Source organism: Pinus tabuliformis, chromosome 4_2 (assembly GCF_031772625.1).
Source record: "Pinus tabuliformis cultivar Carrire ecotype Pingquan chromosome 4_2, CPIR1, whole genome shotgun sequence".
Taxonomy (NCBI): Eukaryota; Viridiplantae; Streptophyta; class Pinopsida; order Pinales; family Pinaceae; genus Pinus; species Pinus tabuliformis.
Window position 1 is genome coordinate 823,124,718 of NC_142304.1, and position 72,089 is coordinate 823,196,806.

The 72,089-nt window shown below is 36.9% G+C and overlaps 1 protein-coding gene across 5 annotated transcripts; it reads right to left on the reverse strand.

Moving 5' to 3' along the window:
• Positions 1-17,983: 17,983 nt before the first annotated feature.
• On the reverse strand, positions 17,984-37,575 carry LOC149172196 (uncharacterized). Of its 5 annotated transcripts, none has more exons than XM_089424250.1 (6): positions 37,508-37,575; positions 37,209-37,337; positions 36,972-37,067; positions 36,779-36,872; positions 36,565-36,638; positions 17,984-18,215 (listed from the first exon to the last, which is right to left on the reverse strand). In XM_089424250.1, the coding sequence occupies exons 1-6, from the start codon at positions 37,572-37,574 to the stop codon at positions 18,124-18,126; spliced, it is 552 nt and encodes a 183-aa protein (XP_089280376.1). In that variant the 5' UTR covers position 37,575; the 3' UTR covers positions 17,984-18,123. The 5 variants fall into 5 exon arrangements, with proteins under 5 accessions (XP_089280376.1, XP_089280377.1, XP_089280378.1 ...); XM_089424251.1 differs by having other exon boundaries at positions 18,051-18,215; positions 36,591-36,638; XM_089424252.1 differs by lacking the exon at positions 17,984-18,215 and adding an exon at positions 33,746-35,021 and having other exon boundaries at positions 36,591-36,638.
• Between the last annotated feature and the right edge of the window lie 34,514 nt (positions 37,576-72,089).

The following is a 72,089-nucleotide window of genomic DNA, read 5'->3' on the forward strand; positions in this document are numbered from 1 at the left end:
ACTTTACTAGGTTAGATTTGAGAAGTGGTTATCATTAGATAAGGATTGCTGAAGATGATATTTGGAAAACAGATTTCAAGACAAATAAAGGTTTGTTTGAATGGTTGGTTATGTCATTTGGGATTTTCCATGCACCTACAACATTCATGATAGTTATGAATGATGTGTTGATACCATTCCTTGGTGATTTTTTCATAGTATACTTAGATGATATTTTGATTTTTAGTAAGACTCGTGAAGAGAATGTCAAGCATGTGAAACAAGTTTTAGATGTCTTGAAAAAAGAGAGGTTGTATTTGAAGATGTCTAAGTGTGAATTTGGGAAAACCTCTTTGGTTTATCTGGATCATATTGTAGGAGGGGTTGAATTGAAAATTGATCCCTCAAAAGTTGAAGTCATTGTGAATTGGCATAAACCCAACAATGTAACAGAGGTTAGGAGATTTTTGGAAGCAACCCAATATTGGAGAAAATTTATCGCTAACTTCTAATTCATTGTAGCACTATTACATGCTTTGAAAAGCATGAAACATGTCTTTCAGTGGGGAGGAAAACAACATAAATCCTTCGAAACATTGAAAGAGAAAATCAATACAACACTAGTTCTATCACTTCCAGATCTTAAGCAGTCATTTGAAATTCAAACTGATATAAGTGAATATGCTATGGGAGCAGTTTTGATGCAACATGGTAAGCCAATTTGTTATCATTCTGAAACATTTACCAATGCAGTAATTAACTATCCAACTTATGATAAAGAGTTGTATGGTTTAGTACAAAGCATGAATAAATGGAAGCATTATTTGATGGGTAAAGAAATGGTTAATACATACTAACTATAAACCTTTTCAATATTTACAATCGTAAACCAAGCTACAACAAGCTAGACATTTCAGGTGGATGGGATTCCTACAAAAATTTCATTTGGTAATCAAGTATAAGAAATTCATAGACAACAAAGTTGTAGATGTGTTATCAAGGCCTATTATTAATGCATTTGTCATTCTTAAGCATAACTCAATCATGCATGAAAGTTATATTGAACAATATGCTCAAGATGAAGATTTTAAAGATGTTTATGCAACTTTGAGTCAAGACAATCATGTCGAAGAGTTGGATAATCATGTTCATAACAAGTTGTTGTATCATCTTGGAAAGTTGTGTGTTCCATAGGGTGAAAGAGTCAATTTTTCTATTGGTTGATAGGTTTTGGTTTTGGCTAATCGGAGAGCGCCATGTCGCCCTATGAGAGGGCATCATGTGGACCTATGACAGGGCACCATGTGGCCCTCAAAGTTTGTGCAAAATATTTGGTTATGGACTGGTCGACCTCAGTCAGGTTTGACCTCGTGACCTCTGGAATATTCTATACCGTCATGCCTTATTATTTCTTATTACTATATGGTTGGGCATGTTATCACTTAGAAATGTCCTCTTGGTTGTACGAGAGAATTTTCCAAGGTAACCTTTTCACTCCAATTGACAAACCAAAGGCTAGCCCCTTCAACCCAGAGAGGGCTCTCTATGACCTTTAAACTATGGAAATATCTTTAGATAGGTTGTGTTGATGTAGGGTTTGGTTGGGCCTGATATAAATAGTTCATTGGGTGATGGAGTCAAATAACTAGGGTTTAGATTAATTTACCAAGATAACTAGTTGCCTTATCAGGATTGATAAAGGCAAGGTGGATAGCAGATACCTTTGTCATTTTTGTAGATGGGTGGAGAAAATAGGGGAACGATCCACTACAATAGGGAAAACACAATGAATCCTACAGTAGTTTTAGAGGATCAAAATGAGAACATTTGAAAAACACAACTCATGGCATCACAACAGAAATGAATTGTGAATCAATTAACGTTTTTTCAAATGCTCAGAAGACATACATTCATGGGATTATAAAGAAGAAACTATAAAAAACACAAAGAATACATACTAAAACCTACTATCACATGGATCATTATATCATTGGTCAGAATCTATTGATCTTGGCAATTAAATGAATAAAGTATTCAAAACACACAAACAATGAATATTTCTTTTCAATAAACCAACCCTTTCTCCATATTTTTCATGTAATATATAGGAAAATAAAATAGATATAAGCTCCTTGAAGTATGGTAGAAATGATTACAAAATATTTACATAATTTGAGAGTTTAATTGAAAAAAATCATAGTAACCCTATCATCTTAGCTACTCAGATCTCTAATATGGTACAAAATCACTGGTTAAAATACAATACAAGACGACCATACGTCTCTCCTGCTAGTATCATGGAACAATAGAGAAGTCACTACTGCAAGATAGGATCTAGATCTATTTACTTGTTTACAGGCTTGATATCTTGAACCAAACTCATATTCCCTCCTTATAGCCAACTGATGCATGAACTTGGAAATAATGCCAAAAATGTGTAACTATTTCTTCCTACACTGCTTTATTTTCTCATGTTGACTTGTACTCTTTTAGGCACAAAAATCTCTAATATTTGACCACAATGTATTAAAAAAAAATTATTGCTTAAAGATTAACCTGAGTAAGCCAATTGTTGAAGAACCATTAGGGTTTGATGCAACAAAATTAGGGTTTATGTAATACTCTACCCTTGAAGTCAACTGATCATTTCTCTATATCTTCTATAACCTGAGCAAGGATGTCTAGCTTGTTTTGACTCCTTGTCACCCTTCTAGTAAGTTTTTGTGGACTTTTGTCAGCTTTTAGGGTTTTTCCTTTCTTCTTCTCAACATGTTTTGTTTTCCTCTGTTTTTTTTTGAAGTCTGTTATGTTTTCTCTTATGCATCAATGATAATAATTGTTTCTTTCATTTTAGGGTTCATCCTAGCTTTGAAATTTAATCTCAATTTATTAGTAGGGTGAGTGTGAGGTCTTTTTCCATGAACCCTAATCTCTGTCTCGGCTTCTTCATCCTTTGTTTCAATTTTCTTCTTGCCCTTTTTTCTTTTTGATGCTTTCTATTTTGTTTGCTCCTCTTCTACTATAATCTTCTGTTGGCTTCTAGTCTTTCCTTCATAAATTTTAATCTCAGGTGTTTTCACAGGGACTTCATCATGTTTTTCAACCTGGAGGTGACTAGATTATCCCTTGGTTTCCTGAGATAAAGCTTGTGTAGAAACTTTGTTTTGGCCTCTCTTTGATCTTCTAGGTACAGGTGGGTTTGGGTTTCTTTACCTCATTTTCCTCAATTGTTCCACTTTCTTATTCAACTCATGAGTGTATAATATTTTAATTAGGTCGTGATGACAAATATCATGGGATTGTAGCTCAGGTATTTTCCTCACTTTAATGCACATTTTTAGCAAAATTTGATGTAGGAAATATGGTAAATTCATTTTGCTAAAACCTACCAAGTGACAAAGAAACCTCATATGATATAAGTAAGCTTTGGAATACCTGCCTTCACAGGTGAAGAAGAGATGAACAATTCTAAGTGCAACAAACCATTGAGGCTTCAGTATACTTTGGAGGACCCTTGCATCCCAATATTGATTTTGATAGTCCTCTTTTAGGAAGAAATTCAAATCTACATTCAACAACCTTTGTTTTTTGAACCATCTTTCACCCTATATTGGCAAACCCATTGCTTCAACAATAGACTCCTCTGTAACAGGGAACTATAGTGTCCTGATTCTATCTGTGTTTCCATTGAAGGAGAAGATAAAATCGTGGCACCAACTAATATTATGCCCATTGAAACACTGAAATACTAGCTCCCAACCTGCATTTATGAAAAGATCCAACATTTCAAGATATACCTCAAAATACATGCCATCGGGTTCAAATATCTTGAAATGACTAGACTGACCCATTTTGAAAAGCTACCGAACCTTTAAAAACTTTCACTAACCTTGAAACACTCTAACTGAAGGTTGTAAGACACTCAACAACCTTCCTGCACATGAAAACTGCAAATTTGGGTTTGCTAGAAAACTGTGTTTTAGGGAAAACATAATAGTTTAGGGTTTATTCTTTAACGAATTTATTGGGCATGAAAAAACTAGAAACCATCACATCCTGAAGGGGCAGGAACAATTTTTTATGAATCAACACTTGAGTGCTCAAAAGAAAAGGATTAGAGGGTTGAAAACCATTTTTAAAAAAGTTTCGATACGTGCTACGAAAATATTTCATAGCGCCACACTACGAAAATATTTTGTAGAGCCACCTGAAATTTCACTATAGGTTAAAGAATTTCAAGAAATTTAGCATAATATTAGGGTTAGGTGAAATAAGTTTAATAATACATTTTCCTAGGCTTAGCTAGAAAACTTTGCAAAAAATACAATACCTCCTTTACATAATTATGACCTTGCAAAAGATGCACTGATAACATTGCCTTGAAATGAAGGTGTAAACTTGATGCTAACAACAGGCTCTAATGGGGATAATGTCTCCCCATGAGGTGATAAAGTACATGTAGACCCTGTGCCTTATCCATTGGGTAAAACTCTGAAATCTACAAATTTAACTCTGCTTTATGTTGAAAAGTAAACATTTAGAAACTGCTTAACTGAACTATGAAACTGAAATTCCTGTAAAGTTTGACAACCCCTCATCGAAATCTTATGGCCTTCAACTCATGCTTTAAATTATTCAAAGTTGTTCTCCAATATTGAAAACTGCTCTGAACATGGATATGTACAATGAATTGTGATAATTGACCTTTTTTAAACTAGTAAATGTTTTAGGAAGCGTCCATTTATTGGACCTCCACTCAATAACACTCTAACAAGTTTTTGATAATTCTGATTATAATTTTGTTTGATGATTAAGCCAGTCCATTACCCTAGAGATAATAGGATGTAGAATGACCTAAAGTAATATGATAATTCTCATATAATTTGACCATTTTCTAAGATTTAAAATACTAAGTGTTATCTGTTATAATTTTTCTAGGGCATCCAAACCTTGAAAAGATACTCTCTAAAAATTGAATTACTACACTATCTGTAGCTTATCTTGTAGGAATGGATTCAATCCATTTGGTAAAGTATTTTTTGGTATTTAATATCCATCTATGTTTTCCTGAAGAATGTGGGTGAATTTCTCCAATAAAGTCCAATCCCCACTGCTGAAATGGGGTTTCAACTGAGATTGGTTTTAGAGGTAATGATAGTAACTTTGTTTTTCCTTCAAAAATTTGGCACTTAAAATAGGTTGTGACTTCTCTATGTACATCTGCAAAAAGGGTTGGCAGATAGTATCTCTCCCTAAGGATTTTATTAGCAGTGGATTTCTAGTAGTGATGCCCTCCACACACTCCTTGATGACATTCTTTTACCACCTGTTTTGCTTCAACTTCAATGAGAAAGTGCAAAAGGATCCCTATTGGATCTTCCCAAAATAAGTAACCATCAATATAACAAAACTTGGCATTTTTTATTTTCAAAGATCATGCTTTGGTTTTATCCATCATTTGTGGAGCTTCTAAATTTTGAAAAATATAGATTATGTCACTATACCATGGAGAATTTCTGAGTTCACCAACTACTTTAAAAATTAGAATTTCATAAGAATCATTGGAACAAATTGAGAAGAAAATTATGCCCAAAGTGTCACCATTTGTTTCTGTCATCATTCTAGCTAGACCTTGACCTTTGATTTTTTTTTTGGTTAAAGGTCATACTCCAACAACCTTGTAATCCGCTTACCTCTTCGACCATCGCTGTCAAGATGGTTCAAGATATCAATTACAAAAACATTAGGAACAAATGTTGTTACATGAGAGTGAAAAAATAAACTCTGAATACTTTTAGTGCTTTCACCAATGCAAAATCCTTTTTTTCCATAATACTGTATTTTAGTTAAGCATTTCTCAAATTTCCACTAAAAAATGAAACAGGTTGTTCCTAGTTTTCTTGATTTCTCTACAATAAGACTCTTGAGATAGTATGTTTAGAAGCAAATAAAAACACCAAGAAATCCTTTGAAAACTCTGGGCTGATAAAAATAGGATATTTAGTTATTGCTAACTTGATTTCTTCAAAAGTCGGCTTGGTTATAAATGTCCACTTGACTTCACTATCCTTTTTCAACATGTTGTTAATTCCTCTTAGGATTTCAGCAAATTATCGAATAAACCTCTGTAGAAAATTTACTCTACCCATGAATTAATGGGTTTCCTTCTTGCTTCTGGGTAACTCAAGCTTTTGTATTGCTTCAATTATTTCTAGATCAATTTGAATTCCATCTTTAGACACTATATGTCCTGACGCAAGCGGAAACAATGGCTTCAGAAATCTCAACAATCACCCCACGGTTCACCCTTTCTTTACAATTCTGCCTTTTCCTTTATTACCGGAATGCCTTTGGAAAAAAGGCCAAAACAATGCTTTTCCCCTTTATAAATAGAAAGGTTCGCGATTCACCGGAGATCACGATCTAAATGAGCCAACGGTCCAGATTAAATCACAAGTCGCAAGTCGCCGATGTAATGTTTCCCCTTTTTAAAAGTCTCGATGCGATATATTGCGCCGATCGCGTCACATATCGGCAATCGCTATTTCCCCCGACTTAAGGCCTTATCGCTCCCACTCAAATGCTCCGACGTGATATATCGATAGTCACATGTCACAAGGTTTCAAGGGTGGGGCCTTTAGCATACGCCACTCCACTATTACGATGTGATATTTCGGGAGTCGCTAATCGCAACTCTTGAAGACTTGGGTCCGCCTTCTTCTTAAATAAACTTTCGATGCGATATATGGTGATCCAACGGTAGAGGATAGTTCGATCCGTTGGTTCAAACGGGAACCAACGACAGAGACCTAATCTGGCTCAACACTATAAAAAAAATACAAAAGCTCACGTTTTTCTGTTAAGTCTGTGTCTTCTATTGCGAAGCGTGAAAACAATAAATCATCAATTCTCTCCCGAATACAAAGAAAACAAAAGCATAATGATGATTTCTACAGGCTTGATAAATAATCATGCGCACAGCAACAATTTATTCATAATAACAAAAGTTACAGAGTCTCGGCCTTGGCTCGATTACAACATATGAAAAGACCTCTGTTTCAACGGAAATCCACACGCTAATTCTTGGCTCTCGCTCACTCAATCCCTTCTTTTTTCTCGGTCCCTCTGTCTCTCTCTATATTAAATTTTTTTCTTCCTTTTTTCAATCGAATATTACTCTAATTGTGCTTAACAACTCAATCTCTATTTTTAATCAATCTAACAGTAAATCTCTAATTCCTAGCTCTACCACACACCTATGCTAACAACTTATCTTTGAACCTAAAATAAGACAATTTCTAACTATTACAATAACAAAATACAACTCATTTCTTGAGAGATCCAACCCTCTCAGTAAAACTGACTTTTGACCAATCAGGTCAATGAAATTCAACTTGTTTAGCCACAACATGTGAACAAACTTTCACATTGCTGGCTAAGTCCGGATGCTCCTACATCAGACTCCCGGGGAAGAAAGAAATCATCCTTCATACTTTCAGGGCTTACTCCATACTTCTGCAACTCTGCTATGGTTAACCAGCTAGAATCCTCCACTGGCTGTCCTTTCCATTTGACTAGATATTGAAAATAAGTCTGCCCTCTGGTTCTTTTGGATACTCTTTTCTCCAAAACAACTTCTACTTCTTTCTTAGCTATCTTTGGCATTTGTTCTTCCCAGTTCAAGGTTTGAACTTCATCTTCTGTAATTTCCTCCTTTAGCTTTGTCTCTGTCTCTTTGTATGGATACAAATCTACAATATTGAAAATAGGCGATATTCCAATCCCTTCTGGAAATTCAATTTCATATGCATTAGCTGAAAACTTTCTTACAATTCTACATGGTCCTATCTTTTTCATCTTTAGTTTATTGTAAGTCTTAGCAGGAAATCTTTCTTTTCTCAAATATACCATTACTAAATCCCCCACTTGGAATTATTTTTCTCTTCTTTTCATATCCACTCTCTGTTTGTATTTGCTACTACTTTCTTGTAATCTGCTTTTGACATCTTCTTGTAGTCTTTGCATCTGCTCCGCAAACTCTTCAGCTTTTGCACTTCTTGTCTCCTGTTTACCCAAATTTCTAAGCTCATACACACCTCTTGGATTCATTCCAAAAACAATCTAAAATGGACTCATTCTAGTACTTCGGTTTGGAGTGTCATTATAAGCAAACTCGGCCTGAGCTAGTGCTAAATCCCACTAATTAGGATTTTGGTACACTAAACTTCTCAATATGTTTCCCAAGGTCTTGTTTACTACTTCGGTCTATCCATCTGTTTGAGGATGGTATGCTGAACTAAAACCGAGGTTAGCTCCCAATTTCTTCCAAAGAGTTCTCTAGAAATGCCCTACAAGCTTTGTGTCTCGATCAGACACAATACTTAAAGGTAACCCATGTAATCTTACAATTTCTGAAAAAAATAGATTAGCAATATGTGTTGCATCACTAGTCTTCTTACATGTAATGAAATGTGCCATCTTGGAAAATCTATCTATTACAACATAAATGGAATCATTCCCTCTCTGGGTTTTTGGTAATCCCAAAACAAAATCCATGCTAACTGCATCCCACGGTCGGTCTGGTATTGGCAATGGCTGATACAATCCTGTATTCTGGCTCCTTCCTTTAGCATGCTGACATATCCTGCACTTCTCAACAAATTTCTTAACATCAGTCTGCATTTTTGGCCAATAATAAAAAGCATTCACCTGAGCAAAGGTTTTATCTTGTCCAAAGTGACCAGATAATCCTCCACTATGTTTCTCCTTTATTATGTTTTCCCTCATAGAACATTTGGGAATACACAACTTGTTGCTTTTAAACAATAAGCCTCCTTGAATGAGATAATCCAACCACTGACTTCTGTTATGAACTATTGGATTCTGAACTGTTGTATAGATATCTTTGAAATCTGCATCATCTTTGTACATTTCAATCATTTCCTCAAATCCTACAACACCCACTTTGAATTCTTGCACAATAAAACTTACCCTGCTCAATGCATCAGTGACTTTATTTGACTTACCACTCTTGTGTTTTATCACAAAAGTAAAGCTTTGCAAAAATTCTACCCACTTGGCATGTTTCTGGTTCAGTTTCGGCTAGTTATTGATGAACTGTAAGGCATGATTGTCTAAATACAATATGAATTCTTTTGGCAGCAAATAATGTCTCCATTTTTTCAAGGCTTGTACAATAGCGTAAAACTCTTTATCGTAAGAAGAATATTTCTTCTTTGCTTCATTCAATTTCTCACTAAAGTACGCTATCGGTCTTTGTTCCTGACTCAAAACTGCGCCAACTGCAACTCCACTAGCATCTGTTTCAACTTGAAATACTTTTTCAAAATCAGGCAAAGCTAAAATTGGTTCCTCTGTGATTTTCCTCTTCAACAATTTAAAATTTCTGTCTGCTGCTTCTGTCCACTTGAACGGCTGATTGATCTCCTTAATTGTTTCAAGAATTGGTGCACAAATCTGACTAAAGCCTTTGATAAACTTTCTGTAAAAACTTGCAAGACCATGGAAGCTCCTTACCTCAAATATATTTCTGGGAATAGGCCAGTTCCAAATTACTTGGACTTTCTCTGGATCCATTTTCAATCCTTCTTTAGAAACTACAAATCCCAAGTAAATTAATTCTTCCTTCATGAAACTACATTTCTTCAGATTTATCAGTAGTTTCTCTTTCTGCAGAGTTCTTAGAACCAACTTAAGATGCTCTAGATGTTCTTCTTTACTTTTACTAAAAACTAGAATATCATCAAGATAAACAATAACAAACTTGCCTGCATATTCCTTCAAGACTTCATTCATTAATCTCATGAATGTGCTAGGTGCATTAGTGAGTCCAAAAGGCATCACTAACCACTCATACAACCCACTGTTTGTTTTAAATGTAGTCTTCCATTCATCGCCTTCTCGAATTATTATTTGATGATATCCACTCTTCAAATCTATTTTAGTAAAATATTTTGATCCACTCAAACAATCCATTAAATCATCCATGCGTGGCAAAGGAAATCTATACCTGATAGTGATCTTGTTGATGGCTCTGGAATCTGTGCACATACGCCATTCTCCTCCTTTCTTTGGATTGAGTACTGTTGGTACAACACATGGACTAAGACTTTCTCTGATTAGCCCCTTATCCATCAGCTCCTGCACTTGTCTTCCAACTTCTGCGTTCTCTTGAGGAGTTAATCTGTACGCTGCTTTATTTGGCAAACTTGCTCCTGGTATTAGATCAATATGATGACTAATACTCCTGATCGGTGGTAACGCATTTGGCAACTCATCCACAATAATATCAGCGAAATCATCTAACATAATTTTAACTCCTTCAGGCAAATCATCCAAGTTTGTGGAAGTTAAAATTACCTTTGGTCTTCCCACAATAGCAAAATGCAACTCCTCGTTTTTCACTACCTCCTGTAGCAGCTCCTTTCCGCTTATCAGCATAATACTACTTCCAGGTGTTCCTTTGTCAGCGTCGTCCTTCAATGGCAGCAATGTATGTTTAGTTCCATCCTTCTCCAGAGTATAAGTGTTTCTCCTCCCATCATGAATATCTTTTCGATCAAATTGCCACGGTCTTCCCAGTAATACATGGCATACATCCATGGGCATTACATCACATAATATCACATCTTTATACGTACCAATTTGTATCTCAACCTTGCATTGTTTTGTCACAATAATCTAATGTCCTTTCTGTAACCATGACACTTTGTAAGGAGTAGGGTGTATTGTATTTGCTAGTCCAAGCTTGTCCACCATCTTTGTAGAAACAAGGTTGTCAGTGCTTCCACTGTCAATTATTACTTTACAACACTTACCTTTTGATTTATAGGTAGTTCTAAATAAATTCTTCCTCTGTGCTGGTTCTTCAATCTCCTTCTCTATCTTAAGCAAGGTCCTTCTCAATAACAGGGATTCTCCTACTTCAGGGGATTCTTCCTTTTCCATAAGTCGAGGTGGTTCTGGCTTTTCCTCAGCCACATTCGCATTCCTCTGACTTGCTGGTTTATTATGAGGACAGTCCCACGACACATGTCCCCATTCTCCACATGTATAACACTAAATATCTCTTCCTCGGCCTCTTCCTCTGGGCACAAATCTTCCTCTGTTAAATTCTCCTCTCTGTGGTGGTCTGCTACTTGAACTTCCTGCTTCATGCTGATGTTGTTGTCCCCTTGGTCTGGTAGTTCCTCTACCTCTTACTGAGCTTCTTCCTCTATTCCTCTGATTCTGTTTTCTCAATATCTTCTCTTCTGCCTTCAAACCTACTTGATAGGCATCTTCAATAGTCTTCAGACTCAACAAGTTGATCTCATCCTGGATGTCATACCTTAAGCCATTGATATATCTAGCTACCTTCTCCATGTCATCCTCTGCATGTCTTGCTCTAATACTCAATCTATAAAACTCTTCTATATATTCTTTAACAAACATTCCTTTTTGCCTTAAATTCTGCAATTGTTTGAAAAGATTTAACTGATAATATTTAGGCATAAATTTAGCTTTCATTTTACTCACCATTTTATCCCATTGCTTGATCTTGGACTTTCCTTTTCTCGTTCTAGATGTTTGTAATTCATCCCACCAAATAGCTGCATGACCCTTCAATCTGGTAACTGCAAATTTCACCTTCTTTTTGTCATCAGCTTCCTCTTCATAGTCAAAATATTTGTCTAATGAACTGATCCAATCCATTAGCTCTTCTGCATTGAGACTCCCTTCATATGTAGGAATTTCCATCTTTGGTTTTCCTCCTACTTTTGCCAACATCTTGATAACTCTAGTAGTTTCATTTTCCTCCTCTTCTTCTTCCTCAGAAGATTCTTCTTTAGCACTGTTAGCTCCTTCATCAGGTGTTCTTCTCTAAGCAGTCTCAATTGTTTCCATTCTCGTACGCAGACTCTGGATCTCTTCTAGTAGAACTGCATTTGCTTCAGGTCTTCCTTGACCAATGCCAGCTCCTCTCCTTGGCAGCATTTTTCTGCAATCAACCTTAACTTCTGCTCTGATACCACAAATGACGCAGGTGGAAACAATGGCTTCAGAAATCTCAACAATCACCCCACGGTTCACCCTTTCTTTACAATTCTTCCTTTTCCTTTATTACCGGAATGCCTTTGGAAAAAAGGCCAAAACAATGCTTTTCCCCTTTATAAATAGAAAGGTTCGCGATCTAAATGAGACAATGGTCTAGATTAAATCGCAAGTCGCAAGTCGTCGATGTAATGTTTCCCCTTTTTAAAAGTCCCGATGCGATATATTGCGCCGATCGCGTCACATATCGACAATCGCTATTTCCCCCGGCTTAAGGCCTTATCGCTCCCACTCAAATGCTCTGACGCGATATATCAGCAGTCGCATGTCGCAAGGTTTCAAGGGTGGGGCCTTTACCATACACCACTCCACTATTGCGATGCGATATTTCGGGAGTCGCTAATCGCAACTCTTGAAGACTTGGGTCCGCCTTCCTCTTAAATAAACTTGCGATGCGATATATGGTGATCCAACGGTCAGGGATAGTTCGCTCCGTTGGTTCAAATGGGAATCAATGGCTGAGATCTGATCTGGCTCAACACTATAAAAAAAAATACAAAAGCTCGCGTTTTTTTCCATTAAGTCTGTGTTTTCTATTGCGAAGCGTGAAAACAAAGAAATCATCAATTCTCTCCCGAATACAAAGAAAACAAAAGCATAATGAGGATTTCCACAGGCTTGATAAATAATCACGCGCACAACAACAATTTATTCATAATAACAAAAGTTACAGAGTCTCAGCCTTGGCTCGATTACAACATATGAAAAGACCTCTGTTTCAACGGAAATCCACACGCTAATTCTTGGCTCTCGCTCACTCAATCCCTTCTTTTCTCTCGGTCCCTCTGTCTCTCTCTATATTACATTTTTTCTTCCTTTGTTCAATCGAAGATTACTCTAACTGTGCTTAACAACTCAATCTCTATTTTTAATCAATCTAACAGTAAATCTCTAATTCCTAGCTCTACCACACACCTATGCTAACAACTTATCTTTGAACCTAAAATAAGACAATTTCTAACTATTACAATAATGAAATACAACTCATTTCTTGAGAGATCCAACCCTCTCAGTAAAACTGACTTTTGACCAATCAGGTCAATGAAATTCAACTTGTTTAGCCACAACATGTGAACAAACTTTCACATTGCTGCCTAAGTCCGGATGCTCCTGCATCATGTCCCAACAACTTACCCTCCTTTATACCAAAATGTTATTTTTTGGGGTTTAATGAAATACCAAATTTTCTGCATTTCAAAAATACTTGCCTAAGATGTTTTAAATGCTCTAAATTCGATGTTGAATATATTGTGATGTCATATAAATAGATCACCGCAAATTTATCATTTTCTCCTGCAAAATATATGTCCATATCCCTCTGAAATGTAACTCTTGCATTCATTAACCCAAAAGGCATTTTGGAATACATGAATGTTCCCCATGGTGTAGTGAAAGTTTTCTTTTCTTGGTCTTTAGGATTCACCAATATCTTATTGTACCCTAAGAAACCATCAAGCATTGAAATCTTGTCAGATCCAACAACACTTTGCAAAATGTGCTCCATCTTTGGTAGAGGGTAATTTTGTTTCAATGACACTTTGTTTAGATTTCTAAAATCTACACACAATCAAATTTCCCCATTCTTCTTCCTTACTGGTACTAGATTAGCCACCCACTTTTAAAATATGAGAGAAATTATAATCTTAGCATGTAACAACTTTTTCACCTCTTTCTCTATTAGTGGCAATAGTTTAGGATTTATCGTTCTCAATTTTTTCTTGAAACGTTTTTCATTCTCCTTTAAGGGTATAGTATGTTGAATTATGCGTGTGTCATAGACACTTAAAATTTCATACTTCCATGCAAAGACACCAAAAAATTCTTTCAACAAAGTAGCATATTTTTCCTTTTGTTCCTCATTTAAAGAATTTGAAATTTTAACAATTTTTGTCTCCTTTTCTGTACCGAAATTGCATTCCTGTAATTCTTTACTATTAGGCTTCATTTTTGGTTTGACAGCTACATCATTGTTATCAAACAACTTCTCCAAAGGCACTAACCCATTGGGAAGAAAATTATTGCTTAGTTGGATTATTTTTTGATCTCCTATAACATTTACAAAATCATTTGTTTCAGCCTGATTTTATGAATCTCTTTCTTCATCAATAGGACTATTGGAAAACTCACCATCTATTTCCAGAAATATCTTTATTTTTTATCATCTTCAAAGACTTGCCAATGCTTTATGCTATTTGTAATTGAAGGTTTGTATCTCATCTCTACCTGATATTGTTGATAGGGGTAAATAGGAACTTTGAACATACTTCTTGTACTAGCCAGTGAATCAACAATGCAATTTTCTTGTCTGGAAACCACTAAAATTTTAGCCTCAATAAAGAAATTTTCAAATAAATCCCAAACCTCATTTCTATAAGCTCTCATCCTTGGATGTTTTTTCTGATACAATAATTTAACCTATTTTATAATGAGCTTTGAATATCCAAAAATGAGAAGTGTTCTAGCTCTTTGCTTCATAAGTATGTTCAAACCAATGACTAAAGCCTCATATTCAGCTACATTATTATAAAACTCACAATATAACTTAAAAGAATATATTTGGTTGTCTCCCTTTGGTGGCATGATCCATATACAATATCCTGCTCCTTCTTTGCAAATAGAAGCATCAAATCTCATACCCCATGTCATATGTTGGTATCAAATTATGACTATCCATTTCACTTAAAAATACTATTTTGTTCATCATTTTTGACCATCTAACCTTCATATTTCATCCATAACCCTTAGAAACTAAATGATATGATGTCATTATCATTATTTTTAGCTTGAAATTAATTTTTGAAATTATTGTGTTAAAAATGACATTTTCCATAAAATTACAAGAAGTTGTAACTTCCTGTAATTGCTCCATGGTTTGACATGTTGCATAATAGGTTGGTGAATTCGAAGATTGTGGGCATGAAGTTAAATGTACATGGATGGTGGATTATCTATCCACTTTTGAATTTGAAGGAAATAGGTGTCTGGTCAACACTGGTCAAACCCAACCACTTCAGCAGTGAACAAATTTTCTATTTTCTTTGATATTTTTGACTAAATGGAGGATTTGGACCAATTTCGACCTCCTTTGATGTAACTGATAAGATTTCATTAGGATATTGGGGAGGATGAATAGTTTCTTTTTGTTATGGAAATTGGTGATAAATAGCTCAAAGGGAAAACTAGATAGTTTAGCTTTTGATTTATGAAGAACTTGGAACAACCTATGTGTGACTTTTTATTTTCAAACTTAAATTCAAAGCTACAACACTGAGTTTAGTCTATTCTTTCAGATCCAATAATCTTCTTCACTTGAATTAGCTTATAGTGTGCTTTCGAAGTGTGGAAGGGCCCCCACTACGGAGCTGGTACACTCCTTATTTAGTTTTCTTTCTAAATTGCATTGATAAATCTGATATTTAGAGTTTGCTATTTCATTTATGTGTTGCAAGTTTATGCCATTAAAAGTTGTTAATTGAAATATTTGTATTCATTGTGAAAGAGCCTTGTAAAAGGACTCAACCAATATCCATCTTAAGGATTAACAAACATGCTTGTTATCTCATGATTTTGATTTTAGAAGTTGATTCATAATTCATGATTTGGAATGCAGAATTCAATTAGTAATTAGCTGAATGAATCTTGTAAAAGAATCACTTACTATTTGACTTCTAGTACTACTCATCTTGAATATTGTTTTGAATAGCTAAGTCTTAGAAATTGTTTTGAAAGGGACTCTATAGAACAAAATTCTTGTAAAGGAATTGTAGAACCCCTAACAAAGGAATTAATACTTTGTTTTTGTTACCTAGGCAATCAGAATTTCATTAGATTTGTTTTCATCTAAATTGATGCTTAAGTTCTTGAAAAGACAAGGAAGGACCTCTTGTAAGAGAGCATTGTTAATTTCATTTCACTAGGCTATCATTAGAACCCTAGATCCTTCTAGATTTATATACATTAGATGAGTGCCTCTAACTGTACTTTCCCGGGTTGATAAGGGAATTAGAGTTTAACTTACCTTAGTAAGTAAAGACCAAACATTTTGGCGACGTCGTCGGGGAGGTGCAACTAGAAAGATTTAGAAAAAAACTTAAAATCAACAAAACAACAAAAACATAGATTTAAATTTAATTTTTAGTCATGTTTATTTATGTCTAGATTTAGGGATGAGAAAGGAAGATTCACAAAAACCCCCCAACCAAAAACTAACCCACCATTAGGAGCAGAACCATTAGAAAAGATTGAGTACACAACACCAACTAGAAAAGTTACTGTGGAAAAACTTGAGGAAAAACAAAGATCATGCCAAAGACTTACTCTCGTTGAAAGACAAATCCTACTAGCTCATGAGGCAAAGAAAAAATATATACCTGAGACTTCTACAGTAGGGAAACTAAAAGAGAGTAGTACAAGAATCCAACAACCTATCCTTGAACAGATTGTTCCTCAAGAACCAAAACAAGAAGAAGAGATAGAAACCTTAGACAAGTCACATATCACAATGGCTGAAGACGGAGGATCCAGAGGACCTACTGCATAACAACTAAGAGAGTATGAGAGACAAATGGAAGAAAGGAGAATACAAAGAGAGAATGAAGAAAAACAAGGAAATGATACTCTGTTTGGAGGAAATCAAAATCCACCAGAGGCAGAGAAATCCACATTTAAATTTCCAATTCAAGATAGAGGAGAGTATATGGATGAGAAAATTAAAATGAAAAATATATCGCCATCTATATTACCAAACTTTTATGGTATGGCATCTGAAGACCCTGATTCGTTTTTGCTTGAATTTGATATAGTATGTCGAATCTATGGATATACGGATGGTGCACATAGACTTCGACTTTTTCCTACTACATTAAAAGCAGTAGCACTTAGCTAGTTCATGGGATTAGGTGAACATTCAGTCACCGATTGGGATAACATGAGAAATTTTTTTTGAGGAAGTATCAACCTTACTGTCGATCAAAAGATTCTAAAGATGACATCTTTAGAATGAATCAACAAGAAGATGAGAACTTAGAGGAATACTTGCAAAGATTTTCATATAAACTACAAAAATCAAAACATAGAACCATGTCTGTTGATCTTATTTGAACAATATTTATTAAGGGCATCTGGGATGAATATCTAGATGACCTCAATCTCATGGGTAAAGGGGACATTTCTAATTTACCTTTTGATGAGATTGCTGACTTATGTCAAAAGTACTCCAGAAGTAGGGCAAGAAATGGAAAAAGAGCTATGACATCTAAGATCACTAAATCTGCCACTAGAAATATCACTAGCACTGAACTAGGCAATCTATTTGAAGATTTCAAAACAGAGATTTTAAGTACTTTTTGGAATCAAATAGACACTTTAAAAGAAAAGAAGAAGACAAGATGAACAAGAACAATAGTTATGTATATTTTGTCCCAAATGTAGACAAAAACATGCTTTGAAAGAATGTCCTTTAGATAATGTGCAGATTTGTGGGTTTTGTACAGAAAATCATGACACTAAGGATTGCACAAAGATGAAAGTTTTGCAAAACTATAATTTGGAAGCCAACGCAGAAATGGAGAACATGTATTTCATGGGAGCTAGAAGGCCATGGCAGCCAAGACCTCCAGGTATGTTTCAAAATCCAAATCTAGCAAATTATAACATGCATGTTCAAAATTCTTGGAATGTTCCTATGCCTTGGCAAAATTGGTTTAATCAATAGCAGCAAACTTATCCACAACAAGGATGGAAAGGATATTCCTATCCTCAACAATTTTCTCAACAACCACCTCAGCAATATCAACAACCATTTCCTCAGCCATATCCCCAACACTATCAGCAACAATATTCTCAGCCATATCCACAACAATACCCTCAGCAACCAGTTGCTTATCAACAACAAAATCCTCAGCAAACCTTACCTGCTCCTCCACAAATAAATTCACCACAACTACAATTACCATCCAATCAACCTCCTAAACCCACGCAGCTACCAGCTCAACCCATAGCTAACCCAAACAACCGAATAGATAGACCAACTTACAGCGTGGATGAGGGACCATTGTACCCAACTCTGCCACTGCAAAACATTGAACTAAGGTCAGGTCGAATTCTGCAAAAAGAACCTCCACCTGTTCCAATGCAGTCACAAAAAGAGAGTCAAATAGATGAACAAGAAAGACCAACACACAACAAACAAAATGATCCAACACAAAACAATCTAAAACAGGGTCAACAAATCAAAACAGTACAATCATTCCCATTTCTAGAATGATTACTTCAACCAAAATTACCCACACCATTGCCACAATTCGATGTTCTTGATGAATTGAGAAATGTGTATGTCAAAATTCCATTACTCCAGGCAATCAAGGATATTCCAATTTATACCAAAGTCATTAAAGAACTCTGTCTCAAAAAGCCTACAAAGAAAATATTTGATCCACAAACAATACATGTTAGTGGCAATTTAGCTAGCTTAATGTCAAATGTCATTTCCATGGAAAAATATGTTGACCTAGGTATACCTAGAGTCACAGCAATTATCAACAAAATTTCAATTCCGAACACTCTGATTAACTTAGGAGCTACAATAAATGTTATGATATTGGACACAATGAAAATTTTACAGCTAACAAAATTTACAGTCAACACCGATTGTTTTGGAATTAGCAGATCTGTTATGAAACCGGCTCAAGAAAAGATAGAAAAGATAGATCAACGACTTAGAATTCAGCCTCTTCGAGGGGGCAACCTCCTTTACATTACATAAATGAACAATTCTTGGATGATGCAAATGAAAAGACCTCCTTTCTATATATAGGATTCTAAGGGGTCATATCATAATCAGAGCCGACATAACAATAATAATGTAAGGGCCCAATAATAACAATAGTGGGCTTCTATGGGGCACAATAGTAACAATATGGGCACTACATGGGTACAACGATATAATAAGTGGGTTGTACTAATAACAATAAGGGGTTAGACTAGTAGTATAGAGGCCTAACATGCCCCTCTCCTTCAAAGAGCGTTGTCCTCAACGCTTGAGTAGTTCTTGATGCTTCTGTATAAAATTCTTGTCCTCCCATGTGGAGTCTTCAGTGGGTAAGTTCTTCCACTTGATGAGATACTCTGAAATTGGTTGATTTCGTAGCTATTGGGTTCTTGTTTCTGTGACTGCTCCAGGTTCCAATATGATTGTTCCTTCCTCTTCAATTTCTAGCAATATTGTTTGAATTGGGATCTTTTGCAACTTTTAAATAAGTGGCCATACTTCTTCGTCCTTCTTCCATTCATTCCTTGCTTCATTTATCCAATCTGGTTGGATAATAGAAATAGCACAAAACAATGCTTCCACATCCTCATCCTTGAAGAGTCTTCCCATTCGGTAAGGTCGCCATTTTTTAAGTGCATGTAGTGTTGCCAACATTTCCTTATCATAAATAGCTTGCTTGAGATGTAGTAGTAAAAATACCCAATCACCTACATCAAAACATTTTTCACTACGATGTTGATCTACCTGTTGTTTCGTTTGATTTTGCACCGAAATGGCGTTATCCTTTAAAAGTTGGAGAACTTCTTGTTGATGCTCGATGTGATCTTTCACTGCTTGAACCTTTTTCTCCTTGATATGTCCTTCTATCTTTAGAGTTTGAGGAGTGGTAATTTCTTCCAATCCTTTACAAGATATGGTCGGATTTAGTTCGTGATGCTCGATGTGATATTTCACTTCTTGAACATTTTTCTTCTTGATATGTCCTTTTATATTGATAGTTTGAGGGGTGGTAATTCTGACCAATGAATTACAAGATATGGTTGGATTCATTTCTTCTTTCTCGATGTGATCTTTCACTTCTTTCACCTTTTTATTCTTGATATGTCCTTCTATCTTGAGATTTTGAGGAGTGGTAATTCTTGCCAATGCTTTACAAGATATGGCCTGGTTCATTTCTTCTTTCTCTGGGGTTGGGTCCTGGTGTATATCTTCTTCTTTTGATGTTTCTTGATCCTTTTCTTCTTCCTCTTCACAATCTATGTAGAATAATTTCTTCTTAGCACACTTATGACCTTTAGTGTATTTGCTATCACAACTATAACAAAGCCCTTTTGCTCTTTTTTCTTCCAATTGTTGTGGTGTCAACCTTATAGGTTGTGGAAGACTAGGGGTAACAACACTTCCGTCTTTATAGTTGTGAGTGGTATGCTTCCTGGTTGCCATAATTTTGCTTTCCATTTTTCTTGCTAACCTGAATGCCTTCTCTAATGAATCAAGTTCCCAAAGGTGAACATCATGTTGGATATTATCCTTTAAAGACCCTATTAACACATCAATCCTATGCTCCTCTGGAATATCTTTTACCCTTATGTTCAATTTTTGGAACTCCTCAATGTGCTCCATTATTGAACCCTTTTGTTTGAGACTTATCAATTGGCTAAAAAAGGTGTTGCTTTTTGTATCCTCATAATGTGTTATCAATTCTTCCGTAAAAATTGCCCAAGTGATAAATGGTTTACGAGAGCAAAGCCATTGATACCATACAAACTAATTTGGTTCCAAATATAAAGTTGCCATATGTACCTTTTGTGTGTTTTGCACATTATTGAGATCGAAGAATTGCTCCATCTGTAATATCCATGTGTCATGATCCTTGCCATCAAACTTCCTCATATTGATTTTTGGAATATGGTGAGGCTTCGATCCAACATTAGCGTCTATGGAATCATGATTAACATTTCTTTTGTTCTCATCATGAGTTTCCTTTAGTACCCTTTCACCCTTAGGGACCATTTCTTGTAGCAACTTATTCATATTTATCTTCAATTCGTCCATGTCTGTCTTCAAATCTATCTTCAAATCATCCATCTTAGCTTCCACGTCAATCATCTTAGCTTCTACGCCTTTCTTTAAACAGTCCATCTTAGCTTCCACACCTTTCTTTAAACCATCCATCTTAGCTTCTACATCTTTCTTTAAACCATCCATCTTAGATTCTGTTCCTTTTTGTGCAAGGGACAGTTGTTGCACTTGGTCTTGTAATTTTGATATATCATGTTGCATTTCTTCCTCTTCTTCATGAGTCATGCTAGAGATTTCAGGTTCCTTACTAGGTGTTTGCATTTTCTTTTCTCGAGGCATCAGTTACCGATAATAATGCTCTACTATGCCCTTTGAGTTCCTTCAAAATAAATTTTCAAACCAAGCTTAAGCAAAAATTTAAGAAAATCTACACACCTTTTTCACTTTGTAGGAGCTTGATATTGCCTCTGATGTATCTTTGTACATTCCAATCATCTAGTTCTAAATTTGTGACCTGTAGTAGCCCTCTGTGTCCTCTTTCCAATGCCACAAGTCTGACCCAAATTGGATTCTCCAAGGAAGAGTTATGTGAAATCTCCCACAGTGACTTACTTATAGACTAGTTCAGTAGAGCGAACTTGTACGACGTGCCACGAGTCACTGTTTCGACCTTTGGATCTCAAAAATGCATACAAGAAACTACAGTCTGTCCTCTTTCTATACCTTTTTACGAAATTTCAATCCGATGCTCAGAGAGAAAGTTATGATGATTTTCCCCAGGTCACCTGTTTGGAATGTAATTCAGGAGTCTGCAAAAAGACCAACTTCCTCAGATCATATCTCCGCAAATATAGCGCGAAAAGATCTGAAATTTAGACCCGAGATTCAGCGCGATTTCTTCTCAAATGGGTTTTTTTTGTAATTTCTGAAACGTCGCAGAAAAAAAGTTATAGCAAAAATGTCGCGATGACCTGTTTGGAGCAGCGAAACCCTAGAATCCAAAGCTTTGATACCAAATGTTATGAAACCAGCTCAAGAAAAGATAGATCAACGCCTTAGAATTCAGCCTCTTCGAGGGGGAAACCTCCTTTACATTACATAAATGAACAATTCTTGGATGATGCAAATGAAAAGACCTCCTTTCTATATATAGGATTCTAAGGGGTCATATCATAATCAGAGCCGACATAACAATAATAATGTAAGGGCCCAATAATAACAATAGTGGGCTTCTATGGGGCACAATAGTAACAATATGGGCACTACATGGGTACAACGATATAATAAGTGGGTTGTACTAATAAAAATAAGGGGTTACACTAGTAGTATAGGGGCCTAACAAGATCGCTCTAAAGTCATTCTTAAAGGGATACTGGAAGATATAAATGTTTCACTGGACTCTTCGGAGTATCCAGTTGATTTCACTCCAGACAAAATCAAATTTAGGAGGACACCCACTCATACTTGACAGACCATGGTTGGTAACTGCCGATGCATTCATTGGGTGTAGATCTAGTAACATGATCATTTCTAGAGACATAGAGAGAAAACAACTTACCTTGTACCCATCAGCACAAGCTCCAACAGTGACACAAAACCTATGGCTTGCTGAAAAATACAATGATAGGGAAGAAATATACTCTGTTTTAAGCATCAATCAAATATATGATTTTGGGGAGGACAAAAATGAATATTTAGTGGAAATGTTTATCTCTCAACCTGATGTTTCAGAGGAGCTGAGAAATGAACAATACACTACTGCAGATCAAATATTGGCACAAATCTTTCAGGAGACTTGTACGATGTATTATTTGAAAACATTATTTGAAGACATCTTTCCAATCAACTCCATTACAAACACACAAAGCAAGACTGTAGAAATCAACCCAGGAAAAACACTGAACATTGGGGCATTTCTAGAAACATCTCAGGAACGGAAATTGCTTGATTTGCTCACCAAATACCAAAAGGCATTTGCTTGGGACTACACTGACATACAGGGAATTCCCCCGGAAACTTGCACTCACCATATCTATATAGACACTAGTATTCAACTAGTGAGGCAACCACAAAGACAGATGAACCTCATGCTCAAAGAGATTGTAAGAGACGAATTGTAGAAGTTACTAAAAGTAAAGTTCATTTACCCCATTTCTGACAGCCAGTGGGTATCTCCACTAGTAATAGTTCCCAAGAAAAATGGTAAGTGGCGAGTTTGTGTTGACTACAGAGAACTAAATAAAGCCACCTTTAAAGACTATTTTCCATTGCCATTTATTGACCAAGTTTTGGATACATTCGCTGGAAAAATGTCATTTTCCTTCCTGGATGGTTTTAGCGGTTACAATTAGATCAACATAGCCTCAGAAGACCAAGACAAAACAACATTTACATGTCCCTGGGGCACGTATGATTACAATGTGCTACCATTTGGATTGTGCAATGCTCCAACAACATTTCAAAGAGCATTATTAGCATTTTTTTTCTGATTTGGTCCATGAATGTGTTGAGGTATATATGGATGATTTTTCAGTATATGGTAATTCATTTTACCATTCTTTGAAAAATCTTGAGAAATTTTTACAACGATGTATGGAAACCAACTTGTCTTTAAGCAATGAAAATTGTTATATGATGATGAATGAAGGAATAGTATTAGGACATCATATTTCTCCCAAGGGAATCAAGGTAGATCATACCAAAATTCAAATTATTGTTAAATTTCCAATTACAACAAATCAAGAAGATGTAAGAAGCTTTCTTGGTTATGCAAGCTATTATAGGGGATTTATTGAAAACTTTAGTAGGATAGCTTTACCTTTGTTTAAGCTTCTTGCAAAAGATGTATCATTCAGTTGGAACGAGGCTTGTCAAAATTCTTTTGAGAAACTTAAAGAGAAACTAAGCACTGCTCCAGTTTTAAGGGGACCCAATTGGACTTTACCTTTTCACATCTCAACTGATGCATCTGATACAACAGTAGGGGCTTCATTAGGGCAGAAAGAAGGTGCTTTAACTTATGCCATTTACTTTATCAGTAAAAATTTGACTCCTGTTGAACTCAATTACACAGTAACTGAAAAAGAAATGCTTGCAATTATACATTCGATGAACAAATTTCGTCACTACATAACTGGATATGAAGTCCTCGTTCACACTGACCACTCCGCCATTAGATACTTAATGAACAAACCTATTACTAATGGCAGGATCACCAGGTGGTTACTCTTATTGCAGGAATTTAATATCATCATACTGGATAGACCAGGGAAAGAAAACTAGGTAGCAAACTACTTTTCTAGACTACAAAATCTAAGTGAAGCTGTTCTAGTTGAAGATTCATTTCCTGATGAACACTTGTTTACAATTTCAGTGTTAACTCCATGGTACGCTGATTTAGCTAATTACTTGTCCACAGGAAAAGTACCTCCATCTTTCAGCGCAAAGGAGAAGAAAATACTCATTAAACAAAGTGCAAGATATTCATGGGTTAATGGCGATTTGTTTTATATTGGTTATGATATGATTATTAGAAGATGCATTAGAGAGGATGAAATTATTGACATACTAAAATCATGCCATGATCAACCTTGTGGTGGCCATTTTGCAGCCAAAAGGACAACACACAAAATTCTTAGCCTTGGCTACTATTGGCCATCAATTTTCAAAGATTCAAAAAAGTATGTAAGAAGTTGTGACCATTGCCAACACATGGGCAAATCAGCCACCTTCGATGAGATGCCACTACAGCCACAAGTACATCTAGAGCCATTTGAAAAATGGGCTCTCGACTTTGTTGGACCCATTAATCCACCATCCAAAGGTAAGAAGTACATTCTTGTATGTACTGATTATGTGACTAAATGGGCTGAAGAAAAGGCACTTGTAAGGGCAACTGAACAAACAGTAGTCAGTTTCATTTTTGAAGAAATATTTGTTAGATATGGAGTGCCCAGAGAGATAGTAACAGACCAAGGGACTCAATTCACTTCTAAACTGGTTCAATAAATCACTGACAAGTACAAAATCAAACACAGAAGGAGTACACCCTCCCATCCACAGGTCAATGGGCAAGTGGAATCTACAAACCAGACAATAGAAGGGATCATGACTAAAACAGTGGCCACAAATAGAAAAGATTGGGCAGATAAGCTCAATGAAGCACTTAGGGCATATAGAATCACCTGGAAAAATACAACAGGGTTTACACCTTACCAGTTAATGTATGGCAAAGAAGTCATGCTACCAATAAAATTTCAAATACATACTTACAAACTGGCTACAGACTTAGGAATAGATCTCTCTGAAGCACAGCAAGAAAGAATCATGCAATTGAATCAGCTGGACAAGATGAGACAGCAAGCAGTGCAAAGGACAACAATGATACAACAGCAAAGGAGACAGTGGCATGATAAGTTAATTAAGAAGAAAGAATTTCAAGTTGGTGATTGGGCATTACTCTTTGACTCAAAATTCAAAGACTACAAAACCAAATTTACAACCCATTGGATGGGCACTTATGAAATTATTGAAGTCTTTGAGAATGGATCAGTCAAACTCACCACAATTGACCAAGAAGGACGAACATATCTAGTGAATGGACACAGGCTAAAGATCTATCATAGGCCTGTCAACAAAGAAGATTTTATGAAGACAGTGTCACAGCAAAAGGAGGTACAGATAGTACAACAGTCAGCTGTAATATCTAAGCCTTAATCATTTTATTTTTCTCTTAACAAAAGTTTAAAAAAAAAAACAATAAGAAAAAACTAAAAAAAAACATAATAAATGTTTAGATATGAAAACCAGATATGGCATAATCTAAACACGAATTCTTACGAGAAAACCAAGCAATTGGCTTGTAAGAATTCCTTTTCATTCAGTTTGAAGTTCAAAATAAAATCATTTTCCAATTTCTATCTTAGAAACATGACTTGAGGACAAGTCAAACCATCAGTAGGGGAGGAGAAAGTCTGAACTTCTTCATGCTTTCATCTCCTTAATTTCATCTCCAGTAGAAGAAGAGATTTGTCTTTACATTTTCTAATGGATTCTTAACAAGAAATGGTTGTTGTTCAATATTTTTCAAAGGATTTGATCAATATGATGTCCTAAGACTATTCTCGCGGGATCAATATGAAGCCAAAATGAACATCAACGCTTTACTTCAAGTAGCAGAGGTAGAAGCAGAGGCAGCGGGTAGAATTTGACAGGTTAGAATTCATTTGCATGAGGGCATGCAAAATCCTGAGTTTGGGGGAATGTTGGTATCAAATTATGACTGTCCATTTCACTTAAAAATCCTCTTTTGTTAATCATTTTTTACCATCTAACCTTCATATTTCATCCATAACCCTTAGAAACTAAATGATATGATGTCATTATCATTATTTTTAGCTTGAAATTAATTTTTGAAATTATTGTGTTAAAAATGACATTTTCCAGAAAATTACAAGAAGTTGTAACTTCTTGTAATTGCTCCATGGTTTGACCTGTTCCATAACAGGTTGGCGAATTCAAAGATTTTGGGCATGAAGTTAAATGTACACGGAGGGTGGATTACCTATCCACCTTTGAATTTGAAGGAAATATGTGTCCGGTCAACGCTGGTCAAACCCAACCACCATCGTGATGAGCTTGGAAGTGTTAGAATAATTGTTGTCGAGGATGATATGGTGAGCCTAGCTCTCCTTGGCCTTCCCAAGAGTTGGAATAGTTATCAAGACTCTTAATGGGAGGGAGAAGTTGTCAGATTGGGAATGACTATGGTCAGATTTGATGCAGGAGAATATCAAAAGGAACAACAAAGATGGTTCCTCATCAAAGACTGATGATGAGGAAAACTGTGCCTTAGCGGGTAAGGCAAGGAAGGGGAAAGGGAATACATCTCACTCCAAATTGGATTTTTGTCATGGAGGCAAGAAGAAAGAAATGTCGAAAGTTAAGTGCTTTCATTGTCATGAGCTGGGACATTTTGCTCCAAACTCTTCGCTTAAGAGGTCTAAGAAGAAGTCCTTAGGAGGAGCGACGGGTGAGGCTTTGGCCTCTCAATTCAAATTGGACTTTACTCTCATTGCATGTGTGGTGTCATCAATGATGGGTAGTGTATGGTACCTTGATAGTGGAGCTTCATTCCACGTGACTGGTGACAAGGAGTTGTTCAGTGGCCTAGAAGAGAAGGATCTCGAGATGCATATCGAGATGGGTGACGATGAGAGGTATAATGCTACTAGATTGGGCAAGGTTACTTTTTAGAAGGAGCAAGGTGCTCCTCTCACCTTGAGAGATGTTATGTATGTGCCTGGGTTGAAGAACTACTTAGTATCAGTGGCCTGTTGGAGGATAGAGGTTATGATGTGGTCTTTAGCTAAGGAAAGGCGTTCCTTTGACACATAGCCATGGGTAAGGTAAAGAAGATATGGTTTCGAGTTAAGAATCACTATAAGTTGGAGGTAGAGGATTGTGTTGCTTTGAGCGCGAAAGTAGAGAAGGTGCAGAGCTGAGACGTTGGCGAGTCATGGCACAAGCGATTGGGTCACTTGTATCATGGGGCTTTGAAAATCATGAAGCAGATCTCTACTAGTCTTCCCAAAGGTACGCTAGAGCAAGTTGATACATGAAAGGGGTGTACTTTGGGAAAATACATCAAGGCTTCCTTTCACAAAAGAGATAGTCGAGCAGAGGTGATTCTAGAGCGAGTCCATTCAGATGTGTGTGGACCATTCTCGACAGCATCCACGACCAAACACAGGTACTGTGTTATACTTGTTGACGATTTTTCTCGTAAATGCTGGATCCTTTTGATGCAGAAGAAGGATCAAACTTTCACAAAGTTTTTTGAATTTAAAGAATTGGTCGAGAAAGAGTTTGGCAAGAAGGTTAAATCTCTGAGGAGTGATAACGGTGGTGAATATGTCTCCAATGAGTTTAAGAACTTCTTGTTGAAAATAACAACAAGAAATGATAAAAATAAAATCCAGAAATTCCAGTTTAATTTGTCCTTGAATTAAACTGAGAATTAAAATCGAATTTTATTCTCATAACAACTTGTAATAGTTAACTAGAGTGAGTTGACTTGGTTAACTTAGGAATTTCGAGTTGGAAGTCTTTCTGAAGTCATATACATGTTCTCCCTATATTATAGGGGTCAAGGATGAGTTAAGTATGAGTGGTAATTAGTTAACTCAGTTTACTGAGTTAAGTCCAGTTAAATTAGTTCCCAACTGTTTGAAGAACTAATAGTGAGTTAACGGTCAGTTGATGCATTAGTGCATTCAACTAGTGCTACTACAGTTAATTGAAGATTCTCTCTTAAGAAACTCATGCATGTCGATTCTGAGAAAGACCCAGTTGAGAGTAGAGTGCAGAGAGAGTGTACTATTTGTTGTATAATTTTCTGAGTTGTACAGATGGTGCATGCAATCATGAACTGAACCTAGAATGGATTGCATAGTTATGGATGAGGAATTTCCCTTTAAATATAGGTTGATTCTCTCAGGAATTGTGCAAAGAATTAGAAGTTTAGAGGCTTGGAAATTTGGCTAAGTATTGGCCAAAGGAAGTCATCAAGCGGAAGATAAGAAATACTTGTGCAGGTTAAGCTCAAGGTTAAGTAGAGCATATTGTATTCATCCAAATTCTTTGACCAAGAGCACAAGGAAATAGGGACTTGGAGAGCACGGAATTGGCTAAGTGTTGGCCAAGAGTTTGTTTGTGAGTTGGAAATTGATTTTACTGAGTGTTGGGATTGTTCTTGTGAGAACAAGCATTGTATTACATCTTGGATTTTCGATTAATGCAATACAGATAGTGGGATTTTGAGTTGTGGCTTTCCCCGGATATTTATGATGTTATGTGTTTTAGATTCTCTTCCTCTCTTGATTATTGTTTGCTTGATGTTTATGGGCTTCCCCTGTAAAGAGTAGAAGTAGATTCGTCTTTTGCTTTAGCAAATTGCATTAGCTTGTGAATCTACAAGATTTTCTACACTTATGTGCAACAGAAGGGATTAAACGAGAGTTGACGACACCCCATAACCCACAGCAGAATGGGGTGGAAAAAAGGAAGAACATAAGCATTGTAGAGGCAGCACGGGAAATGTTGCATGATCAGGGCCTACCACTACACTTGTGGGCTGAGGCATGCAACACAACAGTGTATTTGCAAAACAGAAGTCCACATCGAATACTTGGGATAAAAACACCATAGGAGGTTTTCTCTAGTAAGAGGCCAGATGTTGGTCACTTTAGGATTGTTGGGTCATCGGTATATTTCCATGTGATCAAAGATGCATGAAAAAAGCTTGAGCCAACAACAGAGTTGGGGATATTTGTGAGGTACAGTGATACACTTCACAACTATCGGTTGTACTCACTGACCAACAGGATGACAATGGTTCACAGGGATGTTAGATTCGATGAGGAGAACGCCATGCGAGTTTCCCTTGAGAAGCAGCTTCAACTACATGCGATTGAGGAGCTTTTAGCTCCAAAGGTTGAGAAGCCTTATATTGATGTGGAGCATCCACATGCACAGGATCCGGGAGTGGAGGCATCCACTCAAGTAGAGTCTTCCAGAGATGGGAGAAAGTGCACCAGAGAGGATGACAGGTTATTACATGATGCATGGGAGAATGTGGGAGCACCCATAGCTCAATGCATGTAGAGGAGGTCACCAGAGAGGTACACTAGATACATGGCTCTTATGAGCGAATGTGTTTAGACAGAACCATACTCCTTTGAGGAGGCAGTGCAACAGCCAGTTTGGGTTGATGCCATGGTGGAGGACTATGACTCCATAGTTCATAATAGTGTTTGGGATGTGGTCCCGAGACCGGAGGACAAGTCAGTGGTGAGTTTCTGATGAATTTACAAGGTGAAGCAAGCTGCAAATGGTAGTGTGGAGAAGCATAAGGCCAGGTTTCTAACCCATGGTTTTTCATAGGTAAAGGGAATTGACTATGATGAGACCTTTGCTCCTGTTACAAGGTACTCATCAATCGGATCTATATTGGCACTATCAGCGCAGATGGGTTGGAAGATACATCAAATGGATGTAAAGACAATCTTCCTTAATGGCATGATTGAAGAAGACGTGTACATAGAGCCGCCTGAAGTTTTTGAGACCTTCGACCGTGAGTCGGATGTGTGCCTGCTTAAGAGAGCATTGTATGGGTTGAAGCAAGCACCTTGTGCTTGGTACACTGGGATTGATAGCTACTTCACCGGGTTGGGCTTCACCAAGAGTGAAGCGGATGCAAACCTGTACCACATAGTGGTGGAAGGTAAATTGTTGATCATTGTGTTATATGTTGACAATTTGATTTTGACAGGTGATGATCAGTGGATCAAGTCTTGCAATGAGGATCTTTCAAGAGAGTTTGAGATGAAGGACATGGGGCTCATGCATTACTTTCTAAGCATGGAAGTATGGTAGGGTGATGGGGAACTGTCTCGGGGAATGTATGCCAACGAGATACTTAGGAGGGTTCTACATGAAGAGCAGAAAACCCATAGAAACTCCTCTAGCAGGTGACTGGAGGAAAGACGATGCTTCTTTAGGGGAACTAGTGGAAGCTACTGTGTATAGGCAGCTTGTGGGTTCACTCATGTATTTGGTGAACACACGACCGAATATGTGCTATGTAGTTAACCAACTTAGTCAAATGATGGTTAGGCCTGCCAAGTTGTATTGGAAAGCGGAAAAACATGTGTTGAGATACCTCAAGGGAACTACTTAGTATGGATTGTGGTACATATGGACAGAGGGAGTGAAGCTTCAAGGCTTCACCGATGCATATTGGGCAAGGAGTCCATCCAACATGAAGAGCACATCAGGAGGAATCTTCAGTATTGGGTTAACAATAGTTTCTTGGTACAACAGGAAACAAAGATCGGTTGCACTCAGTTCAACAAAGGCAAAGTACATGGCTGCAAGTCAGGCAATATGTGAGGCCATCTAAATGAAGAAGATTTTGGTTAGTTTGTTTGGTTAGCAAATGGATCCAACTGTGATCACTACGATAATCATAGTTGTATCAAGCTCTTTGAAAATCCAGTTTTTCATGATCGGTCCAGGCACATAAATATCTGATATCATCATCTTCGAGATTGTGTATTGAGGCGGATTATGTTGTTGGAGTACATTCCCAGGGAGGAGCAAGATGCTGACATTTTGACAAAGGCATTGTCAATATGTAAATTCAAGTTTCACAAAGACAGGATCGGGGTAGCTAATAATCCCTTTCTTGTTGAGAGGGAGTGTTGAGAAATGACAACAAGAAATTCCAGTTTAATTTGTCCTTGAATTAAACTATGAATTAAAATAGAATTCTATTCTCATAGCAACTTGTATATAGTTAATTAACTTTAATTAACTTAATTAGGTTAGGAATTTCGAGTTGAAAGTCTTTATATAGTCATGTATATGTTCTCCTTAAATTTTAGGGGTTCATGATGAGTTTATTTGAGTTGTAATTATATAACTCAATTTCACTGAGTTATAGACAATTAAACTAGTTCTAACTGTTTGTAGAACTTGTAGAGGTCTAGCAGTGAGTTGGTGAATTGATGCATCCTCAGCGCTACTCTAGCTATCTGAAGATTCCCTCATGAGAAACTCATGCATGTCAATTCATAGAAAGACCCACTTGAGACTAGAGTGCAGGGACATTGTACTATCAGTGGTATGATGATTCGAGTTGTACATGTCATGCATGCAATTAGAGAAAGACCTAGTTTTGGATTGCGCAGTTATGGAGGAAGGATTTCCCAATTAAATATGGGTTGATTCTCACAAAAATTGTGCAAGGAAATAGGGGCTTGGCAGGCATCATAAATTGGCTAAGTGTTGGCTAGAGCAGGCTTGCGAGGCAGAGAGTTGATCATACTTGTACATGAATTGTTCTTGTGAGAACAAGCTTTGTATTATCACTCAAATTTTTTATTAATGCAATAGATAATCGGGGTTTTGAGCAGTGGCCTTCCCCAGAGAAACAATTATGTTATGTGTCTTTGATTAATTCCTCTTGCTGATTATTGTTTTCATCGATTTATTGGTTTCCGTTGTTTAAACAGTAGAGTAAATTTGTGTCTTGTGCTTTAATACATTACATGAGCTGTGAATCTACAAGAAAAACTACACATTGCCCTTAAACTCCAATTTCTACTAGGTAACTCGAATTTCATGCACACATGAATTGATCAGTTAATTGATTAACCATTGAAGTTACACTCCACTACTAGACCTTCCACTAGTTCCTCCAACAGTTGAAACTAGTTTAATTGACCTAACTCAATTTAACTGAATTAAATTGTTACAATGCCTCTAACTCAAATTAACTAACATAACTGAATGATAACAACTATTTCAACTCAGTTAACTCATTCAAGTTGTCTAATGATGTGGAATTTTGACTTTCTCCTATTTTAATTAGAGGCAGAATTAAATTAAAAATTCCTTAATGCATTTTCAATAAACTGTGAATCCATTCTGACATAAATTCATGCACTTGCTGCTAAGAATAAGTTTGAGTCACTGTGGGTAGTGGATGTCACTAGTTATAGCTTTTTTGACCCAAAAAAAAATAAAAATAAAAATTTGTAAAGATGATACTTTACATGTAATGCTATGTTTCCCGCACAGAGTAATGTTCTGGCTTTTACAAAGTGAGCAACTTATTTTAAACATGTTTAAATTAAAAATTCCTCGCTGAATTTTCAATCAACTGTGCATCCATTCTGACATGGATTCATGCACTTGCAGCTAAGAATAAGTTTGTGCATGCATTCTGACATGGATTCATGCACTTGCAGCTAAGAATAAGTTTGAGTGGATTTCACTAGTTATAGTTTTTTTTTTTCAAAAATAAAATTTGTAAAGATGATACTTTACCTGCAATGCTCTGTTTCCGCACAAGGTAACGCTCTGAATTTTACAAAGTCAGCAACTTATTTTAAACATATTTTATGCGTTGTCATAGCGTGGGATTTTCTCAAATTTGTTTTGATCTTAAAAGGAATCTTGTGGACAACTGGACATTTTGTTTAACATGTTTCATATTTTATGAAATCTTATTTGCAAGTGGGGATCTAATATTTTTTACTTTATATGAAATCTTATGACCAAGTGGGGTTTGTGATGGGAGCCAGATACCGAATACTTTCTCCGTTCGTTTTGGTGATAATATTTCCAACATGCAAATATTTAATTTTTTTTCTTTTTAATTTGGGAGTAGGGATAGAAATACGAAATGGGGTTCAAGTTTAATTCGATTTACTTTAATTCCATTTATTGTTGAAAAGTGAATTTTTTTTTTTAGATTTATGTTTTTGAAAGTTTTACCGTAAGTCTACAAGACCATGGCAGCAATGTGCTCTTGTACCGCAACAAAATACTATTTGGTTTCTGTAATTGGCAAGTACATACTAGAGACATTCTGAAGAGGCACACAATATCAATGAGCATACTTTTGAATTCCTCAAATAATGATCCTTTCTAACTGTTTTAGCTCAATTCTGCAAAGTTTAAATTTCAAATTTTTTCTCACACAAAACTAGTAAATAAAAAAAATTACATAAATTTTCTATCTTTTATATTACTCTTTCTTAATACTACCTTATAACCTTTCATTTATAACTGTGGTACAATTACTAATTTATATTTACTTGAAAATATTACCACCATACCATTTCTCATACAAACTTATTTCAAATAGTTACTCACTTGTATAGACAAGAACGACTCTGCTAATTACCTAATAACTTCATAGTACTCATCTCAAGATCATCATCATAATTATCTATAATACAGTATTCCCCTTTCGCATCAAAATTTAACTATAAATGATATTACAGTGGCACATAAAACCAAAACATAAATAATTTTTATAGTGGCACAGAGAATTTAACTTTAAAACCAAGTTATTTCACGGTGGCACATAAAAGCGAAAGCCCGTGAACTTTATTTTACAGTGGCACATGAAAACGAAAACTCATGATCTTGGCCTTCTCATTACCTGCAAGGTATCTAAAGCTCTATTGCCACGCGGGATTTGATAAAGATCTGCATGTCACCTCTCAGATGGAGTCCCTAAATGTGGAGTCGACTCCTTCTGAATCTTATAATCAGCCTATAATCAGCCAGAGTACTTCCATTCTCCAGCTGATTACCAGCAAATATTAGCCTCTGCTGGTCTGGTAGGATGCCCTTATCAGGGATCTTATATAAGCCTCTGGTGGTCAGGTGGGATGCCCTCCGTGTCCTGGATCTTAGTCTTCACATTGTCAATGGTGTCAGAGCTTCCCACTTCCAGAGTAACAGATTTACCTGTAAGCCTCTGGTGGTCAGGTGGGATGCCCTCCTTGTCCTGGATCTTAGCCTTCACATTGTCAATGGTGTCAGAGCTTCCCACTTCCAGAGTAACAGTTTTACCTGTAAGCCTCTGGTGGTCAGGTGGGATGCCCTCCTTGTCCTGGATCTTAGCCTTCACATTGTCAATGGTGTCAGCGCTTCCCACTTCCAGAGTAACAGATTTACCTGTAAGCCTCTGGTGGTCAGGTGGGATGCCCTCCTTGTCCTGGATCTTAGCCTTCACATTGTCAATGGTGTCCGAGCTTCCACTTCCAGAGTAATAGCTTTTACCTGTAAGGGTTTTGACAAATATCTGCATGCCATCTCTCAGATGAACTTAAAAACATCTGACAAAGATCTGCATGCCACCCCAGACGCAGCACCAGGTGTGGAGTCGACTCCAGGCTCCACATTTGGCAGTTGAGTTGCCCACCTCCAAGTAAGGTTTTTGACAAAGATCTGCATTTCACCTCTCAGACGAAGCACAAGCTGTGATGTAGATTCCTTCTGGATGTTGTAATCGGCCCATGTCCGCTCACCATACAATGGTTACCGACAAATACACGCCTCTGCTGACCTGGTCGAATGCCTTCCTTTGTTCTGGATCCTCACATTACTCGGTGGTGTCTGAGACCTCAACCGCCAAAGTTGACATCAATACCACGATGGCTAGGCTAAGGCCTGCATTACTCCTCAGATGGAACACCGACTGTAGAATTGAATTGACCCCGTTTGAATGTCATATTCAACCACGGAACGCCCATCTTAAAAACGGAGTAACGCAGGCCTGCAAATCAACAATCACACCATTACAACACTGAAACGACAATTTTTCGAGTTTACTTTGGCTAATAATCTGACAGGAATTTATTAGAATTTGATGAATGTGGGGTGTGTTTAATTTTCACAATTTTTTTTATAGGTTTTTTTAAATGAAAATTTTAGTTTAGATAATACAAATCGAGATTGTATCATAATTTATTTTTTAATTCTTGAAAAATTTTCCAAAAAATCTAATAATTAGGCATCTCCAAATGAAAAAATTACAATAATATATTAATAACAATCCCAAAGGCTTGTCAACATGTTAAAATTTACACCATCAAAACCATAAAATTGAAAGTCCTTAACTAGGTCTCCATTTTGCCCAAAAAATAATGGAAATTCTGGCACAATTTTGATAAAAAATCTAACAATTTTTTTTGGAAAGACTGGTAAAGACTGTTGAGCTTCAAGATTTTAAGTGCCCCAAGGGGTTTTAGATGGTGCTGAATCTATTTGCACCATCAAAAATACTATTCAAACACTCCTACTCATTTGCACCATCAAAAATAAGATTCAAACACTCCTACTCATTTCCACCATCAAAAACAAGATTCAAACACTTATTAAAAAAACAAAACAAAACCAGATTCTTGATATTTTTTTAAAGAGTCGTCTAACAACATGGAGGAGGAATTGCCAGAACGGCCAAAAGTGGCTGGAAAAGGGGAAAAACTTTCAAAAAATCTTGTAGAGACAGTGTTTGAATAGTGTTTTTGATAGTGGAAATGGATTCAGCGCCATCAAAAACGTCTAAGACACTTAAAATTTTGAAGTTTCTATAACTTGGATTTACAAAAATCTTTGAAGGATTTTCTCCAAATATGAGCTGAATTTCCATAATTTTTCAGGCAACCCTCCAAATTCTTACAATTTTTAACGGCGAAATTGACATCTTAGTAGAGATCGCCAATTGAAATCTAAAAATATCTGATAAGTCAAAATTGAAATCTAAAGATATCTGATAAGTTAGCCAAATACCGCAAAAGTTCTATTCACAGGAAACCCGGAGATAATATAAGGTTAAAGATAAGACTGAACAATAAATACGAAAAAATAAAAACATAAAAATTCGGAAACCCTCCCAGAATCTCTAACAGGGCGAAAGATTTCATACCCACAAAAACCATGACATGCCTAAATTATCAAAAATTTTGCGGATTGAAAAATTTCTGCCAAACGGAAGGCCCGAGATAAGAACAAAGATATCCTCCTAAAAATTACCCTACAGAAAAAGATATCGTAACGTTATTACAATGAAGCACGGCCCGAATATCACAGAGGATTTAACCTCTCAAATTTCATCCAGAAGTCACGAAAAGTGGTGTAAAATGAAAAGGGTGGTTTTATTGTTCAGTTTGATTTATAATGTTGTCTGATTCAGCAAAATTGAAATTTTATTATATTCACTAAAATAAAAATTTTAATAATATTGACTCACAAAAAATTAGATCTTTCTCTATTCATATTAAATCTATATTTAAAATAAATCGTCCTGACGTTCTTACAGAATTTTAGAGACCCCGAGATATACCTCCGGGTTAATGTCGAACTTGACCTTACAATTCCCATTGTAATTAAACTGAAATCACAGAGTTACAGGAGTAAAAGAGTCACATTTCAAAAAACCGAGCGAGAAAACTATAGACAAAACAACATAATTAAGATAAATTTTACAAACCACAGGAGCAACATCGACGCTAGTCAGGGGGTAATGCTTACCTTGTCTTGGATCTTGGCCTTGATCTCCTGGATCTTGGCCTTGATGTTAGAGCTCTCAATCTCGAGGCCAGAAAAGTGTTCTGGGCAATGAAACCTGCAAATCAGCAATTACGATTGTAATATTGAAACCACAGAGTAGCGAGAATGACAGAGAAAAGCTGTCAACAAACTCAAGGAAATCGAGTGTCTTTACAACGTCTCATCGTCCGCAAGAAAAGTTTATGTCTTTCAAAGAACTTAATTACATCAACCAACTTATCATATGCCTCCTGTGTCATCTCAGTCGGATCTGTAAATCAACAATTATCATTTCATTACTGAACAAGAGAGTGCCGCATGGAAGAAAAAAAAAAAAGCCCTTGTTGTACAGTGAACCACATAAAAAAAGAACGAGAATAAAAAACACAACATAAAAATATACTTTACGGACCCAGTGATTTAATGTCGAAGTTATGTCCATGGGACTCCCAGAATCTGCAGATCATGGGAATGGTCACAAACGACCCGCGGTGAAGACGTTTGCGCGAAAATTCCAGGCGCGTAATGGCCGTTTGTCGATCTGCAAATCGACCACTACAATTGTGATGCTGAAATCGCAGATACCCCTCAAAAAGCATAATTGACACAATATGGGGCTTCCAGAGCACAGAAATTAAAAACTTAGAATAAACCAATTACCAAAGGCCAATATATACTTAAATATAAGTACCAAAGGCTCAAATGCTATACCTCGGGACTGGAAATCACTAGGCAACTCATGTCTTTCCCACATTCCAATAACGTCATCCCAAAACATAGCGAGCTTTAGCCTAGTTAGATTAGCATGGATATCTTTCTTGTCACTTTGGATCTTGAAGGCATCATAATATCCTATGCCACAACGCTTCTCATGCATCTCTTTATACCATTCAAGCTCTGCCATAATACTTTGTCTTACGCTTAACTCAATAGCTAGCTCAGCAAAGTTTGTGTTAGGCTGGTTTTCCATACTTCCTGCTGTTTGCAGGGCAATCAGTGCATGATAATTCTGCACAAAGTTCCCATCACCAATTCAAGAACACATTTCAAGTATCAATTAATTATAAAAAAATCCACATTAAACCACTAATTCATTTTAAATAAAACCATAAAATATACATTATTTTCTCAATAAACCCTATACTTCCAACCCTTACCCTGCATATAACATCAAACAACCTCTCTAAAGAAATAACATCAAGCATACTCTTAAAAGAAAAAATCAAAAAGTACAAGAAAACCTGCGAAAAGTCTGATTCGGCCTGATAAAACCTGATGGCTGGTAGATATTTGATAATAAAAACAAAACCTTGCCTCATTCCATTTGGATCTAATAATTCCTGATAACAACATACAGGTGTTTCATTGTTTGCAACTTAATGATAGAACTCTACTGGGAAAAATGAAAGGACTCCATCCCTTCCTTTGGATCGTCAGCTAATCATGCCAAAACAACTTTTAACGGAGGAAAACTGCACGAATACCCAGTAAAATAAACAGAGTATGCTAGATAATCAGGCCAAAGCCATACCTGTAAACCGAGAGGCGTTCTAGCTTTCGCAGAATTTCACAGATGCCACAGCCTTATCAATACTGCCGTGCGGATAGGAAATGAGTGAAGGAAACTAGACAGAATGGTGTATTTATTAAAGAGAGTAGCAAAAGGTCTCGCAACTTGAGACCTTTTAAATAATATAAGAATAGGTATTAGGTTTCATGGGTAACCATGTCGATATACGGTACCCCATTAATAACTATTTATTAAAGTGGTCAGATGCTTTTTTACCCGGTTACGTAAGAGAGTAGCAAAAAGTCTCGCAACTTGAGACTTTTTAAATAATATAAGAATACGTTTTAGGTTTCATGGGTAACCATGTCAGTAGAGTTGATATATCGTACCCCATTAATAACTATTAAGTATATTTTATTAAAAGTTAATTATTATCATATTATTTATTATATTAACATTATTTTGTATATTAATATAATATTAGTAATTATATAAAATTGGGTTAATATTAATAATTATATTTAAAATTATAATATAATTCATCTTTTTAGTTAATAATATGTATTTATTTATACTATTAGGTTATCATTAATAATGACTAGCAATTGCTTAAAAGGTGAAAAAAATGGCTGATAAATTTGTTAAATTAAAAAAAATTGTATTTAGATTTTTATAATTAAACAAATAAATAAATAAACATTGATCTTATAGCTTTTATGGGTTAGGTAAATAAACATTGATCTTATAGCTTTTATGGGTTAGGTAAGCAAATTTGTGGTTATTTATCTTGATTATGTTATTGTTTCTTCTAAATCTCATCAGAAACATCTAAAGCACTTGATCAAGGTTTTTGATAGGTGTAAGAAATTTGGGATATCATTGAACCCTAAAAAGTCTTTGTTTTCTATCAAAGGAGGAAAATCGTTGGGCCATATAATTTCAAAAGAAAGAGTGGTAATTGATCCCAAGCATGTGTCTACCATTAAAACATTGACCTTACCTAGAAACAAGAAAGAAATTCAAGCTTCACTGGGCAAAATTAATTTTTGAAAAAAATTCATCCCAAATTATGCAGAAATTGTAAAAGAGATTGTAAAAGATATTACTGACATACTCCAAAAAGATCATAAAGTTAAATGGACTGTCTCTTTCAAGCATGTATTTGATTAGATCAAGAAAGATTGTTGAGTATGCTAGAAAAGAAAAAACCTGTGTGAAAATCTGTGAAAGAAAAACCTCTACACCGCATTACTATATTTAATAAACGCCAGACAAAAGCACAAAATCTAATAAACGCCAGACATTACTATATAACAGATACTTAAACAAACGACCACTAACAATTTCCAGTATGTTGCCACGCAAATGCCCTCGGAAAATGTCCCAAAAAGCGATGGAAAAGGGAAAAATGTGATCGAACCTCCGTATTAGGTGCCCAATCTGCCAATTCAGCGCAGAAATTCGAATGTTCCAAATCTACCAATTCAGGAAGCGAACCCAAGGAATCTGGCGATTCAGGCGATGAGTATTCATGAGAATTTTCCCCGTCATGGTTGCGCCCCCTACAATCCGTCAATGACACGTGCATCTCATCCGCTGGCTCTGCCATCGGTGCTCCCACGCGCCTATCTAGCTGTACGACAGGAAATGGACCACAGGTTCCTGCTCGTGGCCACTAAAAGCACATGCTTTGAATTAACTGCGAGGAAAATTTTAACGTCAATAATTAACGTTAAAAGATAGTTAAAAGTACATGCTTTGCATTAAATTTTAACGTTCATAATTTTACCTGTGGGGAAATCAGTTAAAGATAGTTAAGGAAAATAACTTTTTCCGGACATGTTTGGAGGCGACGAGACATTGGATGTTCACAGTTTCCAAAAGCCGTAATATATTTGGGTTATCTAACTCAATTTGTGACCCCAAAAAACAATAGTTTGTATTTCTCCTCATCATCAGGGCAGGGCTTATAATCGGGGCTTATCATCAGTCATGTATTCTCCTTCGGGCTTTTAATAGGTTACAGTGGCCTATACGAGGGGCTTATCATCAATCATGAACGTTAAGGGTGGTATTCTCAGGAACATATTTGAACAGTGGGGTTTCATTTATCAAGACTTTTACCAGACACCAAATTGGTGTAAGAGACTCCTTGTTTGTGAGACAAAAAACCCACTTTTGCACAGCTATTTGACTGCTAAATCTTTTACTCTACCCCTCTGGTTTTGAACCTATAATCTTTATTAAAAAAAACATACCCTTAGAACATGCAATAAATGAAAACTATTAACCAACAATAAACCACTAATTCATTTTAAATAAAACTATAAAATATACATTATTTTCTTAATAAACCCTATACTTCCAACCCTTTCCCTGCATAACATCCCACAACCTCTCTAAAGAAATAACATCAAACATACTCTTAAAAGAAAAAATCAAAAAGTAAAAGAAAACCTGCGAAAAGTCTGATTCGGCCTAATAAAACCTGATGGCGGGTAGATATTTGATAATAAAAACAAAACCTTGCCTCATTCCATTTGGATCTAATAATTCGGTGTTTCATTGGTTGCAACTTAATGATAGAACTCTACTGGGAAAAATGAAAGGACTCCATCCCTTCCTTTGGATCGTCAGCTAATCATGCCAAAACAACTTTTAACGGAAGAAAACTGCAAGAATACCCAGTAAAATAAACAGAGCATGCTAGATAATCAGGCCAGAGCCATACCTGTAAACCGAGAGGCGTTCTAGCTTTCTCAGAATTTCACAGATGCCACAACCTTATCAATACTGCCGTGCGGATAGGAAATGTGTGAAGGAAACTAGACAAAATGGTGTATTTATTAAAGAGAGTAGCAAAAAGTCTCGCAACTTTAGACTTTTTTAATAATATAAGAATAGGTTTTAGGTTTCATGGGTAACCATGGGGATATATGGTACCCCATTAATAACTATTTATTAAAGTGGTCAGATGCTTTTTTACGCGGTTACGTAAGAGAGTAGCAAAAAGTCTGGCAACTTGAGGTTTTTTAAATAATATAAGAACAGGTTTTAGGTTTCATGGGTAACCATGGAGTTGATATATCGTATTTTTTAAAGGAAGAAATTTCGGCGTAAATCACATTTAGAAAATCATTGTCGAGGCGTTTCGAACCAACTAGTGAGGTTCATGGTCAGGATAAGTTGAAGAAACAGATCCAGCTTTGCATGTTAAATAGTCTGCGCAGAACCTCCGATGGCTAACTTGACCAACGGCTAATTTTGCCTTAGGGATCAAAGTTATAAAATCATTTTTATAATTTAAAGGAAGTTAGTTAATTCGGTGACCATACCTTTAATATATATATATATATATATATATATATATATAATTTTAATCGTGTTTAAGTTAATAGTTAGTTAAAAAAGTATCTTTTAATAATTAAAAAATTATAAATTATTTGTAACTTAAATGGGATCTAGTTATATGTAAGTAATTTAGGATAATAGTTAGTTAGAATACATATATAATAGAACGAGAAAAATAATAATAATAAAAATAAAATAAAATAAATAAATAAATTTAATTAAGAACATAACTGGTAAAGGTTAAAGTTAGTTGAAAAAAATAAATAAATACATATATATATATATATAAATAAAAAATCAAACATAAAATAAAATAAAATAAATAAATAGATAAAAATAAGAAATAAATAAATATATCCAAATAAAAATAAAATAAATAATACAATATATATATAAGAATACCTGAAAAAAAAAGGCCGGGGTTATTTAATAAAAAAGGAATATTAGTTAAGATTTAAATTGATTTAGGTGAATTATAATGAATAGATTTATGTATAACTTAGAAATTTAATATTTATAATAAAATATAATAAATGTTTTTATTTTATTAAAAAGAAAAATGAAAAATATGTATTATAAAATTTTTAAATTTAATTAAAATATACAAATCCATGATCTTTGGAACCTCTCACCCTAGCCGCGCGCTGCTCTGCACAGCGGAGTCGCATCAGAGCCACAGCCGCCATCGATCGACGCAGCCATGAGCGGTCCAGGGGGCGGGGAGGCCGCTCCCACCCCTCCAATCTCATCTGCAGAAGCTTTTAGTAGCCTGTTAAAACAGCAAGGGAAGAAACGCAAATCTTCAGAGGCGCCGAAGTTCATTAAGAAACTGGAAGAGATTCCAGAGATTGCTCTCCCAGAGGAACAATCGATCAAAATCGCTCTGGCTCTGGCTGACAGAGGCCTAGTAGGGCAGTTTATGGGCCGCTGGCCATCTACAAAAATCACGGACGAATGGATTCAGAGGAACTGGAGACCTCAGCTAAAAAACAATGTGATATGTTATGTTGTGGGACGAGGCTACTTCATTTTTGAGTTTACAACCAAAGAAGATCGGGATTTGGTGTTCAGAAACGGGTCGTATTTTATGGGAAATCAAGGTCTGTACCTAAATAAATGGAGCCCCGACTTCGACCCCTCCGTGGATGTCCCTAAGGAGGCGCCGGTCTGGGTTCGCCTCCCTAACCTCCCGATACATTGCTGGAGCTATCAATCCCTGCAGAAGATCGGAAATGGGCTGGGTCGTTTCATTGATAAAGCTGATCATAAGGGCCAATATACCTGCGCCAGAACCTGCGTGGAAGTCGATCTAGAAGCCGGTCTGCCCGAAGCGGTCAAGCTCTCAGTAGGAGAATGGCAGCACTATCAGAAGCTGGATTACGAGCAGTTGCCGTTCAAATGCCGAACTTGTCATGAGCATGGACATTTCCAGCGTGACTGCCCAAAAGCTTCAGCAGGGACCACGGTTGAAGAGGGAGGATGGAAAGAAATTAAAAAGGGAAAGGCTGTCCCAAAGCCTCCGGGGCAGAATTCCTCTGCATCGTTGGGGAAACCTCAATCTAATCCAAAACCCAATGCTGATTTCAAAGATTGCCCCTCCTCAGAAGAACAAGTGGAGACCATGGAGACTCAAGAGGAAACTGGAAATAAGTCAAAGCAAGTGAAAGATATTGAAGGCGAATCATCGGCTCCTCCAGTTGTTGACGGTCAGCAGGGGAAAGAAGGAAATGAAGAGCATATCAGCCTCGCCTCCGAATCAGAGGAGGACTCGGAGGAGAGAGATTCTGAAACAGATAACTCGCAAGTCACTCCTATTAAATCGACAAGGGGCCGGAAATCCAAGAAGAAACAGCGGGAGGAAAAAACTTATCTAGATGTCCTCCAAGGTTCTCAAAAAACCCTCAAAGGAATGATGAATACGAGATCTGGGCGCAAGAGTAACAGGGCTCCAAAAGGAGCCTCAACCCCCCAAATCAGTAAATAATGAAATACGTCTCCTGGAACTGTAGAGGATTAGGCAGCAGGTTGAAAGAGGAAGCCGTCAAAGACATAGTGAGAATATATGCGCCTGAAATCCTTCTCATCCAGGAGACTAAGCTGGAGGAACCCCTTCTCCTCCAATCCAGTAAAGTATTTTGGCAAAAAGGTCAAGGAAGAGCGGTAAGTGCAAGAGGTGCTTCTGGTGGAATAGCCACCTTCTGGAACAGCTCCATTTATGATCTCATTCAAGAAAAAAGCAGTCCCCATTGGCTTTTCACTCAACTCCTTCACAAAGATTCTGGTCAACAAGTAAGTATGTTTAATTTATATGCTCCCGTTTTGCTAGGGGAACAAAAATTTTGCTGGAACTCGCTTCAATCTTTTCTTTCAGAACAAAATCCAGGAAACATTATCATTGCAGGGGATCTGAATGTCACCCTTGCTCTTGATGAAAAAAAGGGAGGCTCCATTGTCAGGGACCCTGCTAGAGAATGGGTTGAAGATATTATGCTGGGCTGGGACCTGGAGGATATAAAACCTACTTCAGGCAAATTCACCTGGTCCAATAAAAGATTAGCCCCAAATCATATAGCTGCCCGTTTGGACAGATTCCTTGTCCATTCATCCTTCCTGACTTGCGGTCTAATGGCCACTTCTAAAATTCTTCCAAATCTCATTTCTGACCACAAGCCCATCCTCCTTGAGCTTTCACTGGATGGCAATTTAGGCCCCATTCCATTCAGGTTCAGCCCTTTGTGGATACAGCAAGAAGGATTTCAAGATGTTGTTTCGGATGCCTGGAATAGGCCTGTCCATGGCTCCCCTTTCTATGTGTGGGAAGAGAAAATTAGAGTTTTAAAAAGAAGCCTTAAGGAGTGGGCAAAAAGAATGGAAACACCTACTGCCAAAAGAAAAGAATCTCTCAACAACCTTGCTGCCCATCAAACAGCAATGGAGAATAGTCCTGTAACTCAAAATCTCCTTCAAAAAGAAGTCGAGCTGCAAAAAAAGGTTCACAAATCTAGCAGGGAGGAGGAAGAATTTTGGAGACAGAAATCTAGAAATTTATGGTTAAAGTCCGGAGATAGGAACACCAGCTTCTTTCACAAGCAAGCCGAAGCCAGAAAGCACTTCAAAACAGTTTCTGAGATTCAATACCAAAACACAGTTATAAAGGATTTTGATGGCATTAAGAGAGCTGCTTACTCGTTCTTCAAAGATCTTTATTCGGCTCCTGAAGAAAACCCTATAGATCCCCAGGCCTATCTGATGGATTTAATTCCCAATAGCGTTAAGGATTCGGATAACGCCATGCTGACTGCTCTGATCAGCTTGGATGAAATTAAGCATATTTTGGACTCTTTGGAGCCTGATAAAGCCCCAGGTCCTGATGGGTTCACTGTCAGGTTTTTCTTGGCCTGCTGGTCGACAATCAATAAAGATTTACTGAGAATGGTAAGAAAATCCCACAATTGTGCAAAGCTAGGCGGTGGCATCAATTCGGCATTCCTAGCATTGATCCCAAAGGAGAAAGGCGCTTCCGACTTTAGCAGATTTAGGCCCATATCATTGTGCAACTCTAGCTACAAGCTGGTCTCCAAAATAATTGCCAACAGATTAAAGAATATTTTGCTAGCCATCATCCCTGAAAATCAAGGTGGATTCATAAAAGGAAGAAAGATTTTGGATAACATTGTGCTGGTGCAAGAAGCTGTCCATTCAAGTTGTCAAAGAAAAGAGAAAGGTATGGTTATAAAGCTTGATCTGGCTAATGCTTTCGATAGGGTAAGACATGATTTTTTGTTTAATGTAATGAAGAATCTAGGTTTCTCATCCGCCTTCATAAACTGGGTGAAAGTCTGTATTGCCTCGCCATGGATCGCACCTCTGGTCAATGGCCGCTCAACTGACTTCTTCCAAGCCTCTAGAGGCCTCAGACAAGGCTGTCCCTTGTCTCCTCTCCTTTATGCTATTCAGGCCTCGGTTCTCAGTTTCCAGCTTGATCACAATCAGAAGACTCAAATTCTTCCTGGCCTTAGAACGACTCAGAGGGTAAAGGATATCAACCATGCACAGTTTGCAGATGACACTTTGCTGCTTGGAGGATCCAGCCTAATCTCTGCCAGATCCTTCAAGAAAGAGCTGGGCATTTACAAATCGATCTCAGGAAGCAAAATTAACTATCGGAAATGCTCAATCTATGGCTGGAACTGCACGACTAAGGAGCTATCTGACATTGCAAGGCTTCTAGAAATGGGTGGAAATCGTAATTGGGAGTCTTTTAAATACCTCGGGATCCCAATCTTCAAAACCAAACCCAAACTGGCCCATTGGATGCCGCTGCTCGATAAGTTAAAGAACAGAATCCAATCTTGGGGTGCCTCATGGCTAAATAATGCAGGGAAAGTCATACTGATGAAGTCAGTCCTTATAAGTATGCCGCTTTACCAAAACTCAGTTCTCCTCGCCCCCAAATCCTTTCTCAGCAAAATGGACAGTTTGTTGAGAAGGTTTCTATGGGAAGGTGGGAACAACAACGACAGAAGGATCCACTTAGTGAACTGGGAGACCATCAAGAAACCTTTGCTGGAAGGAGGCCTCCATCTTCGTAACTTGGCTGCTCAAAACCTTGCTTTGGGAACCAAGATCTTGTGGAATTTAGTTTCCGGCAAATCTAGTTGGAGCAAAAGAGTCATCTGGAAGAAATACTACCAAGGACAGCGCTTGAGATGCCTGGATAAGCCTCCAAGAACCTTAAAAGGATCTCCAATATTCAATCTCTGCAGTCATGCTATGGAGCAATTCAGCCAGCAACTTTACTGGATCCCAGGTAATGGGAGAAAAATTAAAATCTAGGAAGATTCAATTCTGGGAGACCAACCTTTGATTCAAGTGGAGGGGCTTGCAAATATCAGAGCTTAGCTTCAGTCCGCCAACTTGCACACCTTGTGGGACATTTCCACCTGGAAGAATGATCCTGATAGGCTCTGGGATTGTTGGAATTTGGGAGAGATTCCTCATATGTTGCAGGGGGAAGCTTCACTACTGTTGGATCTGCTCCAAGGCAAGTCTCCCTCAAAGGCCAACTCTAAAGACAAAAGAGGCTGGGGCTCCCTCTCAGGCTCTTACACAGCTGCCGAAGGTTACAAAAGAATTCTGGCTGTCCCTTATGCCCCTCCTAACCCAGCTATATGGAAATTTATATGGGATTTCCCCTCTCTCCCCAAAATTGACTTTTTCTGTTGGACTGTTGCGCACAATAGCATCCTCACCAGAGACAATTTGAGAAGAAGAGGGATGGAAGGGCCCTCCAGATGTCCCCTTTGTTTGGCTGCCGAAGAAAATGTCAATCATCTGCTGTTGATCTGCCCTTTTGCTCAGGTAGTATGGAGGGGAGTTCTGAGGTTAAACCATGCAAATTTTGTTCTTCCAGAAAGCATCTCTAATCTATTCCGAACCTGGGTCATTCTATCTCCCTTTTGCCTCAAAAAAAAAAGTCTTCTCAAAATAAGCTGGATGTGGATCCCTAAGTTTATATGCTGGAAGCTGTGGTTGGAGAGAAATAATAGGATTTTCAGAGGAGAAAGCTGCAACCCTACACGGGTAATTTCTAAAATCAAAGCTCTGCTAGGCGAGGCTTTGGAGGCTAACTCTACTTCCAGGAATGAATTGAAGTTGGTCAAAGAAGAGGAGCAATGGCTCCAAGAACTGGTTCCGAATCTGAACGAAAGATCCACACCTTCTGCTCCTATCCACGCCAACTGGGAGATCAGACTGGAGGAACAGGAGTTTATAAAGTGGAGATCAACCTTAGATGAATACTGTTTGTTCTTTGATGGGGCTTCTAAAGGAAACCCTGGGGCGGCAGGCAGTGGTGGGGTTCTCTTGAAACCTGGAGGAGCAACAGAATTTCGATTCCATTGGGGCCTGGGCACCGAAACCAATAATAGAGCAGAGGCTCTAGCACTGTGGCAAGGGCTGAACCTGGCAATTAATCGAAACATCCTCTCTCTCTGTGTTTTTGGAGACTCTAGGCTCATCATCCAGGCAATGTCCTCGCATAAGACTCCTCATCAGATCCATTTGGCCACTGTTATCAACAAAATTCAACTCTTTCTGCCCAAGTTCAGGAAAATCTCCTTCTATCACATATTAAGGGGGCTCAACTCTGAAGCAGATTTGGAGGCCAATCTTGGCTCCCTCTGCAACCGAAGAGCACTGGTGGTTAATTCGAGGGAATCCTTCTGTCCTATTCCATAAGGTTCTTGCTATTCGATCTGCTGTTTCTGATCCAATGGTTATTTCGATGCTCTGCCCTCCTCTGCTTCTTGGGTCTTTGCTTTAAGAAGTCTTGATTTCAGGTCAGACATCCCTCTTATCAATACCCCTATCTTCTGTCAAAACTCCTCTTGCGGATTCAAATCTCCTCTAAAGTCATCTCAGATCCAGCCCTGAACCTATCCGGCACCAGAACATTGATTTCCGCTCATATCTGAACTCCCTCAAAGCTCTTAATCCCCTAATAGAGGCACTAGTTCTGTAGTTTCAAGAAACGCATTTCTGTGCGATGAAGATCCTCAAGCCATCAATATTTCTGTGCAATGAAGATTCTCTTAAGCTCGATTCTCCTTTGCTAGCTGGTACAGGGTTGGTCCAAAGAAGTCCATTGACATCAGTCGTTACAGCGTTAATAGCTGGGCAACTCCTTCACCTATGCGGATTCCTCTCTTATCAAATCATCTAATGCTTCTATAATGAATCGTCTTAATTCCTGTTCTCGGCGTTAGTATTGACAGAACAGTTCCTTTGCTAGCTGGTACAGGGATGGCCCAAAGAAGTCCGATGACCTCAGGCGTTACAGCGTTCATAGCCGGGCAACTCCTTCATCTTTGCGGATTCCTCTCTTATCAAATCAACAAATGCTACTGTAATGAACCGCCTGTTATGTTAATTTCTGTTCTCGGCGTTAGATTGACAGAACAGTTATGAACTCTCTCCTTTTGACAAGCTGAAATGTAAATGCTAGCGGCAGGCATTTTGCCGCCATAAATAAAATCTATAACCGTTAATGTCAAAAAAAAAAATATACAAATCCATGCTCTTTCGCTTATCAGGGATATCGTAAGAAAACTCATACGAAACAATATCTTCATGCTAATTCTCATCATTTCCCAACTCAAAAGCTTAGTGTTCTCAACACCTTAGCTACTAGAGTTTTAAGAGTTTCTGATGAGAACCATCTCAAGGAAGAGAAAGCACATCTCCTAAGTGTTTTCTTTAATAATGGGTATAGTAGACACCAATGTAATAAGGCTTTCCTTAGAGCTGAAAAAGGTCCTAGTGCTAAGAAAGATACCAAGGATCAATTTTATGTTGTTCATTTTCCTTTTATCCAAGGGACCACTGACAAGATTGCAAGGATCCTAAGGAAGCATAAGGTGGCATCAGCCTTTCGGCCTTTAAATACCATCCGGAGCTCCCTTCGATTTGTAAAAAAACCCAGTGGACCCCAAGAATATGAAGGGTGTTTACGTTATCACATGCTCTTGTGGGACTCCCTACATTGGTGAGACTGGTCGCTCGATTAATCAAAGGATTCGTAAACATGTTGCTGACATCAAGCATGGCAGAACCCGATCCTCTGCTTTGGCGGAGCATGCAGATAAATCTAAGCATCACATCTGCATTGAGGAGGCCCAAGTCGTTGCTAACGTTAGTCATTTCCATCATCATAAATTGAGGGAGGCCCTAGAAATTGAAAAAAGACCCAATAATTTGACTAAAGATGATGGTTGGAATATTAGTAGAAGTTGGGTCCCTCTCTTGTCTTCCAATTTTATTTTTTTAAAATCTATGTAAGTATTGGCATCTTTTTATAGTATTTGTTATTGATTTATTTTTCAATAGAATTTAAATTTTTGATCCTTCGTATTTTTTTATGTATTTTATCGTCCTATTCGATCTTAACTCCTTTTAGTATTTTTGTTATTTGTATATTTTATTGTTGACCCCGTTTTATTTATTGATTATTTTTTCCTTGGATATATATGTTTATGTTTTTATTTATTTATTTTCATTTTTATTTATATATATATATATATATATATATATTTTGACTTGTGTATATTTTTGTTTTGTTTTATTTATTTTTCCATTAATTATTTTTATTTTATTTTATTTTATTTCCATTAGTTATATTATTTATCAAATGATATTGTCTCTATTACGGTCTTCACTCATTTTTATAATTTTTGACTCCTCTCCTTTCAAGTTTGACTTTGATTATTTATTTATTTACTTTAAAAACTAACCGTTTAATATAGCGGTTACTTATTAATTTTTGTTTTTAATAAATTAATAAACTAATATCACAGTTTAAATATTATTTTTCAAAAACTAGTAATGTTTGGTTTTAATAAATTAATTTATATATTATTTTTCAAAAACTAGCCGTTTAATATAGCCGTTACATATTAATATTTTAATAAATTAATAAACTAATATCATTATTTAAATATAGTAATATTTGGTTTTAATAAATTAATTTAAATATTATTTTTCAAAAACTACCTGTTTAATATAGCCATTACCTATTAATATTTTTAATAAATTAATGAAATAATATGATTATTTAAATGTTTTTTTCAAAAAACTAGCCCGTTTAATATAGTCGTTACATATTAATATTTTAAGAAATTAATAAACTACTATCATTATTTAAATGTTATTTTTGAAGAACTAGTAGTATTTGGTTTAAATAAATTAATTTAAATATTATTTTTCAAAAACTAGCCATTTAATGTCGTCATTACCTATTTATATTTTTAATAAATTAATGAAATAATATCATTATTTAAATATTTTTTCAAAAACTAGCCGTTACTTAATAATATTTGTTTTTAATATATTAATAAATTAATATTATAATTTAAACATTATTGTTCAAATATAGCCGTTACTTGAGATTATGTCTCTACATTGCTCTCTATTTAACCCGTTGCCATGGTCTACCTCTTCATCTAAAATTCTCTAGACTTTGTTTAATTCATTATGGATCACAGAAGCTTGAATACAGAAAAAATCCATCCTATTATTTTATAATTATTTATTTGAGTTTTTTCTTAAAGGAAAAATAGTAAATTTATTTAAAAGAACAAATTACATGTTGCAAATGTTAGTAAACATTCAAGCAAACCAATCTCACCTTGTATTTTAAAAATAAAAACTCCCATAGAAATAAGACAATACTATTATTTTCTACTTTTCTTTTTCTCCACATTTCCCCAACTATTGGAAAATACAATGGCCATATGACTTGCTTCTATATTTAGAGAGGATTCTTTGTGAGACCCGAACTCTTTGATGCAATATTTATTTTGGTGTTACTTGCTTCTTCTCAGAGATAGCTTTCTCAATTTGTTAGCGGTAGCTGTGGTTACTAAGGACAAATTTGGAACCACCGAATAATTTATTTTAGTTAAAATTAATAAATGAATATTCAAAATTGAATTATTTATTTTAATTAAAATTAATAAAATGGATAGGTAAATAAAATTAATAAATGACTTAGTCTAACTTGTTAATTTTAATCAAAACCTAGCATAGATTTTTAAAAACTTGAGTTTAAGTTGTTTAATTTGCATAATTACAGTGTCTCTGGGTTTTTAGGGTGTTGAATCCACTTCTGCATTCAAAAATGCATTCTAAATAACAAGAAATCACATTCTTTCTTGAAATTATTTTACCTCATCACTGTGAAAAAAATCTATTTTATAAGTTAGACTACGAATTCATATATATATAGATATAAACATTAAAATAAAATATTACATATTATACTTATTTATTTATTTTAATGTTTATATATATATATATATATAAACATTAAAATAAAATATTACATGTTGCAAATGTTAGTAAGCATTCACGCAAACCAATCTCACCTTGTATTTTAAAAATAAAAACTCCCATAGAAATAAGACAATACTATTATTTTCTACTTTTCTTTTTCTCCACATTTCCCCAACTATTGGAAAATACAATGGCCATATGACTTGCTCCTATATTTAGAGAGGATTCTTTGTGAGACCCGAACTCTCTGATGCAATATTTATTTTGGTGTTACTTGCTTCTTCTCAGAGATAGCTTTCTCAATTTGTTGCTCGTGAGCGGTCGCTGTGGTTACTAAGGACAAATTTGGAACCACCGAATAATTTATTTTAGTTAAAATTAATAAATGAATATTTAAAATTGAATTATATTTTAATTAAAATTAATAAAATGGATAGGTAAATAAAATTAATAAATGACTTAGTCTAACTTGTTAATTTTAATCAAAACCTAGCATAGATTTTTAAAAACTTGAGTTTAAGTTGTTTAATTTGCATAATTGGAGTGTCTTGGGGTTTTTAGGGTGTTGAATCCACTTCTGCATTCAAAAATGCATTCTAAATAACAAGCAATCACAATCTCTCTTGAAATTATTACTATGAAAAAAATCTATAATGGTGGTGGTGATGAAGCGCTTGATATATTGGGAAAGCATATGGGTTATAACTATGGATGGCATTTGAAGGGAAATTATTTGGGTGATTTGTTTAGTTAATAAATTTGTAAAATTAGTTAAGATGCTTTTTGAAATTGTGAAAAAGAATCAGAGTGGTGCAAAAATCGGGTGAGTCTGTTTTGAAATTTTAGCCTAGTTGCAACTTGCATCCTCTCTTGGAAAACTTGCTTAGAATTTAATTTATTTTAGCACATGCTTTGGATTAATTGCAGCGAAAAACTTGATATTTGAGGTCAAAGGAAGATGGGACTACACAGTCCTCATCATCGAGTTCTTGATAAAAGCAATTTCTTGCAAGCAATCCCGTGTGATTTCGTCAATGGGGTTGTTTTGTTGGCCATTAGATATAGCATTAATTGCAGTGAAAGACTTGAAATTCGATGTCGCAGGAAGATTGGACTACACATTGCTCATCATCGAGTGCTTGATAAAAGCAATTTCTTACCAACAATCCTATGTAATTCCATCGATGGAGTTGTTTTGTTGGCCATTAGATATAACATACTTAAAACGACAATCTCTGATTATCGATGTTGAGTGAAACTACCATGAATTCTCTTCCTAATTTGGTTCAAATGGCACTGAATTCAAATATTTTATTTTTGCACTGGATTCAAAATTTTTACCATTAAATTTTGCAAAAATGTATTAATTATATTTCTTAATATTTTAAAATCATAGCATGCTAAAGTATACTAACATCACAGGTTTTTGTGTATGTAAAGTTGTGCAAATTCAATACAAAAGAAAATAAGGGTAATAGGCTTTACTTCTAATTAATTGATTAAGATAATGTGGGATCCACGTTTTGCTCTTATTTGAAAATTTTACATTTTTACAATCGTCTTGGCAATATGTTGTTATTCTAATTTTTATACATGCTTCCTCCACACATCTACACTCCGCACAACGAAATCCACCTCCACATAATTTCCTTCATTAATCCTCAACACTCTGCACAAGTCCTCCGCAAAAAGCTTAGATTGATACCATCCATTCCACCCTAAACATGGTCTGAGATAAATGGTTCTCATGATATAATTGTGTGAATTGCGGAATGCAGAGTTTTTGAAACAAGTTAATTGCGCTGAGTGCGGAGAACATCCACACTCCACAAAATGAGCTTCTTTTACTCTTCGAATAAAATATTGAATTGATGCTTGTCAACATTATAAAAGTACCCCGCACAACCAATTGGGATAAAAACTAGTTTATTGTGTTTAGATTTAATTGAGTTATGTATAAAATTATTACATTTTATAGTTGAATTGTACAAATACATTTTACAAAATATGGTGATGTGAGAGCCATTAACATTGATGATGCATTAGGTTCAATGAAGATGTTGAGCTTTCTTGGGTACGTGGAGCTCCTCACCAACAAATTCAGGGAGTTAACTCCTCACCATAAATTTCTTCACACCTTATTTTATCTAATAAATGCAACTTATTTAATTGAAGAGCATAATATTTGTACGTTAGTTACCTTAATACCCAATGTGCATACACTATTAGAGTTTCACAAACACATTAATTACTAAAATAGGTTATTGATTAATTACGTCAAAGATCTTCTTTAGAGGCGTGTTACTCTCAGAAATTCTGTCGTCTATCCATAGCCTATAAGAACATGGCATGTGTATGCATGTCATTTGATAGTAAAACTCCTATAAGAACATGTCATGTGTACGCCAATTGTCCCATCATTGGTAACATTCCGTCCCATGTGACTGACATGCTTGAGAACTCATGTGATATGAGCTCATACAAGTGTTGCCAGTAACACGATACCTGATTTTATCAAAGATGGAAGCGATAGATAGTGGAAGGGAAGGAAGAGCTAATGGCAGAGGAGCGATACAAACCCTTTTGCGTTGTAAGGCGATAAAGCTAGATGCTTGTAGGAATTCGACGAATGGGCAGTTGGCAATAAGATTCAAGAGGGCTTCATGTTATTAAGTAGAACTTTCCAAGTGGGGCACAGAGTAACCACTGAGGAGTTACACGAGATTAAAATAGAATCGAGAGGAGGATCCTGGTAAGGGAAGCCTGAGGCTAGTGGTCTGAGTAGATTCTTGTTGCTCGTTACTGACAGTTGGCTAGAGAGAAGGCTGTAATTGGGAAAAGAAAACATTTAGGTGACGAGCGTATTATGGATTTTTCTTATTTATAAAGATTATTTTTGTTTTGGAACTAAGTGTGTGCAATGGGTATGATGGATGATCCAAAATGGATCCAAGAACTCTCTAAGTATTCATAAACCCTTTTAAAAGTCATAACCAAGGCCAAAAATCCTTTAAAAGATCAAAATTATCGCAAGAGGGACACCCTTAGCTGGGCGGAGAAACATTATCGGGAGGCCCAAAACCCATGAAAACGGAGAAAAAGGAGCTATGGGAGGCGGAACAGTGGAGCCCACAGTAGCCATCGAATCTGGTCGATCAACGGTCCAGATCCGATCGGCGGATCGCTATCGGCGGTGGCTATCGGAGCTTATCAGCAGAGCCCACATAAAGGTTGCGACTGCGATTGGCAAGGAACTCAAGAGCGATGTGATAGCGATTGGCGGGGTCAGCAGGGACCGTCGATTAAGCGCGTAGATTGACGGCCCACGTTGCATCGCCAGATCACATTCGGCAAATCCAAAGGAATGGGGGTATGTGTATATGCATATATACGACCCGATGGACAAACCCGATAAGACTATAAGCCAGATTGCAAGGATTTTGAAGTCCGCCAAACACCAATTTTAATGTATTTTCCCAGTTTCGTTTGTTAAATGAAATGTGAAGGGAAAAGCGTCGATGCAGTAAGCCGGACCCAAAAGGGTGCCTTAAGGCTATTACATATAATTTCAAGTCCGAGGAAGAGCCATTTCCAATGCATTTTCGCAATTTTAATATATTTATGAAACAGAGGGATAGAGTCATTGCGATAAGCAATAGTGACCAATAGGTGGACCCGATGGGAGAATTGGGTGGATTTAAGGATTTTTGAAGTCCAATATATCATGTTTTTGGCAGATTTTCCCTGTTTTGTGCATATTTCTCCGTGTTAATAAAAAACGGTCGCGTTTGGGAATCCGAAGGATTTCAAGGAGCCGAGGCACTCTTACGTTGCGGAATCGGTGACCACCTCCCCTTCAGGTGTTATGCCATACTTGGGAAACACTGGAAGAGGGATTCGAGCGGACAGAGGCCCGGGAGACTAAAGGATGAGGAGTCGAAACGAACAGGCAACCCAGAATGGCTTTAAAGCCACAGACAAAGAGCGAACAAGGTAGGCAGTATTGAGGGCAGTGTTGCAAGCAAGTGTTGAGACAGAGTTAGAACAGAGACTGAGAGCTTGAGGGAGTATGTGTACTCAGAGGAAGCTTGAGGGGTTCAAGTGAAGCGCTTGTAATTGCATTTGTTGTGTTTGAGGCTCAAACTGAGCTTACTATTGTAAAAACTCTATTTGAAGACTTAATAAAGAGGCCACCACTAAAGGTTGGACCAGGAGATGTAGCCTAGGAGCATTGGGTGAACTCCTTATTAAATCTGTGGTGTTTTATGTGTTTGTCTATTACAATCTTTTACTACTTCAAACTCTATGTATTTCACAATCTAATCGATCCATCACATAAAATAACATAGGCACATCGATGCACATGAGTCTGTAATACCTTATTAATTGTCTTAGATCTTATTTTCAGATCAAGTGGTATCAGAGCTTTAGGTTGCTAAGGTTAGACAAACTTGTGCTGGATTGTTGAATGCTAACTAGGTCAAAGCTCAAATTAGGAGAAGGAGAACTGGTTGAAGCTTACCCAGAAATAGGAAGAGTCTACCCTAGGGGGAAGATGGCAGAAGAAACTCCCTTGGAATCAAGACTCTCAGTTCATGGACAGCTTCCTGACCATGAGAACCATGGTAGAAGAGATGTATAGAGAATTTAAGAAAGGTAGAGGTGAAAATTCTTCAACCTCCAAACAAGACAAAGGAATAGAAGAATCCCTTTGAGATGGCCATTCTGAAGGCAAAGGGAAAGGAAAAGAGGATCCTCTATCCACACCTCCTAATAGCCCTGAAAAGAAAACGAAAACATCTTTGATTAAATTAGATGTTAAATTTTTTTTGCCAATATATGATGGAGAGTTGAATGTAGAGAAGCTAGATAATTAGATTAGACAGATTGACGTGTATTGCAGAGTGCAGAATATTGATTCAGATAGGAGTAAAATTTAGCTGGCCAGCCTGCGCCTTGGAGGAACTTCCTTGGTATGGTGGGAAGATAGGACACAAGCTGACTTGAAGAAGCATGGTAAAATTCTTTCTGTCTGGAGTGAATTTATTTCTGCAATTAAAAAACAATTTTATCCACTAGTTTATATGCAACAAGCTATGATGAGTTGGCAAACTCTTCGCCAATTAAAAGGGCAAAGTGTACAAAGCTACACCCGAGAATTTAGAAAAAGAGCTTTGATTCTAGGCATTTCTTTAGACTCACTGAAACTTTGCTAAAGTATATAGGTGGTCTACATAGTTATTTGAGACATACCATTCTCATGTTTAACCCTACTAGCATAGATGAGGTATCTGTTCAGGCTACAAATCTAGAGGCTAGAGGCAGGAATGTGATACCAAAGGTCGGGGGATCATCAAAACCCACTGCAAGCAAGAACAAGGAAAAGAGGAAGTAGAAGTGGAAAGAGAGGAAGACAAATGCTGTACGGAAGGCCAAAACTTCATGCATTCACCGCAAGAAGGATGGACATGATGATGAACATCGCTGGTCTTTGCATCCGGAGCTGAAACCCAAGAAATTCTATGGCAAGAAGAAGAAGGTTGTTGCTGTTGTACAGAAAGATTTGGGGTCAGACTCAGGTGATGAAACAACAATTGCAGCCACATGTATAAAAGGTAAGGATTCTAAATCATCTACTAGTAATTCTACACAAACTATTGATAGTGAAGAGTATGAGAGGAAAGACATGAGCTTTTTCATATTAGAGTTATTTCCAAGCATCAAAAGATTGATACTTTGTTTGATAGTGGCTCACAAGTAAACTTACCTCACAAGAAGCCATATCCATTGGGTTGCGTATGTGATAAAGCAAAGCTACAAGTGACTAGACAATGTAAACTTAGGTTTGCCATTGGTTCAACATTTGTAGATGAGGTTGAATTAGATGTGATTCCCTTGGATATATGTGGAATTGTTTTATGAAGTCCTTACTTGTATGATAGAAAAGCAATTTTCTATAGAGCAGAAAATAAGTATCAACTTGTTAAATATGGAATAGAATATATTGTAAGAGCTCACAAACTCAAAAATAATTATACTCTCATAAACTCAGGGCAGATGAAAAGGATGGTAAATTCATGCAAGCAATTTTTATTGATGGTTGTAAAGGAAAAGAAACCTGATAAAACCAATATATTTGATCGTTGTGATGCTAAACAAAAATCTGATTTAGAAAAAGTTGTTTCAGAATATGATATCTTATTTCAAGAACCAAAAGGTCTGCCACCCAAAAGGGAAATTGTACATGATATTAATTTGCAGCAAGATGCTCCATTGCCTAACATCGGAATGTACCAGTTATATGCTTTAGAGAATGCAGAAATCAAGAAGCAGGTACAGGAGCTGCTCGAGAAAGGGTTCATAAGACCAAGCACATCACCATGTGGATCTCCAATCGTGTTGGTGAGAAAGAAGGATGGTTCATGGAGGATGTGCATTGATTATTGAGCGCTGAACAAAATAACGATCAAGAATCGTTATCCCCTTCCTCGCATAGATGATCTATTGGATCAACTGAAAGAAGTTGTTTACTTTTCCAAGTTGGACCTACGTAGTGGTTACCATAAGGTCAGAGTAGCAGAGCAAGATGCATGGAACACTGCTTTCAAAACAAAGCAAGGGCTGTATGAATGGCTAGTTATGTCGTTTGGCTTGACTAATGCTCCTGCCACTTTCATGAGGGTTATGAATGATGTACTCAAGCATTTTATTGATGATTTTGTAATTGTATATTTGGATGATATTCTTGTATTTAGTAAAACATGGGAAGAACATTTGCAGCATGTAAAGCAGACTCTAGATGTTTTGAAAAAGGAAAATATCTATGTTAAATTATCAAAATGTGAATTTGGTAAAATATCTTTGAATTATTTGGGTCATATTGTAGGGGGTGGTGAATTGAAGATAGAACACTCTAAGGTTGCAATCATTGTAAACTGGCCTAAACCCAAGTATGCTACAGAAGTTAGAAGCTTCATAGGAGTAGCACAATATTGGAGAAAGTTTATTTCTAACTTTTCCTTAATTGCAGCTCCTTTACATGCTTTGACGGGATTGAACAAGGTGTTTCAGTGGGGAGGAAAATAGCAGAAAGCCTTCGACACCTTGAAAGAAAAAATTAGTACAGCACCAGAACTAGCATTGCCAAATCTTCAACAGCCATTTGAGATCGAAACAGATGCCAATGATTATTTCATGGGAGCAGTGTTGATGCAACATGGTAAACCCATATGCTACCATTTTGAGACTTTTAATTCTGCAGTAGTTAATTATCCTGCATATGATAAAGAATTGTATGTATTAGTCCAGAGTGTGAAGAAATGGAAACATTACTTAATGGGCAAAGAAACAATAATACATAGTAATCATCAGCCACTTCAGTACTTGCACTCACAAACTAAATTGTAGCAATCAAGACACTATAGGTGGATGGGTTTCCTACAACAATTTCATTTAGTCATTAGATATAAAAAGGGCATACACAATAACGCTGCAGATATGTTGTCCAGACCAATCATAAATGCATCTATTATACTTAAGCATAACTCGGTAATGCATGAAAGCTATATTGAACAATATGCTCAAGATATATAATTTAAAGATGTATATGCAGCTTTAAGTGATGGCAAAAAGGTAGAAGAATTGGATTACTATATTAAGGACCAACTCTTGTATCATTTGGGAAAGCTATGCATTCCACAAACAGAAAGAGTTAACATAATTAAGGAAGCACATACTTCTCTGATATCAGGTCATTTTGGTATAAGTAAAACAATTGCACAACTACAAATATACTGCTATTGGCCAAAAATGCATGACACAGTTTCTAGATATGTGAGAGGGTGTACCATGTGTGCTAAAAGCAAGCCCAACAATAGAAAATTAGGCTTGTACACTCCACTTCCAGTTCCTTCTCGTCCTTGGGAAAGTGTTTCTATGGACTTTGCTGGGGGATTGCCTAAATCTAGAAATGGTCATGATTATTTATATGTTATTGTGGACAAGTTCAACAAAATGTGTATATTAATACCTTGTAACAAACAAATTACAGCTGAACAAACATCGAAACTGTTCTTTCAGCATGTCTAGGTGAATTTTGGGTTACCCATTTATTGCACAAAATATTGTCACCATGACATTCTGCAATCAGTGTGAGTCTATCACCACTCATACTTTCCTCATTTGCAAGTCTTAAACCTCAGCTCTTCATGTCAAGCCTTGAAAAATAAGAGAAAGCCCTTAAAAATCTCTAAAAATATGGTTTTGCACTTCCTCTTAGCATTACCTGCGGTCTCACACCCACTGGTCATGTCCCCTGCGTACCTGACTGCTCTGTTCCTGTGTAATGGGTGCGGACCCCTGTAAAAGTCAAAAAGGCGCAAGTACATTCTTAAAAACTCACTTTGGGTTATTTCTGGAAGCTTCTAGAGGGAATCTTGAGGTGGCAAGTTCGCTCTTTTAAGGTTCATGCATCCCATACCTTAAGGAACTAACCCCTTGATGTGAGGAGCTTATCCCTTTGAAGGAGGACTCTATCCCTTCATAGATGGACCTGTAACTTCCTTCCTTTCCACTATAAAATGAGGCATTGGGCTGGTTACTGAGGAGGTTAAAAGCTGAATATTTTTTAGGGTAAATGCTGTTGGAATTTAATCTTCCTAATTGAGCTTGAGAGGAGAGATTACATACCTTTTTTTGTCTCATTGGGAAGAGTCTGAGGCTTGTCAAAGTAGAGGAGATTCCTGCCTGGACCCTAGGAGGAGCTTGTACAACATCAAGGCACCAAAGGTTGTAAAGTTCTTCTATTTTCAAAGTTAATACAATCAAGTTTATTTTTCTCAATAAGTTGTGTTTTATGGTTTATTTCATGGATTCCTTGATCGCCATGATGAATATGATTTATTATATTAGCTATGTAGGTGTTATTTGATGTGTGCTTGTTTGTGATTGCAGGTTCTTGAAAGGAAACTCTTTTGGATGAGTGGAGCGTGGTTTCCACAAACGAGCGTTGGAATTAAGGTAGGGTCTAAAACAACTCTTGGTTTTTATTTATAAATCGCAATATATTTAGAGAAAGGTAGATTTGCTTGTCTTTCTTGTCACTAGATATCTGTTGATACTAGGGAGATCGTTCTTGTCTGCAAGAATGATTTATCCAGCTAACAAATTGGCGACTCCACTGGGGACTGGAATTTGGTTTTTGATTTTCCTTTTTCTTTGACTTGAGAAACTTTTCTTTTTTCAGATTTTTCCCTAATGTGTGTGGGATTGGGTAGGTTTTAAATTCTGAATTGTTTTTAGTTTTTTCACATTTTTTGAAAGAGGACCGCACGTCCTGTTTGTAATACAGTGCAGACATCCCCGCACTGTTACTTTACTGCACAGAGCAGTACCATATCTGGTTATACCGGAAGCATGCAGACCTTGTCAAATTTTTGAAAAACCTAAAATCTTTTCGTCCAGTTAGATTTAGGTGTTGTTTACGACTATTAGTCTCTGCCCAGATCTGAATGTGTCCTGTCAAAAATTTCTTGTAAGTGAGTTCCATTGGCATTTTCGTTTTAGGTATTTTCTAGAAGTTTTGCATGCCTGGATTGATTTTCACTTGGTCTTTGTAGTGACTCAGAGCTTAGAAGCATCATAAGCCTTAGATTACCCTGGCCTTTTTGGTCTTCTTGATGAGTTTGACTGATTTGTGAAAATCTGCCCTTGTTGAGAAATAAATCTTCGTTTTCTCTTTGCAAAGCTTTGAACGAACTTGTTTGAAAGTTTTGAATTTCATTTTTTTATAAAAAGAAAACATAGCTGGGTGTTTTTTGATTAATTTGTTATTTTGAACAAATTAGTCCTTAGTTTGCTGAATACCTAAGTAAAACGTCCTCAAAAAGAAATTTTTTAATCTTTTACTTCAATTAGGTTTTAGAAATTTTTAAATCTCAAGCATAGCTTTTTATAGTTTTGAGTGTTTTCTAGAAATTGTAGAATCTTTTTTGAAAGTAATTGTTTTCTGTAGTTTTTGAGTGTTGAAAAAGAAAGGGATTTTTCATGAGCATAATTAGTAGTCTCGTTTTGAGTTTATTGAAAAAGACAAAAAAAAAATCTTTTCATTTATATGTTGAAGGAAAGATTTTTTTCAAAGAATTGCATTCTCAACTCTTTCTTTAGCTAGAAATTCATTGAAGAAAAAGAATTGTTTATCATCTTATTTGCATTTTTAGTGTTTTGGAGTCGAGTCTTCAAACCATAAAGTTTCATCTCTATTCCTATTGACTTAAGAAACAACCCATAAAAATAACACTTAAATTAAAATTGATTTAGCAATCTTTTTATTTCTAGGGCTCTTATCACCAATATAGCTTAGGCTAGTATCTTGGAGTAGGGAGTAATTAACTCTCCAAGATAGCTAAAACAAACAAGTAGGTATATCTTGCGGTAGGAAATAAATTCCAATTGTTACATGTATGCTCTAGGAAGCTCCTCTTAAAGGAGTCAAGCACGAGATCATATCTGAACTAGTGAGGTAATCAATCCTTCCTCATTGGGAACGATAGCAGATATACACGTATTAAAAATGGTAAACCTCGGATTGACCATTTTCGAGGAGCCTGGGGTCACTTGTTGGTAAACGTTGGATTATTTCAAGGAGCCTTCAAGGGGATTTAGCTTTGTTACTTTGACCTTGCGTGTGTATCGGATCGTAGACTTTTCCCCCAGGTATATTTGTTTTCGTTGGTAACCTTAGTGGCCATAATCTATAGGATTCTTTCCTAAAGTGACAGTGGAGGGAAGATCCCATTGTACCTGGAGCAAATGTCGACTAGACTCACTTAGACCCTCTAGGGGGTTCTCTTCACTCGAAACAGTTTTTGAAGAAACTTGTGCCAGTCTGTTTCATTAAGCAGGTTGTCGGGGTAATTATTCCAACCGTCCTTTCTGTATTGAATTATGCGACGTTGGATTTCATCACCAACTAGTGTTTTTGGTATGGAAAGTTATTGTTTTTGTGTGGTTTGAACTCTTAGATTTTTTAGGCGTGTGATTCAGTTGTTTGTTTCTTAAGAGACTTTAGGTGGTTTTATTGAGATTTTCTTTGTTTGCGTGTGAAGTAATTAAAATATTTAATCGTGGCTGAATTACCGAGATAATCCCGTAGACTTCGGGGGCAACCTCCTGAGTATACACCAAGCCAGCTTGAAGGGTTACGAGCTCTTGTAACACCTAGTGATAGTAGAGTTGGGTCACCGAAAGATAGAGAATCTTCTTTAATTATTCATCCTGATTACCATGTTCAAGCAACAGAGTATATTTATGAACCAATTTCATTTTCCGAAGTTACTGGTAGTATTTCTTCTACTAGTGAATTAGCATAAGAATCAAAAAGTTATGAGCTTGAAACTGAACCTGCTACTACTCTAGCCTCAGGATTTGCTTCTCCAACTTCTAGTGGTCCTGGTTCACCAAGGGTAGGAAGGATCATTACCCAAAATCTTCCTTCGGGACTCATTTCTATTGAAGAACTTGTTAGTCTGGAAGAAGATATAACTCTCCCTAGAAATCAACCAACTTTAGAACTTAGGGAGCGTGAATCAATTTTCTACAGTCCACCTAGGAGGGACGCTTGGTACCTCTCATTGACCAACCTTTTAGAGAATCCGGGTCTTAGTCCTTCACCACCTTGAATTCCTTTTCATCCAACACCTAGAGGTTATTATCCTCCTTTGAATATGTCGACACAGTCATCCATGCTTTCCCAATTACTGGAAACATTTTTATATGGCGGTCCTTCTGTTCCTTCTGGGTATCAATCACTCACTGGTACTTTTTCAGGAGCATCTCCTCAACCCATTAAACATCGGATATCAAATAGTAATAACGGAACTCAACCATTGAGCGTAGAATAAATTCTTATGATGTCTGGTACTATTCCAAATCCGCAACCTCAAGGTAGTCAATTACCGCCTGGGGGGAAACCTCAAGGTACTCAATTACCGCCTGGGGGGAAACCTCAAGGTAGTCAATTATCACCCGGGGGGAAACCTCAAGGACAATACATACCTTCGAGACAGTACATACCTCAAGGTCAACCCAAGTTTCAGTACGTGCCTTAAGGTCAGTACCCAACCCAATGTTTCCAACCACCTTCTGGTCAATCATTTGTACAAGGAGCTGGAAATGTACCTTTAAATTATCAGCCCTACGCTCAACCTGGTTATGGTCCTCAATATGCTCAACCTTCTATGGGTCCATACCCCGGAATGAACATGGTGTGGGATCCATCTCAATCTCAACAGATTTTGCAACCTAATGTGCAGTTGTCATCTCAATCTGGACAACCTTTGGTTTCTAGTTCAACCTAGCAACCCATCTAGCCTACTATTCAAACTTCTGCACCTGGTGTAGCTCATCAGTCTGGGCCTAGTTCGCCTCGAACTCCGCCTCAAACGACTGCTACAACTACTGCAGCTTCTGTTCAATCTACCCCACCTACTTCTGGAGTATCGACAGCTCCGGTTTCTACTGTTCCTGCATCAACTCCTCAAGCATCTTTACTTCAATCTAGACCTACAATTCAAAATTCGGTTCAGATGCCTGTAGGACAACCTGGTCCAAGTACGGTTGTCACAAGTCAACCACAGTTCACTTATCAACCGTACCAGGAACAGTACCAATCGGTCGTGCTGTTCAAAGCCCAGTTTACCAGTATCAACCGTACCCTGAATATACTTATCAGCAACCTCAACAACCCCAGTTTTGTCCGGTTAATCCTGGTTTTCTGGGAGGATATAATATTCCAAATGCAATTCCAATTCCAAGTTATCCTGGATATCATCCTCCTAGGGCTGGTCTTATGACCCAGGGTTTTCATGACCCTAACCGTAAGTTACCGTTTATTACAACTTTGGACTTGCCTGATTTTTCGTGCCTTACAAACGATCTGATTAATTATCTTCCGTTTTGGCCGCCAATGCCAAATAAATTGCCTAGTGATATCCCAAAGTTTGAAGGTAAACTAGGAGAGGATCCATCAAACCATGTGATGACTTATCACCTCTGGTGTGCATCCAATTCCATTATAGATGATTCAATTCGCTTACGTCTTTTTCAACGCACTTTGATTGGTCTTGCGGCCAAGTGGTACATTGAGTTACGCAAACTTCTTTTTATAATTTTAGTCAATTAGCCACTTCATTCTTAACTCATTTTTAGTTGTCTGTTAGATATGAAAATGGCACGGAATTATTAACTTCATTAAAAAAGTCAACGTCGCATATATTTCAAATCATATTCATGAATGGCAACATAGAATACGTTTAGTGAAAGTTTTTATTTCAGATCAAATTTTAGCAGAATGGTTTGTTAAATCGTTATTACCTAAAATCACTGAGGATGTAGCTAAGGCAGGAGTTGTTACTGAAGAGCAAGTAATTGCTCAAGCTCAATACCTTGACCTCGTTTATACGCAGTCGGGTACTTTACACAAAAAAATCCCCGACCTTCCAAAACAAAATCAAATAACTGCAGCTCTTTCAAGGTCTCATGCCACTGATGGTATGATTGGTTCAGTTAGTACCAAAAGCAAGAAGAAATCTTCAAAGAATTCTTCTCCTATTATAACTTTACCAGATTCCCCACCAGGAGACTCTTCCGCTGAAATTCCTGCCGATATTCATGTCATAGAATCATCTACGGCCAAATCAAAATCCGGTGGTAAAAAGAAAGGGAAGAAGAAAATAAACAAAACTCAAAAGAGAAATCAGAAAAAACTGAATCTATTGATGAGAAAAGTAAACCTCGCTATCCTTCTCTCATTTGTGACGAAGAGCATTTTACAAGAGACTGTCCACATCGCGCTAAGGTTGTGAAAATCGTCAAAGGTTCTCAAACGCCTGCTGTCTTGAAGGATCCTTTTCCTAGTCAAAATAGTAAGATGATAGGTTCTTCCTCAAATGCCTCAGAAAACCATAATGATGATGTCTCATGTTAGGATTGTGACGCGGTCGCAAGATTATGGCACTAAAAGTCTTGTTGGTGGTAAGGAAGCAGAATCTTCTAATTCAAACCCATCAACTTCAACTCCTTTTGGTTCTCATCCGCTACAGATCGAGAAACCTAATCCAGACTTAGTAATCAAACTGCTTTCTAAAGGTATACTTCGAAATTCATCTTTCAATCCGCATGCGAGAGCTGCTCAGAATTATAACATTGTTGAAGACTTAGCTATTTCCCCTTCAGCAATGTCGGCTTTGGAGGTGCTGCAATCATGCCCAGCACAACGTAAATTGCTATTGTCGGCTATAGGAGTTGTTGATATTCAAGACTCGAACCTTATAATCTTCGATTTATAGAATATTACACCTCACTTACCTCATCAAATGGCTTTCTATATTCCAGTGTTAGTAAAAAACAGACCTTGCTTTAGGACTGTAATTGATGAGGGAGCTTCTTTGTGTATTATGTCGATCCAGTGTTGGAGATCGCTTGGTTCTCCTACACTCAATCAATCCCCGATGATTCTAGAGGCTTTTGATGGCCATGGGTTCCATCCTTTTGGCATTCTACAGGATTTATCTATAGGGGTTGAAGGCAAAACTGTTAATCTAGATGTGGAAGTGGTTGATGCCCCTCTAGATTACAACCTTCTTTTGGGTTGCTGCTGGTCTTATGCTATGACTGCTATTGTTTCATCGATCTTTCGGTTTATAAAGTTTCCTCATAATGGAAAGATCGTAACCATATACTAGCTAACTTACTTTTCATCCGACCCAGCCTCTTCTGAAAGTATCCAACATGTCGGTAAAACAAATATCCCTTACAAGGATGTTGGGGTAGGATTGATTAGAGATTCTGGTTTACTAGGAACTTTTTCCTTTCCTCCTCCTAATGTATCACCTTCTACTACAACCATTCATATGATTTCATCAAGCACTATTGATTTTGATGATCCTTGGATCGTACCTTTCGAGTATGAGGTGGATTCATTTGGTGATGCGATGCCTTTGAGTCCCTATGAAATTGCATATTAGGCTGTACAGTCATTTTTTGACCCTTTTTCAACCAAAATTGATCTAATGAATGTGATCCATGGAGAATCACTTTCAATATCAACCTCAGATTCAACAACTTTTTCCGAGCTTGTTCATACTGATGAGCAGATTCGTGAACTTTTGTCTGTTGATGATTTACCATGGGAAGATCTTCATCATCGATCTTCGTTTTTACCTGAGCTTGATCATTTTGAAAATGATTTTTCATCTATTTTTACTACTGATTATGTCAAAGAACCACATAATCCATTGCAACATCCTGATTCTGAGTTGAATTTGAAAAACATCTCTCAAACGGTTCCTATTGACATTTCAGTTAAACCTGGAATTGTTGAAAACATTCATATAGGTGCTTCTTGTACGGACAATGAACTCCAAACTTATAAAGCCCTATTTCAAGAATTCCGCGACGTGTTTGCCTGGTCATATGAAGAAATGCCAGGAATCGATCCATCAATTGTTGTTCATGAAATTAAAACTTACCCGGATGCTAAACCCGTCTGGCAACGTTTGCGTCAGATACATCTAGGAAAAGTTGCTGCTTTTAAGGCTGAAGTTGAGAAATTACTTCGAGTAGGTTTCATTTATCCAATTCCTTTAACGGATTGGGTATCGAATATTGTTCTTGTTAACAAAAAGCAAGGAACGATAAGAATATGTATCGATTATAGGGATATTAATCGAGCTTGTCCTAAAGACAATTATCCAACCCCCTATATCGATTAAATAATTAATGGTTGTGCCAACAGTGGAATATTCTCCTTTATGGATGGTTTTTCTGGTTACAATCAAATCAACCTACTCCCTACTGATCAACCAAAAATAGCTTTTATTTGTCCATGGGGAACATTTGCTTATTGCAAATTACCTTTTGGGTTGAAGAACGCTGGAGCAACTTTTCAAAGAGCTATGTCTTATGCGTTTCATGACATCAAGCACATTGTGCAGCCATATCTCGATGATTTACCTACCCATTCATTACGTAGAGCCGATCATCTCACTCATTTACGAGCAATCTTTATGAGATGTAGGCGTTATCGAATTAGGTTGAATCCACACAAATGTGTTTTCTGTATAGAAATGGGTCGTTTATTGGGATTCGTTGTTTCAAAAATCGACATTCGTGTCGATCCCTCGAAGGTTGAAGCTATTGTCAAATTGCCTCCTCCTCCGACTCTTCGCCAACTCCAAAGTTTGCAAGGGAAAGCAAACTTTTTACGTCGTTTCATTCCTAAATACGCCAAGATAACAAAGGGTTTTACCAGGTTGTTGAAACAGAATACTCCATTCTTTTGGGATGAGATAGCTAACAAATATTTTGATGCACTTAAACACGTGTTGACCCATGCACCGTTATTGCATCCTCCCAACTACAACCAGGATTACTTCTTGTACCTTGCCGCTTCTCATTCCACCATTGGAATGGTTTTAGTTCAGGAAGATGAATTCAACAGTGAAAATGTGATTTACTATCTTAGTTGAACTCTGAATCTGACTGAGCTTAAATATTCCAATGTGGAGAAATTGGCCTTGGCAACTGTTCAAGCTATCCAAAGATTTCGTCATTACATCCTACTACGCAAAACTACCGTAATTTCTTACTGTAACCCTATGATCTATATTTTGACCAAACAATTGCTAGGGGGCAAGTATTCCAAATGGATTGTTATCCTGCAGGCATTTGACTTGGAATTTGAAAAATCCAAGGCAAAGAAATCATTGGTATTTGCGGAACTGATGTGTGACTTCTCGCGTGCTGATACTGAAACTATTGTAGAAGAACCCTTGCAGACAAATCCTTGTTTCTTATTACTACTCTTGATCCATGGTACGGAGATATCATTGTCTATCTCCAAACCCAATATTTTCAGCCTGAAATTTCAGGATCTCAGTGACGGAAAATACGTTTCCAATCCTAATAATAAAAAATCATTGGAGATACACTCTATCGTCGTGGGGTAGATTCTGTTTTCCGACGTTGTTTAACTCATGAAGAAGTTGAGAAGGTCCTAAATGACTGTCACTCTGGAGCATGTGGCGGTCATATGTCTGGGTATGCCACAGCCCTAAAGATATTGGGCACTGGTTATTTCTGGCCATCTTTATTTAAAGATTGTATCTATGCGGTCTGAAAATGCCACAATTGTCAAATTTTTTATCGAAAGATGTGTGCTTCACCTGCTCCTCTCCACCCTATAATTGTCATCGATCATTTTTCAAAGTGGGGTATCGACTTTATTACATGTAACCCTCACTCGGCCGGGGGGCATGCATATATCATCCTTGCGGTAGATTATTTTACTAAGTGGGCCGAGGCGATGCCTACATTTTCGACAGAGGGAAAAACTACTAAAATTTTCATTTTCAATCATATAATTACTAGATTCGGTGTTCCCCAAGCGATTATTACCGATCATGGGAGTCGTTTTCGAAACATCGTGATGACTGAACTAATAGATCAACTTAGCCTGCGTCACAATAGTTCTACTCCATATTACCCACAGGCTAATGGTCTAGTTGAAGCTATCAACAAAGTTCTAGTCATTATGATCTGACGAATCATTGGTATTCATAGGCCAAACTGGCATAACATTTTATTTTCAGTACTTTGGGCATATCGAACCTCAGTAAAAACATCAACTGGTTTCACTCCTTTTCAACTAGTTTATGGTTTGAAAGTTGTGTTACCCATTGAATGTGAAATTCCGTCATTTGGAAATAGCCATAGAATTACTCCCAGCCACTTCTGAAGAGGAGAAACATTTGTTGTACTTAGCTCAGCTAGATGAGAATCGACGTGACGCTGCATTAGCAATCGAAACTCATGCCAAACGAATTAAAGCTCAGTATAATCGAAATGTTACACCCCATAATTTTTCGGAAGGAGACCTAATCTTACTATACGATCAAGCAAATGATAAGCTAGGCACTGGAAAATTTGTACCTATGTGGAATGGTCCTTATGTTGTTACGCGAAAGCTGGCAAAAGGGGCCTATGAATTGGTAGATTTTGACGGTGTCTCTTTGGGTAAACCCAGAAATGGTATTTATCTAAAGAGATATTATGCTTAATCTAGGTGTGGAGATTTTAGTTAGAATAGTTTTCTTTCTAGATGGTGTGTTTTAGATTAGAAAAGTGTGCCTAGTTTAGAGAGTGTTTTTATCATTATTCCTGCTTATCTTGATTTTACTCTTGATATTGCAGATGTCAACATCTCTTCAAACATACATTGGTTTCGTTGATGGTGCTTGTCGTAATACACGGAACATTTCTTCCGCAGCTTGGGTTATCTATTCACCCTCTAATGAGTTGGTATCTATGCATGGGGTAAGCCTCGGTCAAACAACAAACAACATTGCAGAGTATAGTGCAGTGATTGAGTTATTATCTGAATCCATCTCATTTGGGATTCGGAGTTTGATTGTTAGGTTAGATTCTGAACTTGTTGTATTGCAACTTAATAGAGTTTATGCCATTAGAAATCCAGTGCTATCAAGATTATTTTTGAGAGTTCATCTCTTGGAACGTGAATTTGACTATATTGAATATCAGCATATTCCAAGATCTTTAAATACATTAGCAGATGCAATTGCTTCTCGAATGTTAAATGGACATTTGTAATAATCAAACAGTAAATTTAAAAACATTTCATAACATGTTATACAAGATAGCCAATAATAGTGATATAGCATAGCATAGAAGTGTGTCAAATATACATTGTCTTCAATCATAGGTTGAAAAACACCTTATGATTGGCAAAAATGATAATACAAAAACAAAAAATGTCGTATGAGTCTACAAAGGCGATCATCCTATCACTGGTGATGATCACGATAAGAAACCACTGCTCGGGCCACCCTACAAAGGAACCTCCTGAAAGGTCTTGGGACTCCAATCACATAGCACTGTAACCTAAGTGGAATATCATCTATGCTAGTCTCTGGAATGTCTGCTGTCAAACGCTCTAGATGATTTTCCAATGCGGTCAGGGTCCCTGTAGATTTGTCTTGTGGGGCTAGTATTGCTGCAGCTGGGTGTCTCCTCTCATAGGGCCGGAGAGTGGCTGGTTGCCGTGGACCCACATCTGTATTTGAAACTTGTATTATCAGTTTTGGACGATTTAAAAACAAAACAAAAAAATTAGTTAAAACTTAGAAAATGTCAAGAATGATTTTACCTGAATCATCCCATTGCTCTCCTGGTGGAAGAGTCATGTCTGGGTCACCACAATAATCCATCACAGCATAAGGAAAATCCTGAATCACGAAAAGTTGGTTCTCCAACCAACAAAAATACTATGGTGGAAATCGAACAACCTTTGAACCCTCCTCAGGATGACGGGCCATAACTATAACCCAACACACTAGCTTAGGTTCTCAGGGAAGTACAACTCCAATGGAAAGATGTTGTGGGACCAACATCAGGTCCCTCTCTAGACCAAAGTTCACAACTAGGAAACCATATCCAAAGTTTTTTAGTTGTCCATTCTTTGCTCCAGTTAGTTGGCCTTTTACATTCGCCAACACAGCGTCGCACCAGTTGAATATGGTGCCTCGATAACAGTCTACTACCATTCGCATTTGGCATCCGGTAGCTACATGTAGTGCTATGCTTTCGCAGAGTCTAGTGACAGTAAATGCAATCACTTTAAGTTCAGGACGGGAGATAGTTTTGATATCAATCCCTTTGTCCTTTGTTTTGTCATTACAAAACTCTAGTCAGAGACTATCGACAGACTGGCCACCTGGCCTAGTCCCGAATAGAGATAATCATTCACCTCTCTTGGGCAAACCAGTCAAGAAATAAATTTCCTCTAGCTTGATTTCAAGCCGGTGGCCACCAATAATGAAACACTGGTCCTGTATATTCCACTTGTCCACCAGCCATTGCAAAAAGTCTACTTCGGCCCTCATTCCAGGTATGGCCTAGAATTTATATAGCCCGCATGCTTTTAATGCCTGTATTGAACGGGGGTGAATTAATGCGGCTAGGTCCACATCTTCGTGCTCCCGTTCTCGCCAAATGAGCATTTTGTATATCCTACATTGCAAAAACAATGGATTAGAACTTTTTAGTTCAAAAATTTTTGGGCGGAAATGAAAAAATTTGAAGTTTTAGAACCTATTTCGCGGGGTCCACACCTATTAGTTAGGGACAGTGCGTAGGTCCGCACTCTTCCTAAGCAACAGGTGCGGGATTCTGGCTCTTTCCTTTCTAGGAAAAAGTCAGGGTCCACAGGTTTCGCATGTTGTTCCTGCAGACCCCTGTGACTGGTGTTTTAAACTAATTTTTCCCTAAAAAAATCAAAATGGAAGCCTAAAAATGAAATGGAAACGATTGAAATGCAAGATAAAGGTGATGTGGATTACTTGGAGCTGACGGTTTTCGATTCCAATGGACGGATTTTCCGCAATCTTCACAGGAATTTTCTTACCCAAAAGCTCTCTTTTCTCACTCTGAAGTCAAACGGTAAAAATGAATTTACAAAAGCCCTTTTTATAAGCCTTTTTGAATAAATGAATTTTCAATTTGTTTATTTTTCACTTTAAAAAGGTA

Bases quoted from the DNA above. Each gene is read 5' to 3' on its own strand.
- LOC149172196 (XM_089424249.1), bottom strand. From the start codon at position 37,574: ATGTTTTGGGATGACGTTATTGGAATGTGGGAAAGACATGAGTTGCCT. The intron at 37,068-37,208 runs GTCCGTAAAGTA...GTTGATTTACAG, and splicing joins CTTCGACATTAAATCACTGG to ATCCGACTGAGATGACACAG. The intron at 35,022-36,564 runs GTAAGAACGTCA...GTTGATTTGCAG, and splicing joins CTCGGGGTCTCTAAAATTCT to GCCTGCGTTACTCCGTTTTT.